The sequence below is a fragment of the Rattus norvegicus genome, chromosome 1, assembly GCF_021556685.1.
Source record: "Rattus norvegicus strain SHRSP/BbbUtx chromosome 1, alternate assembly SHRSP_T2T, whole genome shotgun sequence".
Lineage (NCBI taxonomy): Eukaryota > Metazoa > Chordata > Mammalia > Rodentia > Muridae > Rattus > Rattus norvegicus.
The window spans coordinates 100903908-100975996 of NC_141534.1; the positions used below are offsets into that span (position 1 = coordinate 100903908).

Below are 72089 nucleotides of genomic sequence, written 5' to 3' on the forward strand. Positions count from 1 at the left end.
CCAGTTATCTCCCCTCTGGGGAATCCGGGGCAAAGAGCATGGAAGTGAAGTTGGGGAGGGTTATTGGTCATGTTGGGGAGGAAAGGACAGAAGCAAAGGAGGATGACAAAGAGTGACAGAGGTGGATATAATCAGAGCACTCTACTCACACATAAGCTAATGTCACAATGAAACACTTCCTGTGTGCAAAGATAAATTTAAAGAAGAATGTATTAAGTTCAAGAGCAGATCTTGAAGTGTAAAATTTAGAGTCATCTCTTGATAAGCATGCACGCCAACCCAGGCAGATACATCTTGCTCCAGAGCAAACCCCAGGAAGGTGTGGAAAGTTAGTGGTCTTTAGCCCCAGAGTGCTCTTGACTGTGAACTAATTTACTCAGTTATTAGGGCAGTCACAGGGAGTAAATGTTAGTAAGAATGCAGTCTGTAAGGGTCGGGGATTTAGCTCAGTGGTAGAGCGCTTGCCTAGCAAGTGCAAGGCCTGGGTTCGGTCCCCAGTTCCGAGAAAAAAAAAAAAAAGAATGCCGTCTGTAGCCTGGGTCCTGAACTTGTGTTCACATCCCCAAGAGTCACGATATGAGCTGATGCTGCTGGGATAGCACCTTTGTAGATGTCTAAGTTTCCCTCTGGGATGCTGTAGGACCTGAGAATAGGAAGATGGGAGAGAGGGAGGGAGGGAGGGAAGGAGGAAGGGAGGGAGGGAGGGAGGAAGAAAAGGAGAACAGAAGGATAGAAGAAAGGGAGAAGAAAAGAGGAAAAGGAGGAGAAGAAGAGGGGGGAATGGAAGCAGGAAAGAGAAACTGTCCCAACAGCCTTGTCATTGAGCACCACAGTCCATCCACCCACCACTGGATCCTTTCCTGAGTTCTTACCTCTCCAACACTGAAATGGTACCATATAGTTAAAATCTGCAGCGTGAACAGGAACAGGGGAGGCAGGACACTGGAAACTTTCAAATGGTCCCTCACAGTGTATTGGGAGTGTCCTCTTTACTGTGGGCGTGTGGAGCAGAGAGAACCTTCAAGTAGGCCCAGCAGAAGACCTGAGGCCCATTGAGGGTATTGCTTTCCCATGTCCCCTGGAGGTAGTTCTTATTGGAGGAGTCTTTATAATGCTCTCCCACTGCCTTCCTGCTTCCTGAACCAGGCTGAGATGCTGCCCTTCAACAAGCATGGCTCTTGCTCTCTCTCTCTCACCCATGGGCAATGAAAGTACTCGCCAAACCCTGGATCTTGTTATCTTGATTTCTGCCGTCTAAAACATCAACAGTAGCCTGCTTCAGGCATTTCCTTACAGCAACACGAAACAGACTAATCCAGCCAGTGTCACAGTCTTCACTTTTGATGCTATTCTGCTACCCAAACTGAACCAGAACCTTGACCCCAGAACCACATACACAAATTATGCAAACACTTAAATGCAGATTTCAAAAAGTTCAGAATCCTTCTCATTGCCATATCTGAAGTTCATACAATCTTTCCTTTGAGTTTATATTTCAATAAAGAGGGGACAAGTGTTAAGAAGGGGGAGGGAACAGGGGGAGAGAGATAGACCATGGGGTAGAATCCCAAATCTGGGCTTACTTTTAGGTCATTAGGTTGTATAATTTAAGGCAGGCCCAAAAAGTCTGCTTGCTAGACGACATCTGTCTCATGGCTTCAGTTCAACAATTTTAACATAAACCACCATGTCCTTTAATCCATTTTTTTGTTTCTTATTGTTTTTATGCAGAACCCTACTCCCAGCCTACAATCTAAACTGCAGCTTTCATCAACTTGACTTCAGCCCAGATGAACACCTCTTCAGCTGTCAATCAATACTCTCAGAAGGTTCGGGCAAGGCAGTGAGGATTGGGATACAGGCATCCAGAGGGGCTGCAGCCTGGAGGGGCCTCAGCCCTTGAGTTCATATACACGGGGAGGAAGTCCTCTGTTTCTGTGCTTCCTTGATCATCTTGGAATGGCATTTCCGTCACAGACCACCTTTAAGGCCCCCTACAAGGAGGTGAGACAACATACGTGCAGCGACCAAGCCTCCTTTCTGTAGGTCACGGGAAGCACTTGCAACACAGGGCGAGGTCCAGTTAGAGCCACAGGTTCATCCTGACTCTGCGCTTGTGGCCTCCCAGTAGGCAGAAACAAAAGGATACTTGGAGGAGAAATGAGTCTTCTGTCAGAGCTGCATGGTGCGCACTGGATGGCTCCCAAACTTTCCAAACAGCCACAGCTGAGTTTATCCTGCTAAATGAAATGGAAATATACAAATAATTCTGTTAATTGGAACAGCAAATTTCCTTGTGCTTCTCTACGCCCCCCCCTTCTCCGCACCTTGAAATATGGTGGGTGGTGAACAAGTGCCTGTGACTTCTTCAGTCAGGCTCCATCTCTGCTCTCTATGGTGATTTTCACGTCACAGGCAGCGGGATGACCACGTGCATAAGGGAGTGGATAGAACATAGCGTCGATTTCGTTTTGTGTCAAAAGCCATCGCTTCTGTTATGGGCTGTGTTTTACAAGTGATCTGCCTGTTTTGGATTAATGCATTGTGCACCGTTTCTAAGGACACATGGATGTAGGTTTGGGCTCATGACTCTGCTTTCAACCTGAAGGGGTGTGTGTGTGTGTGTGTGTGTGTGTGTGTGTGTGTGTGTGTGTGTGTGTGTAGGTGTGTTTCCTCATGAGATTATTCACAGATGCAAGATGAATATATTCTTCTATTGCTTTCTACCTTATTTTTGAGACAGGTCTCTTATTGGACCTAGAGCTCACTGACTGGCTAGACTGGCTGGTCAGGGAACAACCAACCCTCTTATCTCCAATCCCTGGCCTCTAGCACTTAGGCTACAAATGTGTGTCTTTGTGCCTGACTCTTATATGGAGCTGAGGATCTAAAGACAGGTTCATGAGGTTGACCATTAAGCACTCCGAGCCATCTCCCAGCTCTTTACTGCTGTCTTGACTTTCTCCATGAGCACTGTAAAAACCCTCATTGCATGGGGCGGTTGTAAGGACAGTGTAAGGCTTCCATCTTTCTATATATTGGGCACCGTAAGTACTGAGAAGGCCTAATAGCAGCACCATCATAGTCAATTGTGCTTTCCAAGAGGCACAACTGGGCGGGGGATCTCACTTGCAGAAACATGGTAACAGGATTGAAGTGTCCCCTATAGGATGACCTTTATAGTTTGAATCTGTTGACAGTCTTGGGCTACCTGGTGGGTCCTTCTTTCTTCCACCCCTTTCCTCCACCCTATCAACCCTCTAACACTGAAAAAGAATGAAAAAAGGATAGAGAGGAAAAGAAAGAGACCCTGAATAAAGTCAGGGGTCAGAAAGTGGGTGACTTTATCATTAACCTACTTCCTGATAATTAGGGGAATCGAGTTCCTTAGAGCAAGTTTGATCTTTACTGGCAGGATAACAACAACTTCGTCTTCTTCTTCTTCTTCTTCTTCTTCTTCTTCTTCTTCTTCTTCTTCTTCTTCTTCTTCTTCTTCTTCTTCTTCTTCTTCTCCTTCTCCTTCTCCTTCTCCTTCTCCTTCTCCTTCTCCTTCTCCTTCTCCTTCTCCTTCTCCTTCTCCTTCTCCTTCTCCTCCTCCTCCTCCTCCTCCTTCTCCTCCTCCTCCTCCTCCTCCTCCTCCTCCTCCTTCTTCTTCTTCTTCTTCTTCTTCTTCTTCTTCTTCTTCTTCTTCTTCTTCTTCTTCTTCTTCTTCTTCTTCTTCTTCTCCTCCTCCTCCTCCTCCTCCTCTTCCTCCTCCTTTTCCTCTTCCTCCTCCTCCTCTTCCTCCTCCTTTTCCTCTTCCTTCTCCTCCTCCTCCTCTTCCTCCTCCTTCTCCTTCTCTTCTTCCTCCTCCTCCTTCCTTGTCTTCATGTTATCAATACCAACCAACAGCAACCAACCAAGAAATCACCAAAACAAAATGGAAACAAAAACCAACCAAGAAATCACCAAAACAAAAAACAACAAATCAGAGCCCTTAGCATTTATAGACCCTCTGAAAAGTCCTCAGAATTCCAAATGTCATACAATCACAGCAATTATCTGTAGCTGGAAAAAAAATCACACTTCTGATAGAGCACGAGACAAATCGCCATCAGCTGCTGTGGACAATCTAAAGTAGCCCCCCATCCCACACTTGGGATCAAAACAAAAACTTTAAAAAGAAACCCAAACCCTAAAAGTATCATCCAGCTTCATGGGGGATAGGGCTTCTAGGGAAAGCACTGGATTTCTCTTCTACTCATCAAGAACACAAAAGAAAATGGCATAACCAGTTCAACTGCTCCAAATTACACAGTATACGTTATGCACAATAATGTCTCCAGAATCTTCTACAGAGGCTAGTGTTCAATGATAGATCCAGGATCCCATTTATTTTCATTTATACATATATAGACATGTGTGTCACTGGGTTGGGGGTGGGTATGTATATATGAGTGCAATGACCATGGAGACCAGAAGAGGACATTAGATTTCTCAGAGCTTGAGTTACAGGTTGTTGTGAACCTTTAGATGTGGGTACTAAGAACTGAACTTACACGAGTGGAAGAGCAGTGTGTGCTCTTAACTTCGGATCTCCAGTCCCCAGAATTCCCATTGATAAGTGATTAATACATTCTAATGTATCTGGAATGCATGTGGTCAAGGAGAACTCCATGGATCGGTAGGTGAAATAATGCTGGACCTCACAGTTGCTCTATCTAGTCATACCCTAATCATATGCCTAATGATTGAGTCTCTAGGATGGCCATTGTAGGTGCTTGGTGACAGGGAAACATGGAGCTGAGCTCTGAAACAGTGTCCTTGGCTGCAGATTCCTAGTACTGTTCAAGTGTAGAGACAGTGGAAGGATATTTTGTGGAAGGTCACCTAGCTCTTTAATCTGTATGGTGACCTCTTCCTACTGCAGAGCAAAGTGCAAAACAAGACTCCCGATGAAGCCCATGTGCTCATGATCACCAGCTAAGCATGTCCAACATTAGACACTGGCATTCTACTTTAGTAAAATTGAAAATGATGTATTGTAGACTCTCCCCCACAGTGCTTCATAATCCACAACAAACTTAGAGGCATATGTGCCTTTCCTAATTGCCTTGCTTTTCTCATCTATAGAAATTGAATTATGGTTTTATCCTAAGTACTGAGGGTTGAGGGAGGGGTAATGGAATTTCCTTCTGTCACATGGAGAAATCGGGCCAACCTGAGACAGGAACCAGAAGACTCAGTTCAAGACCAGTACATTTTCTGTTGCCATGTTGGAGATGGAACCCAGGACTTGGGCCCTCTGGGCAAGTGCTCTACCACTGAGTCATGCTCCAAATCCCTCATTGGTGGATTCTAGGCAAGCACTTGACCAGCGATTAACATTCCTGAAACCCAGTTCATTTTTCCTATTCCTGTGCCCTTCAAGGTTAAGTGAGTACTTCCCCCCCCCCAAACATACTCTTTGTTCAATTCTTATCTTAGATGTCAGGAAAATTGTAAGGAAGGTGAGAGAGAAGTAAACTTGCCTTTGCTGTAACTGTGTTGTTCTGTGGGCCCAATACTTAAGGTCAGCCAGTCATTAGGCGTATTCCTCTTATCAGCACTCAGAAGGTCTCTAGGCGGCTGCACAGTTTATGAGAAGGTAAATTCTGCCCTGGAGTTGGGTGGTTCTTTTGCATTTGTTACAACCATTTTGACTGATATGCAGTGTTTCAGAGTGCAAGATTTCACAGTGCACTGCAGACTCTGCAAGGTGTGAATATTGGGGGTGAAGAAGCCTGGGTGGGATGGATTTGTCCCCACACAGCTGTGTTTGCAGAGTCCAGCTCTGCCTCTCACACGCCTCTGCGAAATACTCTTTGTTTCCTTTATCTCCGGGAAAGCAAAGCTAAATGTTAAGGCTAGGCTGGTCACAGGGTGGAGGGATCCATGTGCACACTTGATACAGGGCTTTCCCTGCTGTTTCCTGCTGAGTCAGCACTCCGAGGACGCCTCATGAAGCTGTGCCCTTTCCTGGAGGCACTGAGACACTAGGAGCCAGCATTCTTCTGAATACGTGAGTTGTGTCAATCTGATTTTCTGCCCCAGGAATAGGAAGTAAAAAAAAACACACACACACACAAAAATTGCTGAGTGTATAGAATGTTCTGAGGCAGAGTTGTGAGGTAGAATAGATTAGAAAGCAGTTTCGAGTGCTAATTATAATTGAAATCACCGACTTCAAGGGACTAGGGACAGGTCCCCAAAGATTACTGAGATGGATAAAGAGAGTATGTAAGAAAAGGGAAGATACACCATACATATTCCCCTGCAACAGGGAGAGTAAGTTAGGGTCAAGCTAAGGGCAGATAATGAATGAGCAGTTAGCACAGGGACCACCATAGTTTGACTTATATATGCTATACAGAATCAGCCATGATGATGACATAGTTTGAGTCATGTAGCAAGCCCCTGTATGAAGGAAAAGACACTCAAGCCTGCTGGTCTACCCAGTGAGAAGAATGCAGAGAACCTGGAAGGGGCTGAAAATATTTTCATTGGGAAGAATTAGAGAATCCTTGGAAATGTTAGATGGGATCTCTTTGCTTGCAACATGTAGTACATCTTTCAGACACATTACCACCCCTCCCCCACCAGGAGAGAGAGAGTGGCGTCTATGCTTGGGCTCTGGGTCAATGAATGTGGAAGACTGTTGTCTAGATCTCTTCCTATTATCTGAGAGGTGAACCATGCTAGGAGCTGCACTGCAAAGGAAAGAGGAATGCAATAAACTTTGGTCATGACCATACCATGCCAATGGCCAAAGCGACCCAGAGAGTTGGGACCATAACAAGCCACTGGGAAGGTGAGTTCAGAAAGAAGAACAATGTGAAGTCAGAGACCAGACCAAGTGATGTTAATAAGAAGGATATTAGTCACATTGAACAGAGAACACAATTCATTTTGTCCTTTGGCTGTATGACTTCAAATTGGTTCCCTTAAATCTACATTGTATTGCCTCTAGGTCTAAAGAAAGGTGGTCAGGGGACAGGAATAATGAGAATAAGAGCAAGCAAAATGGCTATGGCTAATGTTTTCTGAACATCAATTATACAATGGGAAGACTTGATAGGAGAATGTGCAGTCATCACAGCAACAGACCTACTGTGCTGCAGACTCTTAATGATAAAATTGAACAGCAGGCAAGGAAACTGAGGCAAGAATACGGCAAGGAAAGGAGGGAATGAAGGAGGAGAGGGGGAGTAGAGAAATGGGGTTGGGGAAAAGGCAGGAAGTAGAGAAAAGGGCAAATTAAGTATTTCTCTATGGTCATACAGCTAATAAGGAGTGAGAAAATTCAAAGCCAGGCAGTCTGAAACCCAGTTCACATCCATCTCAGAACGGGAACAGCCTAAGGCTGTCAGTAATGTTTGGCTTTAGTAGCCTAGAAGACCAGGATCGCTCCTAGACCAATCTCCTACTGCTCCTATAGGATGAATGGATCTGAGCTGTGCTCCCAGCTCCTCCTGTCCTGACTGAGAAGGGACACTACGGTGTCCCTTCTTTCTATGACATTGGGGAAGCCCTCATGAGGATATGAACTTGAAGCTCCAAGTTCAACAGCACTGGACCACTCAACGGGGTTTTTGTTATTCTGTCAAAGACCACAGAGACTTAACTGGCAATCACTTTGTCCAACATGAAGGTGCCATTGGAGCCTTAATAAGATCATTTCTTCTGCCAATGCAGAGGACAGCGTCCTAAGGTGGGGTCTCCCTTGTCCTTTGAGTAAAATGATCCTGGTTCAAATTTGCATACTCCTTGATGGCCCCTGCTTCTGTCCACTGGCCCATTGCCAAAGCTGAGGCCACAGCTGTTCTGTGTCAGCGTGAACTTGTACCAGGAAGCAATCCTTTAAGAGTCTTACCACTGCCTGGCATTGCCAATTCTCATTCAGGACCTCCCAACATCTCCATAACCCTTCAGGAAAATGCATCTGTCTGGCCTCTCAGAAGACAATGGAAGTGGGTCCCCAGATCCTCAGCTTCTGCTTTATGCTCTTCACATGCACCTCCCCCCAAAAGAAAGAAATCAGTCTGCCTCACTTCCTGAAGTTTGTCTCAGCAGCGAGGGAACAGGATAGCAGGAAAGGATGCCTACTTGGCAGGGTTCCTCCTAGCCACTGGAAGTGCAGATCTAGTTCACTGCTGTCTTATTCACAACAGCCAGATGAACGGATGGGGAGAATGTAGAACGCATGGGCAATACAAAGAAGAACAGAATTCTAACATTTGAGAAAAAGCAGATGAAACTGGAGATCAGTCATCATATTAGGTCATAGAAGCCAGACTCAGAGAAATGTTTTGTGTTTTTCTACGTGTGTGTATGTAGCATGAGTGTATGCGATATGAGTAAGTGCATGGGTATGATGTGTGGGTGTATGGCGTGTGTAAGTATATGGGGTATGTGTCTCATATGTGTAAGTGTGTGTGTGTGTGTGTGTGTGTGTGTGTGTGCGCATGTGCGTGTATGACATGAAAATAGAAAGTAGAAGGAAGATGCTTTAGGGAAAGGAAAGGAAATAGTAAGACACAGCAGAAGGGTCACGAGAATGAGGTCAACAAAGTCAATGTGCATGAAACAAGAGAAAAATTTCCAATAAGGCCCTTTACTTCATATGGCAGAATATGCTAACAAAACCTTAAGAAACATAACCAGTACCTTAGTGAATGGGGTTCTGTTTTTTTAATTCTTCCCTTTGGTATAGAAGCTTCCTCCCAGCCTTGGGCCTCTAAGATGCCCATGGCAGATGCTGTACCTACCAGTGAACTGGCAGATGACTGCAGCTGCGGCCATGACTGTGTGTAGTGAAAGACAGACAAATGGCAGAGTCTATAACAGAAACATCACAGTACATAACATGATACATTTATCACATATATTGCATGGTATATATCACAAAGAACCATGTGATGCCTGTCTTATTAAATCTTTAGGGATTTGGCACCACTTGTCCTAATCATACACACCCTTCCCCCAGTTCCTTCCAAACTTGTTCCCCTTTCCCTACTCACCCAATTTTGTGTGGCCCCCTCCCCCTTGAAGCCATCAAATCCAGTTTGTGTTACTCATGTACTCTTGGATGGGTAGAGATTCCCTGGAGAATGGTCTAACTACCTGAGGCCACACCCTTAAAGAAATTTCCTTTCTCAGAAGCTATCAGCAGCCAACAGCTCTCATTGCGGTGGTCTGTCTCGGTGTTATCTACCTGGAGAAGTTGGAGAGCTGCTTCTTGGATGCTTAAAATTCCTCTCTCCTCTTTTAAAGAAAGGAAAAGAAAAAAAAAGCCTACATAATTCTGTTGTCTTTGTCCCCAAGCAATGAAAAGGCAGATGACACCCTCTGGCTGAAGTGTGAGTTGGGGCCCACCTGGTGTCCCCTGTGGTATGGTGGCTTCATGACCTTGCTGGATTGGTAGTTCCTGGCACTCTCCCAGCCCTGAAACTGCTCTACAACCCTAAATAACCCCGCTCCTGTGCCACCTGACATGGAGAGCATTTCCCAGATGAATTAGCCATGCACAGATAATCAAATAAATCTTTGTCTTACTACCTGCAGTCAGGATGCCCTGCAAAGTTACACAGGTCACAGCACAGATCAAATTAAGGCCCAGAAGCATGGGCAACAGGGACAGCTCAGCCCGGGGTCTCCACCACCACAAGCACAAGCACAGCCTGCTCCCCCAGCCATACTGTGGCTTTGAGGGACATGTTATTGATTGGCAATTCTACTCCCCAGGTGAGTGCCAAAGCAAAGCATCCAGGTGGAGCGGGGGTGGAGAAACCAGGAGATGAGCCAGCTTCCCCTGTGACATGAAAAATTTTACTTACCCCAAACCTGTTCCCTAGCTGAGGGCAGAATTGAATCGAGTACTGCCCAGAGTCTACTCCACCCCCTTAGATAGCAGGGGCTGCCTCTCTCCTGACAGAGAGTCCGATCACAAATCCAGAGCCAGATGGCTGCTTTATGTTTCTTTTTTTTTCTTTCTTTCTTTCTTCTTCTTTTTTTTCCCCTGCAATACTAAAGCCACCATAAAAAAGCAAAGTTGAACAGACAAAGCTAATAATATAATCATTCAAAACACCTGCAAACAGCGCAGATGGGCAATTTCTGTCTGCGGAGCCACCAGCGAAAGACGCCTCCCCATATGGGCAGTTCCAGAAGTCGCTTTGCCCAGCTCTGTCCCTTACCTTAAGAAAACCTGCACACAACATATGCACACTTTTTATAGTCGAGCTAGAGACCGATGGCTGATTATTTATGTCCTTCTGTCAGTCTTAGAGCCCCATGCTCAGCAAGGGATCAGTCTACCTCAGCTCCCCAGGTGCAGAAAGACCCAGGGGGAAGCCCGGGGGACTAGGGTGGTATCTGGACTCAGAGTCTGGGTACAAACAATGGCTATTGTCTGAGAATGGCTCCACCTCCCCACCCCATCACCTCCCTACATCCTTGAAATAAACAACCTTCCAAAGCCAACAGCCCTGTCTATTGAAGGCACAAAAAAACTGAATTCATAGAGAAAGAGAGAAAAAGACAGAATCCTGTGGAAAGCTGGCTTCCTTGTGAGCCACGTGAGCCTCTTGTTCCACTCTTCCCAGCCACCTGCAATGCTACTCAATTCTGAAGAAGAAAGAAGGGCTGGGGGCCTTCTGCAGCGGCCAAGGCTTAGATAAGGCTCTTCAGGGTCAGCCGTGGGAATCCAGCCACTCCCTCACAGGTGGACCCTGTTACAAAAAGGGAGACACGGTCTGGGAGAGGAAATTTCCCAAGATGCCAGAGACCTGGCTGATCTCCCTCTGTGCATCTGTGCATTTTGGGCTTGGGACTTTCTCAGGGCCTTGCCCATCACAGGTTGTTTCTGAGCCTCGTGGTGCCTGGTTCCCTGTGTGTGAGCATAGATGTATGGGTGGGTGGGTGAGGTCTGAAGGGAAATCTTAGCTGCCCATCAGGGGACAGCAGTTAAGTCATGTCTTTTTCCAGACCACCAGGGCTATGTGGGCCCTCCATGTAATCACCATGGAGGTCAAGATGGTTCAGACTGAGAGTGTCCTGCCCCCTAGGAGAAACGTTGTATTTGAATGACACAAGACAGACTCCTTACCCAAGGAGAAGAGGGTAAGAGTTCACTTGAAAACAGAAGACTATCCAGAGAGGAGCTTTGCAGATTTGGATTGTATCTGCAGATTTGCACATGTATGTGGGCTCACTCCCTTGTCCTCATTGTCACCTCTGTCAAGAAGTACAATGACATCCCCTCCCTCAGATGCCATCCTCTCCCCTGAACCCATTCTTTATACTGCAAGTAGGCAGAACCAGAGCACCCCTTATGTAGTATTAACCAGTAACTTGCCATGGTCCTTGACAATACTGTCAAATCCTTTTTATGAAGGAGAGGTTAAGACATATGGGGGCAGCCAGTGCTCTAATCACTAAATAAGCACATGCTAGGAATGTGCACGAGAAGAGCATTCATGAGCTCACACAGGAGTCTGGAATAAGGAGATGCTTATGCTCGCCTAGATTGTTGATTAAATGGTACTGTCAAAAATAAAGCTTTCTCTTCCCAGAGCTGGCCACATCGAATTTGGCTTTTCCCTTTAGTCTGGGCCTCCTGGATGGAAGTTGTCTGTAGAAAAGCCAAGTATTGTCTTCGTATTCAGCCATGCTCAAAGCTCACTCCCCCCACCCCCACCGCCAAGGAAAGTCTCTTTCTTTGTTCCTTCTTTAAACCTAGAAACTGCTTCTGGATTTCTCTCTGCCCAGTCCTGCCCCTTACATATGTTTGGGCAGCAGGGTGTCACTTGACTCTTACCCAAAGGAACCCAACAAGAAGGATTAATTTCCTTTGTTCAGAGTAAAGGAAAAGGAATCTCCTGGGATTAGGCAGGATTCCAAGTATCCCACAGTCTTAAGACCATGTTTAGGGGAACAAAATCAAGGTTTTGAGGATCTGCTGGTTGGTGCCATTGTGTCTGCTCCATGGGCTCCAGCACCTCTCAGGTATCCACTGCCTACCTCTCTCACTGTGATCCACCCAACTGCCTGCCCTGCCACTGACCCACAGGCTATGGTGAATGTGGGCATCTATAGCCGTGACTTGTTTAGCTGTGACCAAAACCCTTAAGAAAGGTTAATGGAGGAGCAATTTATCTCTGCTCATGGTTTCAGAGGGTTCCTCCCTGGTAGCTTGACCCATGTTCTTGAGATGACATCAAAGTAATGGGAAGGGTATAAGGTGGTTCTTGTTGCACAAGACACAGTGTGAAAGGACACACAGGAAAAGACCAGGAATAATAACTTCCCAAAGACCCACTACCAATGAACTGTTTTCTCTAGATAAGCTATACCTTCCAAGTTCCCATAATCCTCATAGAGCACCAAAAGCTGAGGTTCAAGTACCTAGCCTGGGACCACCACAGCTCATAATCCAAGTATGAAGAAAAGTATCCCCACTATGCAGAGATGCAGAGTTATGAAGATAGGTTCTGTATCTCTAGAGTTATGGCTAGAATTCAAGAACCATTGAAGAATGACTGCTAATTTTCTAAATGTGTGCGTGCGTGCATGTGTGTGTGTGTGTGTGTGTGTGTGTGTGTGTGTGTGAACATAGCTACCAATTTGTTTTTCTGATTTTTTATAGGATCAGTTATAAAGATATTATTCCAGGGATAAAATGTGTGCATTTTGTAATGCACAGCAATTAAATGTCTGATGTGATGAGCTTTGACAAGTATAGCTAATGTTCACACCCAGGAAAACTCAGGATGCTCCCATTACTCTTGTCTAGAGAAATCCTTTCTGTACCCTTCCAGCCAGTGGCCACTCCTTGGGCAACCACTGCTGTGATTTCTGTCATCACAGATTAGCTTTGCTTTTTCTAGCATTGATTTAAATGGAATAACACAGTATTCATTAATTGTTAGCTTTTTCACTTAAAGTAATAATATTTGTTGAGACTTATCTACATAGCTTATCACTTGCTATCTTACTTTGAAATCAGTAGGTAAGATGACATTACATAAATGTAGAAAATTACTTTGTTTCCCTCTTGATGGATTCTTAGGTTGCCTCCTGTTTGGGGCAATCGTAAATATTTCTGCTAGAAACATTTGAGATCAGAATCCGTCGGTCTTTTGATTTATAAACAATTAGCTTTATGAGTTGAAGTGTTTTCTGAGTAGCTTACTATTGTGGATTCTGCCAGCAATATACAAGAGAGTTTCTTGGCTTCCTATCCTATACCTTGTATCCTTTGAATATTGATGTTATCCATCCCACAGACTATGGAATTAGATTTTGTTATGACATTTATCTGAATTTTATCAGTGATTGCTGACACTGTAATCTTTGTCATCTGTGTATTTCCATGTAACATGTATGTCCATGTCTTTTCCCTGGGTTGTCACCTTTCGATCAATATGATTAGTGATACTTGTCACTCATACTGCATGTACATATACTGTATAATACATATAATGCAGTTACTAAGCAGAATGGTATATATTCTTTATGTATTATATATGCAGTTCCATTGACATAAATATAGTCATATAGATATATGACTGTCTTCCCACACATAAGTCAGTTTTCAGAGGTCATTTTCTTCTAGAAAATACTCCTTTTGGTTACATTTTTTATTTAAAAGATGAATGTTTCCAAGTCTTCTCCATTGCCTACACAAGTATAACCATAGGTTTCATGTTAATATCTGAACAAAATCTGTAATGAAAGGTATGTAGTGCACACCTTTAATCCTAGCACACAGGAGGCAGAGGCAGGAGGATTGCTGAGAATTTGAGGCCAGCCAGCTTACATAGTGAGTTCCAGGACAGCCAGCATGACAGTAGTGAGAGCCTGTCTCAAAACAAACAAACAAACAAACAAACAAACAAATGTTGTTACATTTGTCTTTGTATTTCCAGTCCTAAAGCTGTGTGTGAGCTCTGCTTGTCTTGTTCATTCTTGTCAAGGTCTTCTCTGTTTTAGTCAGAGGAGATTGAGAAAAAGGAAGGAAGGAGGAGAGAAAGGGAGAGAAGGAGGAAGAGAAGGGAAAGAAAAATGGGAGGGAGAGAGAGAAGGGAAGGAAGAAAGGGAAGAAGAGGAGAGAGAGAAGGGAAGGAAAAGGGAGGGAGAGAAAGGAAGAGGGAGGGAGGGAAAGGAGGGAGGGAGGGAAGGAGGAAGGGACAAAAAAAGAGGGCTGTAGGAGGAAGGCATGATTTGGTTTCTTCAGTGTGTCTTTACTTTTCTCCCTTTCCCATTTTCTGTATTCATTTTCTTTTCTATAGTCTTTTATTTTTTCTGTCCATTTTATCTTTTTCCATGTGAGACTTAGCTCTTAAATTTTAGGCGTTTTCTCTGTCGCAATTTTGGAGGGGGGGAGTGGAGGCATACACACACACACACACACACACACACACACACATATAATTTAGAAACATAAATTTTATCTCAATTACAGGATAAAATTTTTAATTAAATCCTATTTTTATGACTGTTTTTAAACAGATTGCTTTATAGTTAAAAAAAATAAAGGAAAGAAAAGAAAGAAAAAAAACCAAGATCTTTATAGGAATGAAGACCAAAGCATGTTTTGAGGTAGCTTCTTAAACTGAAACAGGGTCATTTTGGTTCTTTTCTGCATATGTTCACAACCTCCTGCTTTCTGGAATGGTTGGCTCTGGGGTCCTCTATATTTGCCTAGTGAGGAAGCATCCCTTGTAATGAAAAAATTAAATCCTTCTTGTCTTCCATTTCTTTATCATCACTGATCATTGCTTTCAGTAATAACCTCCTGTGAAACTCTTTTTACATAGGTTTTCTTTTGAGAAGTTGTTAGTAAATTCCCGTTGCCTCACCCGAGAACCCCATGGGACCTCCAGCTCACTGGAAGTTACGTTTGAGCACTTGCGATGGTTTGAGTGAATAGATTCACATATCAGTGACACTGTTTAGTGAGGTCATTTTACCTTTAAGAGATGGAGCCTCGATGAGGGAAAGATATCCCTGGGATAGACTCTGGAGTTTATAGCCTGACCCCAGTTCCAGTTCATTCTCTCTTTCTCTCTGCCTCTCATTTATGATTGAAGTGGTTCTCTCAGCTTCCTGCTCCAGTCACTTACTGTCATGTCTCCCATTGTGGTGGTTTTAATGAGAATGCCCCACACAAGTCTCTTAATCCCCCAGCTGGAAGCTATTTGGGGAGGATTAGGGGTATGGCTTTGCTAGGGGAGGTGTATCTCTACGAGGTAGGTTTTGAGATTTCAAAAGACTACCCCTGTCTTGAGTGCCAATTAAATGTTTTTAACTAAACTTGTAATTTTGACTGTCAATGTGGATAAAAGATTGATAAATGTATAGGTAATTGCTAGATTGATACATGATAAACTAGACAGACAGACACATAGATAGATACATAGATAAACAGACAGATGCATAGATAGATAGATAGATAGATAGATAGATAGATAGATAGATAGATAGATAGACAGACAGACAGACAGACAGACAAACAGATAAGGTCTCTGCTTTCTGTTTTATGATTTGCTATGTGACCTCTCAGCTATTGCTTCAAGCTCCTACTACCTCCACTCTGCCATAATGGACTCAACTCCCAGAACTCTAAGATCCAAATAAACTCTTCTATAAGTTGCCTAGCTCATGATTTTTTTCATAGTTACAGAAAGGTGACTAAGACATCCACCATATGGATTCTCCCTTTGGACCCATCAGCCAAAATAAACACATTCTTCCATAAGTGGCTTTTGGTCAGTGTTTTATCCCAGCAACAGAAAGTGACCAATACAATCACTTTCCAGGAAGTCAGGGCGTAGGGTGGCAGGATCAGCTGGTTCATTAGAAAGCAACTAGATGAGAACTTGTATGATCCACCCTGGGCCAGCTTTCTTGTCTCTACACATGGTTTGAATTTAAATATCCAGGCAGTCATGTGATTGACTGACAGCTTTCTGGCTAGTTCAGCAAGCACGCTGTACATAGCAGGGGTGTGTGTGTGTGTGTGTGTGTGTGTGTGTGTGTGTGTGTGTGTGTGTGTGTGTGTTGGGGGCAGTGAGTAAGAAAGACATGGGTTAGTAAATTTAAGACAGAGAAGAGTATCCACAGGTAGAAGACTCCCGAGTTTGACAAGATCTGTGATTTTTGTTTCTTTTCTGTTGTGTTTTGTAGTTGTTGTGGTGGCATTTGTTTTTCTGTTTATTTCTTTGAGACAACCTCACCACATAACTCAGGCTGGCCTATAATTCACAATATTCCTACCTCATTATCCCAAGCTCTGAGATCAAAGGTATGTAACACCGCATCTGGGGTGGCCTCTGTCATTACTATCACCCTTGCATGTGACAATAACATTTCAATTTTCCTTTAGACTGGCCTCTTCTCTTACGTGTGGTCCCTGTGACTGAGGTAGGCTCATGTTACTTCCTCACTGTGGAAATAGGCACATGACCTTACCCTGCAACATCAGACCACTGCCCTTCTGTAATGATTGGGGCAGGAAGAGTACAGGATTTGAGCCATACCTAGGAGATTCAACACTGGACTGTTAGAACCCTTGGGAAAGATATTCTTTCTCTTGGGTTTGTAGATTTGCAACATATTATTCGAGGTCTGAAAGAGACACCACATGAGGCAATTCTATCTGAGAAGAATTGAGCCACGTCAAAGGAAGTGGGACTGAGAATTAAGGGCTGGACCTTGGTGGCACTGGGACTATGCCTTGGTGACACTGGGACATTGAAGTCTCCCTTTAGATCAGTGGTTCTCAACCTTCTTAATACTGTGACCCTTTAATAATACAATTCCTTGTGTTGTGGTGACCCCAATCATAGAATTATTTCACTGTCATTTCATAACTGTAATATTGGTACTGTTATGAAATGCAATGTAAATATCTGATATGTAGGATATTTGATATGGGAACCCTGGGAACTATGACCCACAGGTTGAGAACTGCTGCCTTAAACATTCTAACAAAATAAACCAACAGATTGGGTTTTGTCTGTCTGTCTGTCTGTCTGTCTGTCTGTCTTTGATTTGAGTGTAAGTTTGTATTAACAAAGAGCTCTGATGGGTCTTAAGGCCTGGCCCCAGAACATGCCATGGGACAGTCTGTTTGCTTGCTGACTACAAAGTATAATTCTATCCCTCTCCTCCTACACAGATGCTTTGGACAGGATGCTTGCTCCCGTTGAACCTGTCCTGCTATTACTGAATATGGCCCCCCACTAAGGCTTGTCAACTGAAGAGCTGGGCAGACTTGGCCACATGCTCTGCTAGGAGACCGGTCAATTTTTTTTATTGTTTTTTCTTCTCCTCACTTATTAAAAACAGCAATTTAGGAAGCACAATCCATGCTCTTTCTCCCTTCTGCATTGGCCAAAGCTCTAAGTCCATCAAAGAAGCTTCTTTTTGCAATTTACAGAGAAAACAATCACAAAAACCACGATTGGTCAAAATGCAGAGAACAACTGAGTCTGGGGTGCTGAGTTCCAGTGTGGGGTACCCAGCCTCAGTATAGGGTACCTACGGCCAGTGTGGGGTACCTATCCTCAGTGTGGGTTGCCCAGCCCCAGTGTAGGATGCCTATGTCAAATGTGGGGTACCCGATCCCAATGTGGGATACCCAGCCCCAGTAGGGGTACCACACCTCAGTGTGGGGTGCCCAGCCCCAGTGTGGGGTTCCCAGCTCCAGTGTGGGGTGCCCAATCCCACTGAACACATCTACAATGCAGTTCCTACACCCAAAGCTCAGGAAATATTGAGGAAGTGGAGGAGTGAAAATAATAAATCCTAGAGGGTCGAGACATTTTATGTGAGATTGTTTCCTTCAAATGACAGGGAAGCTATCACACCTTAACACCTCAACAGCATGGCTACCTAAACAAGACTTGAGCAAGAACATGGCAGTAGACATGCTAATGAGAAAGGGAGCGATTTCAGAGTCCTACACCTGGACAAAGAACTAAAGGCAGCTAAGGAATGCTGAGAACAGAATTAGTCTTCTTGGGGATGAGACCGGAGTGGCTATTTAATACCAAGTAGTCAGCCTTGATATCACATACGTACAAGCAACACTAAATGGAATCATCTTGTGTGTGTGATATACATACATGCATACATACACACATCATACACCAGACACACACACACACACACACACACACACACACACACATATATATATATATGTGTGTATATATATATATATATATATATATATATATCAATTTAACAAAGGAAAAGGGTCTATGAATTTGAGAGGAAGCTGAGAAGGGATCCTAAGAGTGATCAGAAGAGAGGAAAAGGAAGTAGGGGAAATTAAATAATTATATTTAAATTAAAAAAGATTTTGTGTTCAGCTAATCATTTACTTACTCCATTTTGTGGAAATGGGTGTTGCTTTGTTCCATAATTACAAATAAAATCAATTACTTTTTTTAAACTAAATCTATAATTTTGTTTCTTGCAATGATAGATAGATAGATAGACAAGCAAGTAGATAGTAGATTTATAGGCAGAGATGTATAGACAAATAGCGTCTTGTGGTTTTTATTTCACCATTATATATCTTTTAAAATAGGGTTTTACTTTGAGAACAAATGTTTAAGTCTCAGGAAAGTGGAGACGGCTAGACCGGTCACGCGTAGTGATTATGAACTTCTTGGCAGACTGAGGCAGGAAAATCACATGAACAAGACTAGGCTGGACTATAGAGTGAGTTCAAGGCCAGTCTGCATCATTCGGTGAGAGTTGACTCAAAATTATGTGCAGTAAAATGAGTACCAATGCAGCTTAGGGTAGAGCGCCTATTTCGCTTGCATGCCTTCCTCCAAGAACAAGTGCATAAAATGCAGAATACAATATATGTTCGTGCTACTGCTATAAACCATCACAGTAAGAATGTTGGCCCGGAAAAATCAGGTTGGGAAAAATGGGAATGAAAATTAACTGTCTGGGGATGGATAAGTACAAACACCACTATTTGCAGATGATGCTATCAATCTACGTAAGCTCTTAAAGATCACACTCACATGCACACATGCATTCCCACAGAAACTCAAACAAACACGCATGGACAGATAAATAAGTGAATGGAAGAAAAGAATGTGAAAGGAGAAAAAAATATTTGAAAAACATATCTCATTTGGGACTTCCACACAGCATCTGTTTAAAAAAAAATCACAGCGTAAAAACAGGAACCAATTAAAAATTGAACAAAGGAATTCAGCAGTTGTGACAGAATGCAGAAGATCTGAGCAAGCTCAAGCCAGACAAAATTTCACCATGGGGAGGGGAGGGCAGGAAGTCCCACCCACAGCTGGGGAGCTATTGGTGATTGACAGCTGCAAGGAAAGACCCAGTTTTCTTCAAGAACATGACCTCTGTGTAAAAAATGCTAACTTTGCAGTTATTCTGCTCAGTAATTTCTCTGTTATTAGTAAATTACGTAAAAATCTTGCAATTCTACTCCCAGGTCAGTTCCCTAAATTTACAAATTTGTGTCAACTCAAACACTCCTACACAAAAGTTCTAGTGGCATTATTCATGACAGCCACAGAGGGGAAATGACAACCCCCTTTGGATGGTGAGTAGCCACATAAAATACAGCGTGTCCAAAGGTCAAACACTACAATTCAGTCATGAAAAGGAAGGAAGTGTTGACTGACGCATGGTACAGCATGGATAGAACTTGAGAAGAAGAGGTGTTTTATGGGAAAGGAACATCCATTTGAAAGACATCAGCTACTGTGTCACACCCTATATATGAGATGACTCCCGGGAAGATGCTTTATATAGATGTAAGCAAACTACTTGTTTATTTACTATTTAATTTTTTGAGACAGAGTTTTACTGTAGGTGGTAGGTGGGGTTGACCCAGAGCTCACTATGTAACAAAGTACATCTATACCTTCTATTCTCCAATGTATATCTGTACCTGTATCTGTATCCTCTATATCACAGCGATCCACCTAACTCTGCTTCCCCAGTACTGGGGTTAAAGACATATGCCACCACATTCAGCAAGAAAAAACCTAAGTAGGTGGACTGGCTGGTTTTGCATGTCAACTTGACACAAGCTGGAGTTAGCCTCACTTGTGGAAATGCCTTCATGGGACCAAGCTGTAAGGCATTTTCTCAATTTATGATCAAGGAGGGAGGACCCAGCTCACTGTGGGTGGTGCCGTCCTTGGGCTGGTGGTCTTGGGTTCTATAAGAAAGCAAGCTGAGCAAGCCAGGGGAAGCAAGCCAGTAAGTAACATTCCTCTATGACCTCTGCATCAGCTCCTGCTTCCTGTCCTGCTGGAGTTCCAGGCCTGACTTCCTTTGGTGATGAACAGCAATGTGGAAGTGTAAGCTGAATAAACCCTTTCCTCCCCAACTTGCTTCTTGATCATGATGTTTGTGCAGGAATAGGAACCCTGACTAAAACAAGTAGGCAAACTATATGGTACCTAAATTGTCTCAGTATCTAGGTAGAAATGGACTTAGGAAAAACAACTTTCAAGACACAATTACGCACACACACACACACACACACACACATTTATGTGCACAACTGAATTGTTTTCATTTCTGTGTAGCAATAGCATGTCACTATGTGTGTTTATAGCATTACAACATTTATCTTTCTATACATCCCTTAATCTGTCTAAGTAATGCCGGTCACACATCATGTTGGTTCTGATTTGCTGCTGTCAACAACACTGTGCCGAACATCTTCGCTAACTGGACTATCAGCATACATGCTTTGATGGCTAGAACTACAAACCCCAAACCCCTTCATCAGTTCATTTCCCAGAGCCTTGCTACAGCCTATAGGAATTGTTTGAACAAAGCTGTGATTTTATTTGGATTGTTCTTTCTGATTATGGATAGTATGCATGCATAATCTGCATTCCTCAAAACTTATTCTACACAATAACAAAAAAGAATTAAAATCGGGTCTGCAATGAAAAAATAATTCCAACTCCCCTCGTCAGTCAACTGCTTGCTTGGCCAGATTTTGACCAAAATATCCCAGAAGATTCTTGTCAGCACACGAGATATAGCTAAGCTGGAATCTAACTACTGTTACCCATATGTTTAATCATGAATCAAGATTTTAAAGTCTTTCCCATCAACTACGCATCTTCACTCTTGCGCGAGCCCGTGCACATGCGTGCGTGCGTGTGTGCGTGCATGTGCACGCATGTGCCTGCATGCATCTGTCTATCTATCTGTTCAGACAGGATCTCATTGCATAATTCTGACTGGCCTACAACTCAAAATGTAGACCAGGCTAGCCTCAAATTCAAAGAAATCGAGCTGCTTCGGCCTTCCAAGCGCTGGGATTAAAGCGCATGTCACCATAACAGGCTATATTTTAAAGATCTCAGGATAGGATTGCAGAAAGGAGGCATGTATAAAGGGTTCTCACAGACCCTTGGACTTCTGAATCCTGGAGGACTGTGACTCAATCTTCGGCTACCCAGTCAACAAGTAATGTGGACATTCACACAAGCGTGTCTGAAATACAGCTTAAAGCTCTGTTTTGTACGATTAGACAGAAACGGGGCTTAGTGTGAGCATGCGAATTCCGTGTAAAAGTTGGGAGATGTTGGACATAGATGACAGCGGCATCAGATATGAACCTTAAGAGGGACTGTAGGAAAAGTGGATGAGAGAGCTTCTGTTGACATTTCTGTACATCTCGAACTAGCCCAAATTCTTAAAAGCTTAAAGTTAACACAAAGAAAATGATATGTTGACTCCTTACTTATGAACATCACTGCTCTCTTCGTTCACTGGTTAGGAACTGATTCATTGGTTACGAGTTGATGAATCAATGAAACGCCTCATCCCACGGCTTGTCAGCCTTTCTCTGCCTCACCTTACCAGAGACATTCCCATCAGTTACAGGAGTTCCGTAGCCTAACACCATAACACCCCATAACTCTGCTATGCACCTTGGGAATCTGGGAAGAGGTAGCCTTGAAGCCTTTATCTAGATCCCTAAGCCTAGAACAGGAAAGATGACTCACAGATAAATGTACTTGCTACCAAGCCTGATGACTTAATTGTGATCCCCAGAACCCCACATGAAGGAAAGAGAAAACCAACTGCACGGAAACACACACACACACACACACACACACACACACACACACACACACATACCCAGAAATGATTTACAGATCCCTGAATTAACTCCACACATCCACATAGATGTGAAAACTGAGTTTCTACTTTCCTAACGTTGCCTGCATTTTTCATCTTTGTTCTTCAGTGACCTGAGAGTTACATTGGTTATCTTGTTGAGACTAAAACGTCTGGCAGACACACTGTGAGCTGGAAAAGGCTCGTCTTGCTCCATGACGTAGACAAGGTGGCACTCCACGGCAGGCGGAGGCATGACACTGTGCTTGGTGGCTGGCAGGTAGCAGAGGAAGAAGAAAGAACTAGAGGAGGGCAGCTCCCACCGAATGAAATCGCTTTGACCCACTAGCAGGCCCCACTAACTCCAAAATAGTGTCCCAAGCGGGCAGTTAAGTGCTCAAAACTATGAGCCAGCAGTGCCATTTCAGGTTCAAGCAAGGAGAGTATTGTCTATTACTCGTGTGCATTATCTTCTAGTCTGGGGGTTTGCATGGTACAGAGGACACAGGGGAAAGAGGGCAGTGTCCCCCTTTGCTTTTTGTCCCTTTCTCCCTAGGCAGACCCATCGCTGCCACCTCTTGGTTATCTAATGAGGCCACTGAGCACATCTTGGAGAGTCTGTTTGCTAATTGAGATTACAGCTTCTAACAGTGTTTACTAAAAGGGAGAAAAGAGGGTCTTAGTGGCTCTTCAGAGACATCCCGCCATGCCGTTCTGTTAGCCTCAAGTACCCTGCCCTCTCAAGATCCTTCATTTCTACAAAAAGCAACAATCATCAGCATAATTATGAAATGGAAACTACTTTCCTTTCTGACTGTGCACCCTGTTTTCCTCCAAGCAAGGGCTCCGCTTTCATCTGGTACATAAAAGAGCAATGGCGCTCTGTTGAAGGAAGACACGTGGACTATCTAATTAGCATTAAAATGCTGTCTCTCATCATTAGCTTCATTCACACAGAAGGTGCCAGCTCTCCAGAAAGAAGCATGGAAGCAATGACCCTAAGTTCACATTTTTCTTAAAAAAAAAATAAATAAATAAAAATAAAATAAAATAAAAATGGAAAATTAAAGAAGTCCAAAGATCATGTTGTGGTCCCTACTTGCAGAGTCCCATGATTCTGAGCCCAGTGTCCCGGGGTGACCTCCCCACACGAACTTCAACTATTGCTTTTAAAGATTTATCTATTTTATTCTATGTATGTGAGTGTTTTACCTGCATGTACTGTTGTGCACCACATGCTTGGTGCACCCATGTAGGCCAGAAGAGGGCATCAGATGCCCCTGAACTGGAATTTCAGATGGTTGTGAGCCATCATGTGGGTGTTGGGAACTGAATACAGGTCCTCTGTAAGAGCAGCAAATGCTCTGACCACTGATGCTTCTCTCCGGACCTGGCCCCTGAGTGCTTTCTGACGCCATAAGCCCCAACACAAATACACCTGCCACCATTCCTGGGTGTTTTTCTACCCTTGAATATTAACTACCAAACGATCGTGCAAACACCGTCGTGTATCCAGAGCTATTCCATGGCAGTTTCAAACTGAGCCCAGTAGGACAGAAGTTGAGGTACTCTGAGACGCAGTCTCTGCAGTTCTCATATTCAACTTCAGAGTAGACTCGAGGTGGTTCCAGGTGAGTGGGATCTAACCACCACTGGGGTCTAATAGGCTGTCTCAGAGACATAGAGTGGTCTAAACTGGTCTGGAGTGGTCTCAGAATGAGTAAGACAACATATGATATTTAAGGACTTGCCATGGCCAGACAACACCTCCACATCCATAATTGTATGGTTTCTATGGATATAGTCCTAGTCCCCTGGCATGTCCTCTTTGGAAGGGGCTCTCTCATTGCTGCCAAAAGCTCTCTCTCTCTCTCTCTCTCTCTCTCTCTCTCTCTCTCTCTCTCTGTGTCTGTGTCTGTGTCTGTGTCTGTGTCTGTGTCTGTGTCTGTGTCTGTGTCTGTGTCTGTGTCTGTGTGTTTTGCTGAAACATCCTGTCAGGTAGCCTGGGCTCACCTGTAGCTTCCTGTACAATGGAGACTGGTCTCCTCCAATTCTGGAACCCTCCTGCTTATTCCTTCCAAGTGCCAGGGCTACAGGCACACCCCACACCTGGCCATAATGGCATCCCACTTACATCTCCTCCGGATGTCTATCATAATAAGAAACCTGTTGGGATCATTGATTGCTTCGATGTCTCCTGAGAGAGATCCCCGAAGCCAGCAGGAGACAGTACAATATATCTTCAAAACACATTGCAGGAACACTCCAGACACATCCCTATCCTTCATGCTCCTGAAAAACCAAATTCCCAATGAAGCCATGGTGGCTACCTATTTCATCAAGATACTGCAGGATTGTGGTTCGACTACCACGCCCACAGCCATAGCTTTCCTTTCCTCCCGTCCCACTTTCTTGTTGCATTCCTTTTATTCTGACTCCCTAGTTAGGATATCCCTTCCCAACATGCTCTCTGAGCATCTGGGAGAGAGCCAGCTGAACTATCAATACAAGCAACACTCTGAGCTTTAAAGCTGGGATTTAAGAAACTAGTGGAAATCCTAAATCAGAAGCCTCTGCGGACACTCAAGTGTGCAGCCTTCTTCTTGCACTCTTCAAAGGGATGTCTCCAATGCCCAAGCCATCTTTAGAGTCCATAGATTTTTTTTTCTAGATTCTGATCTCAATATTGAGCTTCTGGGTCCTTCTAGGATCCAGCTACACCGGAAAACCTCCGGACATCCTTTATCTCTTTTATGGTTTTTCCCTCCCGTCTTGTTGACCTCCTTTCTTCCTTTATTTATTGTGCAAATCTGTTATTGTAGTGCGAGCCAGTTACCAAAGCGACCCCAATTCTTTCTTCCTTGTGTCTGTACTCCTGGAATTCAGTTCTGCTTCCCTTCCAGTCAGAGACTGTTTTCCTTCCCCTTGAGTATGAATACGCTGTGTGTCATGACCCAAATAACATAATAAATGAGAGGGCACCCGAGTTCCAGGGCTAAGCTTCAAGAGAACTCACTCACATGCTTTCAAAAATTTTAAATTTCTTCCTCTTCTGCATCCTCTTCTTCTTCCTTCTAGTATTCTTATTCTTTCTCTTCCTCCTCTTCTTCTTTTCCTTCTTGTCATTTTACATAGATGATTGTTTTGCCTGCATGCATGTCTAAATACCACATGAATGCCTGGTGTCTGCAGAGGCGAAAGAGGATGTCAGATCTCTTAGAACTTGAGTTATACTAGATTGCCAGCCATCATGTGGGTGCTGGGGATTGAGCCTTGTTTCTGAAGAAGAGAAGCCAATGCTCTTACTAGTAACTGAGATCTCTTGAGGAAGAGCCAGGTTTTTGTTTTTGTTTTTGTTTTATTTTTTGTTTTGTTTTGTTTTGGGTAGAAGATAACAGAATTATAGAACAGGGCCACATTGGTGAAGTCCTTTCTGCAGCAGCTACACTATACTGGCCAGCCCCATGCTTGGTCTTACCTCATCTGAGCGAAACTACCCACCTGAGCCCTAGATGCCTGAGAAACTATGTGGTTCTGGGTACCAAGTTTTCCATTAGGAATGGCTGTGCAGAAACTGGCATCTGAAATTGGGCAGCACTGTATTCGGGGCAACGGGAACTGTAGGGGTTGGACAAACAACCAGGAAAGTTGACAAAAGGAGAAAAAAATGTTTAGGAAATGATTCAAGGAGAAAGAAAACTAGCTACTTTTGTTAAGAAATGGCCACGTGAAAAAAAAATACACATCTATTGTAACGAGCAGAGTCAAGTGTACACCGATCTGCTTGAGGCTTTGGAAAGATGATTCTGAGGAGGTTTTGAAGGTGGTATCTGATTCTGCCTAGGTGAGATGATAAGAATTGGAAAGAAAAAAACACTAATAAATGTTAAAGAAAACAGTGACCGGTTCACAGAGAAAGAATTTTGTAGACTTTTGAGGGCAGTAAGCTTGATGGATTAGAAGACAATTCTTTTATCTCTAGTCTCCCTGGTAGAGGAGATAGTCACCGAATCTGAGGTGTTTCTGCTCCTGGTTCTGTGTGAGATAAGGACACACGTTTTACCCATTTCTTCCACTTTTTGTACGCATTAAGTCTAAGCAATAACACATGGGAAAAACCAGGTAATAAATCAGAAAACAAATGCTGAAAGGCAGGAAAGACCAGAGTTCAAGGCACCATCCAGTTGGTGGCCTGTAGGACCATCACAAAGGTTACATCTTTGTAATCAGACTCAGAAAGAGAGGAGGAAGAGGCAGTACTATTGAGGAATGAGAAGAAATTATGGCTGAAAACCTTCCAAATCGACAAGTATAAACTTCAAAGCTAAACAAACCCAAAACAAGAGAGGGGGAAAAAAAGAAAAAGAAACATACACATGCAAATCTATGCCAAGTTGCATTATAATTAAGCATCTGAAAATTTAACAGACTTAAAACTTGAAACAAGCCAGAGAAATAAATATATCGCTCATGGTAATAAAATGAGCTTAAATACTCAAATGACAACAGATTTCTCTTCAGAAAGCAAAAGGGTCAGAAGGAAGAGATGATTTTTTTTTCCCAAGGCTAAAATCATTGTCAAACCCTTAAAATACACATTGAACAAAGAAATTGTTTAGGAACAAGGAGTGAATAAAAATGTGAGATTAGGGAAACTATGAGACTTTGTCACTGTGAGATTCTCCCTACTAGGAAATTCACTAAACAGAGAGAAAATGGTGGGAGAAGTGTTAAAACAGAGGGGAAACATGAAAAATATGGATAAGGCAAAGGTGCCAGCCAATAAAGTACACTTACTTCTCTAAATGATGACTCAGGGGCCACCAAATTTTATCCCACAGTGTAACATGATTGCCAACGCATGCAAGCAACATTTATGACCATTATAAATTTATGACCATTACCATTATGAGTAAGAGAAATAAATTGTAAGATTGCTACGTTTTGTGTTAGTGGCAAAAATGCAGATATTAGAAGTCCTAGTTAGTTTTCATTGTTAATTTGACACAACATAGAGTTCCCTGGGAAGAAGAAAACTCCGTTGAGGAATTGCCCAGATCGCACTGGCCTGTGATAATGTTTGTGAGAGATTGTCTTGACAGATAATTGATGATGTGAGAGGGCCGGCCCACTGTGGGTGGCACTGTCCCTAGGCAGATGGGTGTGGCTATGTAAGAAAGCTAGCTGAGTCAGAAACCAGTGAGGGAGCCAGTCGGTAGGCACTGTTCTCTATGTTTTCTGTTTCTTTTCTGGCCTGATTTCCCTCAGTGGACTACAACCTAGAAGACCAGGATGAAATACACCCTTTCTTCCCTAAGCTGCTTTGGGCATGGTGATTACAAAAACATAAAGCAAGGTAGAACACAAGTAGCCTTAATGATGGTTGCTACACACTAAGCACAACCATGGGAAAAAAAAAACTACTTGTCAAGTACACTGAAGATCAGTGCTTATCAACCTTACTAAGGCAGCGACTCTTTAACACAGTTCCTCGTGATGTGCTGACCCACAACCATAAATTATTTTTGTTGTGCTTCATAACTGTAATTTTGCTACAGTTGTGAGTCATAATGTAAATATTCGTGTTTCCAATGGTCTTAGGCAACTCCTGTAAAAGGGTCATTCACCCCCAAAGTGGTCACAACCCACCATTGCTGTAGATCAAATGAAGTCCAAAAAAAGCTAAAAAGCTCAAATAATCTACAGAGAGGTCATAAAAATAAAACATAGTTACAGAAAGCCAAATCAAACAAACTAGAAAGAATGAATAAAAGAAGGAATAGACATTGCTTCAAATTAATATTATATTAATTATAATTATACTACATTAGTAATTATATTACATATACATGGTCTAAAATTAACATTCAAAAGACAAAGATTGGCAGAGTGAATTTTAAAAATAGACCAACTGTGTGTTGTATCCAAGAAACTTGTCATATTTTTATTTGAATCTATTTTTAAGGTTTGATTTTGGAGGATCATGGTTTCTTTATGTAGCTCAGACTAGCCTCAAATTCACTGCTATTCTGTTTCATCCTCTAGAGAACTACAATTATAAGCATGTGCTTGGTTGAAAATTGCATTAGCTATACTATAATAGATACAGATTTAAAATAAGAAAGTATCCAGGAAATAGATATTAGATGAGATGGATTGAAAATGAAACATTCCCTACAAGCTCCTATACTGGACCCCTTGATCTCCAGCAGGGCCGTGTTTTGGGAAGTTGTGGAACCATTTGGACATGGTCCTGGCTGTCAGGTAAAAGCCACTGTGTGTGTGCCTCTGAAGTTTAGCCTCAAGCGGAGCCCCATTCTCCTCATCTTTGCCAGCCACAGTTACTGTTGCTTCATGCTGCTGCTACTAGAGATGAAGCCATGACTTTGTTACTAGGATGGACTAATTGTCCCTTGAAACCATGAGGCAAAATAGATCCTCTCTCTCATAAACCAGTGCTAGCTGGTGTTTTATCCTAGTCACGTGGTAAGTAACTAACACAGCATGAAACAAATTAATTTTCCGTTTTTTGAGATTATAAGATAATAACATTATTTTCTCCTTCCCTTTCCCCCTCCAAAACCTCTCATAGGCATACTCCTACTTTCTTTCAAATTCTAAAGCTTCTTTTGCTTTAGTTATTACAAACATACACATACATATACATATGTATATTTACATATATATACATATATGTAATAATTATACAAATTTAATATAAATATTATATAAATAATATAAATATGTTTATATTACATACAGTAATATATATATTCCTAAACATATAAATGCAATATGCACCTATATTCAGTCCTTATAACGTTACTTACATGTACATTTACACGGCTGGCCATTTGATATTGGATAACTAATTGGCATGCTCTTCCCAGAGGAAGACTCCTTCCCACACTTTTGGTTGTCTGTGGTTCTCTGCATAGGGTTCAGGCCTCATGCGCTTTTTAGCTCATGTTTAGACAATCATGTTGGTGAGACTTATGGGCTGTAGCTCCTGACATTTATAGGGGGATTGTATTTCTCACTGTAAACTCCCTGTTCTTTTGGCTCTTAAAATTTTTACCCCTCTTCCAAATGACCCCTGAGGCTTAGGTGTAAAAGTTGTATTACAGGTGAATCCATTGGGGCTCAGATTCCTGACCCATCCTTAGCATCACCACCATCACCACCACCACCACCATCACCACCACAACCACTGCCCCCGCCCCCCGCTACCACCACCACCATCACCACCACCACCACTTCCATCACCACCATCATTATCACATCATAATCATCACCACCACCTCTGCCACCACAGCCACTGCTGCTGCCACCACCACCATTATCATCAGCGTCATCATCATCACCATCATCACCACCACCACTACTACCACCATCATCATCATTTTAAGGAAGTTGGTTAGTTTATATTGGACAAAGCAATTTCAGTGTGAGTAAAAATTTTTCTATCCAAAATCCACAGCAATTCTAAATATGCAAGAAATAACTGAGGCAAAAACCTATGGGAAGCAGAAACAGACACAAATGGGTGTGGCCAGAAGCTCTGTGTGGATTCTTCAGCAACTGCATTAACCATCAGTCAAGATCAACTCTCTCAGGACTTTGGAAATTAATCAAGGGCTTTCAACAACCCAGTGTTTATACAAGAAAAGGGGCCAAGTGCCATTGAGACCAGCAAGTTTTGAGGTTCTGTAACTTACTTCAGCTCTAGTTTAGACGTGTTGAGAAACACCAACCCATACTCTGACACCAAGGGGAACCAGCGATCAAATAATCATCATTTTTCGACTTACCTGATATTACCCTCTAACACCCCACTTCAGAGCTGTCTATCCATTTTCCCTTTGGTAGCACGTTCAAGGTGAGCCTAGGGCCTTGCACGGGCTAGACAAGTACTGTACCACTGAGCTACATCATTGTATTTCCTTCCCCTGAATTTTGGCAGATTAGGTCTTGCTATGTAGCTTAGAATGGCCATGGCTTGTCCATCTTCCTCATTTGACCTCCTGACTCCCAGTTTTAAAATTATTCACCACCATGCCTGAAGAAAAATCTTGTTTTTATTTGACTAGTTTAAAACTCATGAATGCTAAGTCTCTTTTGAGGGGAAATTTGTCAGACACATTTATAGGCGAGTATTTTAAAATTGTGAGTATCAGAGGCAGCGGATGAAATAAACAGTGAACAATACAAAAGAAAAAGGCTAACTGTAAGAATTTTGGAAATTTGTAACATGTTCTTGTAGACCTCAACATCCAGACACACACATGGCACCATGTATACTCAAGAAGGACCCTAAGAGATCCTATGATTTGAAATCCAGGCACACATGGCACTGTGTTTACTCAAGAAAAACCCTGCACTCTCAGCTGCAGGACCCTGTGACTCTGCATAGGTAGGAAATGAGGCCAGGGTGTCATTTTGCTGGGCTGTGTTGAAGTCATATTTCAACATCCATCCAGAGCCCATAAACAAAGATTATTGATTCTAAATGTTTAAGGAAAGCGCTATCCAATTATATAGCTGACCACTGAGCTAACTGAACCGAGACCTAAGTGGACACACAATAAATAATGCAGACTTTACAAAGTTACTTTGTAAAATAGGGAGAAAATCACTAAACAACTATGATCAGCAGTGAACCCACCGGTCTAGGGAATAAAAAGGAGTTTGATTTCAGGAGGTGTCAAGTCATATTTAATATATGTCACATTTATTTTTACTTTGTGTATGCACATGTGCCTGCTTGACTGGATGTGTTCTACATGTGTGTAGTGTTCAGAAAGGCCAGAAGTTGGTGTTAAATCCCCTGGGGCTGGAGTTACAGATGGTTATGAGCTCTCATGTGGGTACTGAGAACCAACTACAGGTCTTCTGGAAGAGCAGTCAGTGCTCTTAATAGCTGAGCCGTCTCTCTAGTCAGTCGTGGATGATTTCCTATTGTGAGCCATATGTCTAAAAAAGCATTAAGATAACAAAGAAAGAACATTCTATTTATGACAGAAAGTTTAACAGAGAGAGACAGAGATAGTAAGGGGGAGACAGAGACTCCATAAGTGCAGAAATTAAGATAATTCAAATCAATGAAGAAATTCAAATAATTAAAAACAAATAATTAACATCGGCCTATTATGGGATGACACTATAAAAATATTATTGGGAAGCTGTCAGACTGAATTGGATGGTAAGTTAAATATACTAAAGGATTTTAAAAAATACTGGTCAAGATAACTTCATGGGTAAGTATAAAATGTTATGTAAATATTTTATTACAATTTTTCCTCATCTGATTGAAAAGATAGATATGGAGAATAATGATTAATATTTTATGTTGATGCTTTTGTCATGCACAATGACTTAACCTTTGGTAATAGCAGTATAAAGGAGCTGGGAGGAGACTCATAGGAAAAGAGTTTTTGTCTACTAGTTGAATTAAATTAGCATACACTAAATAAAATGGTGTGGCTGAACATGGCAATTCTTATAAAAGCCACTAAGAAAATAAGTAGAATATATGGTAAGAGAAAAGGCAAAAGCATTAAACTGGTGTGTAGCAATATTGATGTGTTTAAGACATACAATGGAGGAATTATGGAACAAAAATAAGATATATATATATATATATATATATATATATATATATATATATATATATATATATATATATAGAAAACAAGGAATCAAATGACAGGCATACATCCTATTTACCAGTAGTTGCATTCAATGCAAATGGATTACACCCTCAATTAAAAGACAAAGATTGAAAGGATGAATTTGGGAGGAAAATGAGTCATACTATCTGCTGTCTGCAAATAATTCGAAAGAAATTAGAAAAAAAGAGACTAATACGACAATAACCAAAGAGAACTGGAGCTCTCACATTGGTCCGAGGAAACAATGGACTAGATGGGGCAGATTTACCTCAGATACCACTTTGATCTAGAAAATAGAGAATCTACAAAAATATCTTAGAAATGTGAGCTCAGCAAAGTTTTGTAACATACAGAAACGATATTCAAAACTCAATTGTGTCTTTGGAAATGTAGAGATAAGTAAATTATAGACCAGATTATTCTAAAATTTATCTGAGAAGGAAGAAAAAAAATAAGAGTAGCTAAAATAACTCGGAAAGAGAAAAATCAAGTTGGAGAAACCACTGTCCCTGACTTTGGGAGTTACTATGTAGCTATAATAATCAGAGTTGCAGGTTATTGGTGTAGAGATACAGGGATGGAACTGTATGGCAGGGGAGGGTCCAGAAATAGTCTCTCACAAGTTCAGTCACTGGGTCTCTCCTGTCTCTGTCTCTGTCTCTGTCTCTGCTTCTGCCTCTATCTCTGTCTGTCTCTCTGTCTCTGTCTCTCTCTCTCTTTGTGTGTGTGTGTGTGTGTGTGTGTGTGTGTGTGTGTGTGTAGGACTGTGCATGTAAGTTTAGGTGTCTCTGAGAAGGCCAGAAGAGGATATCAGGTCGTCTAAAGCTGAAGTTCCAATTTAGTATTTGAGTCACCTGACATAGGCAGTAGGACCTGAACTCCAGTCCTCAGTGACTTCTCTTAGCAAACGAGCCATCTCTCCAGCCACAGGCAGCTGATTTTTGAAGAAGGTACAAAAACAACTAGGTAAATAAATGATCCTATAAATCAGATATTCATATTCAGATCAATTTATCCATCATCCATAGATTATCCATCCACCAATCTGCCCATCCATGCATTCATCATACCATCCGTCCATCATACACTCATCCATCATCTATTCATCTACCTATCTTGTCATCCTTCTGTCCATCATCATGTATCCATTACCCATCCATCCATTCATCTATCCATCCACTCACCCATCCATCCATCATCTATCAAAGCATTACGTCTTGCAAAATATTAATTCAAATTTAATCATGTATTTAAACAAAATTATTATATGTTCAAAAATACATAAGTCTCCAAAACTATGAGATCAAGAAAAAATTAATAATTTAGGTTTCACAAAAATGTAAGTTTGCCCCATGCAAGGTCTTGTTATGAAAATGAAAGGGGAGCTACAGAGCGGGAAAATTATTTCATAACCACATCCGAAGCTGAAGATCGCTAGTCACATGTATACAGAACTCAAGTCTCTGAAGAGAGGCAAGAAATCCATAAGAAAATAGAAAAGACACAGACACTACACTGATGATGACAAACAAATGGTAAACAGAGAAAACACGGTCCTCACTGGCTACTGGGGGACACAAGTCCAAGCTAGGATGAATATTTCTTCTTACCTAGTACGCTGGACATTCCTGAAGATGAAGGGGGTCTGGAATTTTCACAAATCCTGATGGAAATGTAAACTGATATATCATTATGGAAAAGTGTTTCTGACTGACAAATACTTTCCCGATAACCCAGTAGACTCACCAACAGATATTTACCCTGGAAGATTTATTTTACTTTCAGTGTGTTTATGTGTACATGTGTACATGTGTGTGTGCGTGCATGCGTGCATGTGCCTGCAGATGTCTATGGAGATGAAATGAGGTCACTGGATCTCCTGGAATTGGAGATAGAGTTCGTTGTGATCTACCTGATGAGGACGCTGGAAATTAGAATTTTTAAGACTTGCTTATGTCTACACTAAAAGCTGTGCACAAATGACGGAGAAGTTCTAGGTCTGACTGACTTCTACTGGAGGCGTAAGCTTCCTTCAGTGAGTGACTGCTGCCACGCAATGTGGTATGTCCATTCAGTAGAGTCCTGCTCACCAATGAAAACAAGAGAAGTATGTCTTTAAAGGGATACCGTAAGGAATACTCTTGAGGGTAACAGAATGACCTCCATATTGCTATCATTTGACTTTGTTCTCAAAATCCATTTTCTGGAAACTTAAAAGTAACAGTGTGTGGATATTAGCCTAGAAGGAGGTGATTGAATCGTGGAGGCAGCCCCTTGTGAGCTGATAGATTGCATCACGGGTGTTCCTGCTCAGTGGCAGTCATAAATCGAGTCCCTTGCACTTGCGTTATCTTCCTTGATTATGTTCAAATGCCCCCTTGTTTTACTACCTTGCAGCACAAAAGCTCTCACAGGACCCAATACCACGCACCTGTCCCCTGACCCTGGACTTCCCTGTCTCCAGTCATAAGCCATTCAATGCCCTTTCTTTATACTTCACTCTGTGTCCCTCAGCTCTCAACGGAGAAGTTTCTTTTTGCAGTGAATGGTAATCAACACAGACACCTACATGTGCAGAGAACGGCAGGCCTTGGAACACTTAGCTCTGACTGGGGTGTCTTTATCAGGCCCCTCCCCTCAAGGCTCAGGGATAGATGCAGAAAAGAAAGAAAAATAATAGAAGCCAGAAGTGGCAGCACACTTCATTGAATATTGTCTTCCAGACACAACAGGGCAGGGGCATGTATCAACTCACAGGGACGGTGACAGACCGCACAAGACTTGTACAGGTTCAAACCTAGGCAAAATCCCAGCATAGAATAAGGGTGTGTGTGTGTGTGTGTGTGTGTGTGTGTGTGTGTGTGTGTGTGTGTGTGTGTGTTTATGAGGGTGGATGATATTTTAGCCAAGGAAGGACTGTCAATAGAACCCTGACATTCAGAATCCGCTCCCATTCTCCTACTCAAAACCACAAGCCCTGAAATGTGACTGGGAAGCCCCTTTTCTGGCTGACTTGCTTTGACCAAGAGATGGCTGTGGAAGTGGTGTTGTGACAGTTCCAGGTCGAGTCTCTTTGGAATCCTGATCCCATGTGGCCAGACTGGGAGTCACCTGACAGAAACTGAGAGACTATAAGGCACTAAAGAAGCAGAGGCCACCACAGACCAGGGAGGCGAATGTGACAGCTGTTGAGCTTAATCCGTCTTTCCCTCAGATCTCTAGAACCATCCAACACAAGAACAGAAAACGTAAAACTCGGTTATCCTTTCCATCCTGGCATATCTCCGTGTGTACTAACTGTTCCACTGTGGCAGTCCATATGTGCATGTGATACCGGAATCGCATCCACCATCTTTTTGCTCCACCCTTCTCTCTCATCCCCTTACAGAAGTTTGTAGTCATCTTTAATTTTCATGTCTTCTTTTCTCTCTAGCTTACATACGTTGTTACAGAAAACATCCAATACCTGCTTCCCTTGGGACTGACATATTTAACTTAATGTCCTATTTTCCTAAAAGCAACATGCTTTACTTTCCTAAAAACAACATGATGATGATGATGTCATTTTTCTTAATGTTTGAGTAAAACCCCATTGTGAGTGAAAAAAATGAATGAATTAGTGAAACAGTGAATGACTGAAATGCCATTGAACATATATTCTACATATTCTGTTGATAAGGCTTCAGAAAGATTATATATCTTGGTTCTTATGAATGAGCAGAGCCATGATAGATAGGGTTTTGCATGTGTCTCTACAGAGAGCTGACTGTTTCTTCTGGGTGTGTACCCAGAAGTGGTAAGGCTGGATCACATGGAAGGCCTGTTTTTAATTGGCAGAACAACATCCCTACTGATTTCCTTAATGGCTGGTCTAGTTTAGTCACCAAGCAGTGAATAAAGAATTATCCAAAGAATTGTCTTCTCTGTGCCTTCCCAGCATGTGATGTTGCTGCGATCGTTCTCACTGGGTGACACTGACTTTCCATTGTCTCTGAAGTCTCATTTGCATCCTTGATGGCTGAGGGGGTTGAACATATAATTTTCGTGCATTTACTGGTAATTTGTACATCTTCATGTGCAATCTGTCTGTTGACATCCACAGCCCATGCTTTAACTGAATGGCCACCATCTTGTTTAACTCTCTTGAGTTCTTTATGCACCCGATGTATCAGTCCTCCGTTGAATGGACATTTGGCAGATTATCCTATTTCTGTAGACTCTCTGTTTTGTTGATTATTTCTTTTGTTGTGGAGCATCTTTAAGAAAGAGGTCTTTTTGAAACAGGGTCTCCTGTAGTCCGGGCTAGTCTCAAACTCGCTATGTTGCCTCAATCCTCTGGATCCATCCACCCTGGCTCACCAAATGCTGCCGTCACAAGCATAAGCCAACTCCCCAACCCAGAAATATTTTAATTGATGCAATCCTCTTAGAGACCTGAGCAACCTTTGCTCTGATTTCCTGGCCTCTCAGAGTCCTGTTCAGAAAGCCCTTACCTATGAGTACATTCTAAAATGTTTCTCTTACATTCTCCTTTGGTACTTTGAAATTGTAATGTCTTACATTCAGCTTTCTGATGGATTTTCAACTGTACATGGTGGGTTAATGAACTTCAAGGGGCTAGTGCATTGGGAACAGAAGTTGGCACAGAAAACCTTTACCCAGCATATGATTCAATGCATCCTGAAGACACATCGATATGGGTGCTGGGGACTCCGGCCACGGTTTTCTCTATGCATTGCTGCAAATCTGTTCTTGAACCTGAATGAAGATCAAAGGGCTCCTTTTCCCTTCTCTTGAATTCCTTGAGGCTTTTTGCATTGTGTAGGGAGGTCTCTGACTTTTGCTTAGCTCCATGTGAGGAGAATAGTAATCCCTGAAGGAACCCATGTCCTGGCCTCATAAGTTTGTAACGAATAATGTTGGTGATGTATTCTTGTGAGCATTACTGCCCAGAGCCAACAAATTGACCTGCCATCCAGCCACCAAGGCAAAGCCAGAGTGTCTCCAGTTCTTTAAGGAGAAACAGGAATCTAAAGAGCTTGGGGCAGACAATGAGCGGCAGGCATGTGCTTGACAGGGTATGATGTCCAAACCTCAGACTCTCCACCTGCCACTTCACCTGGATGGGACAGGTAGAGAAAGCTCGAATCTCTGCGCAGACACTTACACCACTGCCTTTCTCTCTTTCCCTATCCTTTCCTTACCTTTCCACCAACAAAGTCAGCCAGCATTAACCAGTTGGCCAGGCAGCCTCTGTGTGTCCTTGTGTTGTCTTCGATTGATTCGCATACTCTTTGGTTTTGCTTTTGGAGGTAGGTCCTCAAATTCAAGGTCCTTCTCTCTCTGCCTTTCTGAGATCAGGAGTCAGGTGTGCCCTGTCTGTGCCCCAAAGCCTGGAAGGCATCATGGACCATGAGAATAGGGCAAGCACATGGAGTATGTAGTGCTGAGAAGAGAATCCGGTGCTAAACACACCTACTTAACCACACATATGTAATATGGGGTCTAAAGGACAGAGACAATCTTTCAAAGTCAAATAGCCACTAAAGCCAGGACGATTTAGCATCCAGGCCTTGCAGTCTCACATCAAGATCCACACACCAGGATGACAACAATGACAATGGGGATAATGATGATGGTGGTGATGGTGGTGATGGTGGTGGTGGTGGTGGTGGTGGTGGTGGTGGTGATGGTGGTGGTGATGAAGGCAAGGACAGCTATGGACTTGGACTATGGTACCCTCAGTATCTATCAAGTAGACATCCAAATGTCAGATTCGAACACAGGAGTCACATGTTTACTAATCATTGCTTGGGTGCTCTTTTGTTAGATTTATTTATTTTATTTTATGTGTTGGGTTTGTTTTTTTGCATGTATGTATGTGTACATGCCTGGTGCTCTCAGAGGTCAGAAGGTCTGCATCTCCCTAATGAAAAAGTTCCTTATTCATTTGCAAGAGAGGAGGAAGTCCTAAGTCTGAGGTACCTCCTTTGTGCTCACACATCCCATGCACCAGACTGAGTTCTTTATGTAGCAGCATGGGCTCCTCCAAGACTGGGTTTCGATAACCCTTGCTTCCTTTTATTCTCATGAAGCAGAAGCAGGGCAGATGACCCTGCAGACCTGACCCTACCTACGGACAATTTAAGTAATATCTGTATGTTCTATTTCGGAGTCGATTTCTCAGTCTGAAAAATTGATTTGTGCAATTAGGCAAGTGATTTTTTTTTAAGGGAAGATTTTTGCATGAATTTGCAATATAATTTTCTTTTTCTGTAACTGTTAATTGAAAACATTTATCAGGTTTTTAAGCTGAAACAAAGTTAACTTTGAAAAAAAGGTGTGAACTGCTCATTTTTTATGCAGTCTCAGTGTTGTCTTTGATACTTTCATTAATGTCTTATTTACAATCAGAACTGAAGGCTTCTCAGTTGGCGGAAGAAATGGCCCGCTTGAACCCAGAGAGGGATACAAGTTTCAGACCCAATTAATCCAATTACTGTCTCTGCCCTCTGTCTTCTCACATCACTACTCCAGGGGCATCTAGGGCAAAACTATCCTGAAACCATTCTGGGGAAAATCGTAATCAACAAATGTAAGTGTTTCGTTGTTGATGATGGTGATGATGGTGATGGTGATGGTGATGGTGATGGTGATGATGATGATGATAAATAAGCCTTGTTCTTTCATTGTTTTGAGGTAGAGTTTCACAATGTAGCCCAGGCTAGCCTTAAACTCTTTGTTTCCTGCCTCAGCTCCATAAGTCCCATGCCACTGTACCTGAGTGCTATTCTGTACTTGTGTCTCTAAGCCTTTGAGTTAATACAAACTTTCTAAAGTCCTCTTACACCATAAAACACATAATACTGTAAACTTCTCAGTGAGAGAAACTGTTCCTGAGATTTAATAGCTTTACATGATATTTTTATATAACTATACAATTAAAATTTGAATTTCCACTTGACAGATACCGAGTGTCGCTTAGCTTACTAATAGTTATTGCTTTTAAAAAAAACTATTTGTCATTATTCCTTTATATTTTGGTTAGGTATGAAAGATACATTTCTGGGTATTTTATGAGTTTTGTTGGTATTTTTTGCGGACTCACATAAATCAACCTATAATATATTTTACATGGATGTTATGGAACTGTTTTTTTTGTGTGTGTGTGTGTGTGTGAGAGAGATAAAATACTATTTCACATTATATCATTTTTTTCCTTCTATTGATCTGTCAAAGACAAAAGTCAGGCAATATTATTATTGCTGTTTTTCTTGTTTCTCTTCATACCTCTAAACAGACTGCTATTGGGGGTAAATTCCTTCCAGCTAATCACATTAATGTCTGCTGGCCTTATTTCCTTTCTTCTACATTTGTGTTTTTCCTTCCTTGAGAGAGTGTGTAGGCATATGCATATTCATGGAGGTTTTCGTGCCTGTGTGTGTCTGTGGTGCAAGTGTCTGTATATGTGCCTGTGTCTGTGTGTGCATATGTATATGTGAATGTGTATGTATGTGCACAAGTGTGTGTATGTGTGTGTGAGTATATGTGTGCAAGTGTGTATTTGTGTGTGTGCATATATGAGTATATGAGTGTATGTGTTAGTATGTGTGTATGTCCAAGTGTGTATGTTGTCTGTGTGTGCAAATATGTATATGTGAGTGTGCATGAGTATGTATGTGGGAGAGAGAGAGAGAGAGTGTGTGTGTGTGTGTGTGTATGTGTGTGTGTAGGTAGAGGAGTCTGCAAATTACCCTAAGTAGGTGTTTATTAGCTCCAGAGTGGTCGCTCTGTCTCCTCTCCATTTACACATGCCCTGCTATCTCAGCATGGCCTTCTCTGTGTTTCCCCAAGTCCACCAGAGAGCACATGGGAGGCTCCCTTCCTTTTTTCTAGTACAGCTTCCTCCACTGAAGCTGGACCTTCTCAACAACCAGCCATTCCCCAGCATCTACGTTAAAGCCATATGCATCTCAGTTTTCAAAGCCCCCAAGATCCCTGGCCTTACCCTCTGCTAGGATTTTCCCACATGGAGAATCCACCTCTTTGATCCCGCCTGCCACAAGTTGCTAACTCAAGCCTTAGAACACTTGCTTCTCTCCTTTCACCCCGCCCCTTGTCCATCCCACCAACCTCTAACCTTTTCCAAAAGAACTGGCATGGCTTTGGTTTGGTTTTTTTTTAAAGATAATCCCAATTTGTCCCACTGGAAGAAGGTTCCTCTGATCATAGTTTCTGGTTTGTCTCTATCCTCCTCTGCCCCTTAAAGACTCCTTTCTCCCTGCAGTGAGGTGTTTATTTATACTTTTTTGGCGCAAGTGCCACATTCTGAGACTGGCATCTGCTTCCAGGCACACACCCAGGCTGTGTGAGGTGATGTCTCCCTTCTCAGCTAGGGCTGCTCTGCTTCCACATCCAGACTCCATCTATTTTAATGTACAGTAACTACATCGCATCAGTTGCTGCCTGCAGCAAAACACATCTCACTGTCTGGCGCCCTCCATCATACGCAGAGGGGGCAATGACTGACAGAGCAAACTCACAAAGCCCCCAGTGTCCCCACCATTGCCCGTTCCAGAACCTTCCAACTCGGAGAAGCCAGAAAAGCAACTGGAGCACCACAACTTCACAATCCAGTCCCGTGTCTTTCCTCTGGAGGCTTAGTCTGCCCTCAGCTTGGAAGATACTTTAGCCAGAATCTAGTTCTGACAAGTCGAATTAAACTGAGCCAACCTTGGGCCACACTGCGGTTGCAGTCGGCAAGGGAAGCAGCTAAGGGTGGAAGTTCTTCAGGTTCTGAGAAATGTGATGTCTTTTTTTTTTTTATCTGAATTTTTAAAATGTGTTTTATAAATAGTAGACTATGGGGTGCTGGCTGACATAAACAGTCTTTTTTCCCTTAAAGTTTATTATAACTTCGTGTGTGTGTGTGTATGTGTGTGTGTGTGTGTGTGTGTGTGTGATGGTGCTTGAGAAGACCAAAAAGAGATGTCAGATCCTCTGGAGCTGGAGTTAGAGACGTTCGTAAGCTGCACAGCATGGGCACTTGGCACTGAACTCTGGTCCCCGTCCAGAGCAACAAGTGCTCTCAACCCCTGAGCCATCTCTACAACATCCAAAGACTTTCTAGAAAGCAAGGAGTGGGGCAGCCCTTAGGAAGGCCTGGAAAGCAGTGAATGGCCTCTGAGCTCTTTGAGAGTAGACGTTAATTCACTGCCACCTTCAAGCACTCAGAGAGCTACGGGACAGTCCAGTGCCACCAATCTGAGCTTGAAGCACTATTAGGGTTTCATTTTGCCAGGTCCCCACAGACTCATGTGTTGGATTGTTGGTCCTGAGATGGTGATATTCTTTCAGAAAATTGTGGAAAAATCTCCAGGTAAGCCCAAGGTCAAAGAAATAGGTCACTGGAGGAGGTGAAGTCATCTTTGAAGATGTATCTTTGGCCCCTTTCTTTCAGCCCCACCTGCCCCAACTCTCTTACAAACTCTCTCTCTCTCTCTCTCTCTCTCTCTCTCTCTCTGTGTGTGTGTGTGTGTGTGTGTGTGTACGTGCGTGCGTGCACTATTGTTGTGAAAAACATCATAGGCACAGGAACTCAAGGAAATAAGACTTTATTTCTAGCTTTTGGTTCAAGAGAATTAAGAGTCCGTTGTGACAAGGAAACATGGCAGCAAGTGTCAACGAGGGCAGGAAGCTGAGGACTCACACCCTTAGCCACACACATGAGACAGAAACAGAAAAGGGGAAGTGGAGCAAGCCTAGCTCCAGTTACTTTTTTTTTTTTAGCAAGGTCTCACCTCCTCAACTTCCCCTAACACCAACCGGGAACCAAGTGTTCAAATATCTGAGCCTAGGAGGAACATTCTCATTCAGAAACGCTACTCTCTCCCCTGCTTTCACCTTTCCCTCTTCCTCCCTCTCTGCTTTCCATCTAACTTGAGGCGATTCATTTGTTCTCCCCTCTACAATTGCCACCATGATGATATTCTACAGCCTCTGGTACTGTAGGTTAAGACAAATATTTCCTCCTGGAAGTTATTTGCATCAGGTATTTGGCTCATAGCAACACAACCAACCCCAAAGCAGTTCCTCTGAGTTGGAAGTTTCTTGTCTGTGAGTCAGACTGCTTAGGGTCATCCTGGACCCATTAAACATCGTAGAATATAGAGTTGCCTTTGGCATAAGGACAGCATCCAGAGCCCCACCCTCAAGTTCCAGGAACATCTGCTTCCCCTGGGCCCAATGCCTCACATCTTCATTGTTCTCCTTTCTCCTGTCTCTTATGGCTTGGGCACCAGTAGCTGAGGAGACCCCCACTGATGCACTTGGACTTTTTATTTGAAGAAAACTAAGCAGCTTTCAAAGCCTCTGCAGCTTGGACTCCTGGGTACCAGAATTGGATGCATTTCTTGATGTCAATGTCGGACAGACCCAGGTTTCTCAATGGGAAGCAAAGACCTGCTAGCAAATTGCCAGACAGAAGAAGCTACCAAGAAGCTTATAGAACTATGGATCAGGGTATCTGGAGAACAAGGCTAAGTAGTCCAGTCTCGCTAGCATGAGCTTCACTTCCAACAGTTCCAGCCCGCATGCCTCCATCTGCTCTGAAGTTTAAGAAGAAAGAGTACAATTGCTTGTCTTCAGGCCACACGACCCGACTGTTGACTTAGAAAGAAAAGAATACGCTTGCAGATGTGAGCTCAAGGGTCCTCATTGCTCCTATGGGAGGATGACGGCGGATTCCCTGTCCCACCAACTGCACATTGTAAGGGAGAGGATGTTGTTTCAGGGTTACTGCTGCAGCCCCAGCCTATAGACCCAGGCATTTCTAATATAACAGTCAAGCTAGAAGCCACTACATAAAATAAGCAATGTCCGCTTGTATAGACAACAGATTCAGGACAAGCTGTAAAGTCAGACTTGAGTTTAGAATTCCCCAAAGACTTCGATGCTTTGGCCACACATGGAGAATGTGCCAGACCAGTCCCTCACAGCGCCCTGCTCAATCTCTTTCCCCCTATGCTAATCATTGTAAGGACCCTCCCTTTTCCTCACACATATGGACACCAGGCTGCATGTCCAAACTCTGTCCACTCCAGTTGCAAACTGTAGACCCTTGGCCCTGACTCCAAGCCAGAGTGTGTGGTCTGCATTTGGGAGGTTGGATCCAAGGAGGAGGTCAGCGGAGATCTGGAAGAGTGGGCTTGAGGCCATTTGGCAGGGAGCCTACGGGGCTGCTGTGGTCTGGAGAAGAAGACCTCTTCTAGCCATAAATTACTGTCCTATGGGGAGCTCCGTGGCTGCCCTGGGAAGACAAGACTTAGGTATTTCTTGCTATGGTTAGGAACAAAATTGCTCTAATAGAGGGAGTAGGTGTTGGGAAAATCAAAAGAACAAAACTTTATTCACCATCTAAATATGAATGGTTTGAGGTCAGAGTTGCTCTTTTCTGCAAACTTGGGGACCCCTCCAGGCTGTCCTTGGCTGCCTGTGCTCCTCCAGCCCTGTCCTATGCCCTGGCACCTCAGCTTGCTCTAGGGGATTTCCTCACACAGGGTTGCCAGCCAGGGGACAAGGTCCTCTGTGGATGAGGAAGGGGGGTTAGCTGAAAGCAGAATTGCCCCTTTCCCGTCAACCAATCCTGCTCATCCATGGCTGATCTTTTGAAGAGCACCTAAACCCCTTCCTTCTACCAACCTCAGACACCCTCATGCTCCTTATTCATGAAATCCCAGAGGGAGCAGTTTAAACTTGATTTCAGTTGTTGCTCACAGGATAAGAGACTGCCCCACAAACCTTCCCCAGCTTTACTTGACCATTCTCCTCAAATACTTTATTTCTGTGCTTCGAATAAATGTGTATAGACACATTTGACCTTGGGGTCCTTTCTAGCTCAGTGCTCAACACCCAGCTATACACCTTCTCTACTGAGAGTGACGTCTCCTACCACATTTACAGTTTTCCCGACCTTAGAGCTGACAGGCATTTTCTCAGTCCCAGGGCCAGCAAAGGAAGCTGGTTGCTGTAGCAGGTTCTGCTTTTTATATCCATGCACCCAAGTCTCTTTCCTTCCACACCCATGCACTGCAGGCTCTGACCTTCGACACCATATACCCCAGGGCCCCATGGCCCCATCTGAGCACTCAGCAGTTTTTAAATATGTTTCCTTTCCATCTGAGACATTTTTAAAATAACTCTGTGGCTGGAGTCCTCAGCGCCATCACTGACTCAAGCTACTTAGCTTGAGTTACCTAATTCCCAACTCAAGGCTACGGTGAGAGCTTTTTCAGTTGCCTGTCCTAGTGACCAGGAAAACAAATTCTGGTTATGCATTTCCCTTCCACACAGTGGAGGATTAATTTCAGGCAGAGGACGTCCCTTATTTCTGAAGCAAAGGAGGTTTCCTCCCTTAAACTGCATGTGACCATAGAGGTACCGGGATTGCAGATGCTCTCTACTTTTTATGGGTAGTGTCAGAATTAGAACTCAGATCCTATCTTTGGCATGGCAATCCCTTTTCCCACAGAGCCATTCCAAGCAGCAGAGAGAGAAAGAGAGCTGTATGTAGTTGGTTGTGACTGCAGAGTTGGAGTAGAAGCATCTTGGTGTTCTTTCTGACTGTTTATTGACGTCTACCCGCCCATCCATCTCCTCTCTACCCACCTTCTCTCAATTCTCCACTTCCTTTTCTCTTGTTTTCTTCTTCCTATTGTCTCTCTTTCCCTTCCCCTTCCTCCTTGCTTAGAAGAACTTACTATAAGCCAACTCTGCCCAGCAACTTTTGTAAACGGAACCCAACATTTATCACATTTGTGTTCAATATTTTTCTTACATATAAAGACCTGACAACCTGCTCCTCTATGATAGATGTACTTATTTTTTCTAAACTATCACTAACCAAGCATATCATTTTCATACAGTAAGTGTATATTCAATTTTCTACAGTTTTGACTACTAAACAGGCTTACTAGTGAGACAAATGACAGATATATTGCAATATTAGCAAAGGGTCCCTTAAACCCGTGTAAAGCTGCAAAGTTAATGTTTATTCCTATTGTACAGAGCTGAGGAGATGAAGCGGTCCTGGCTGGCGGAGTGTGTAGCCTTGTGTGTCTTTTCTCTTCTACTACATGTGGCTCCCAGCTTGCAGATCCTGGCACCAAATCTACAGCGGAGAGCTTGCCCATAGTCGCTCTTCATTCTGCAAAGTGTTCTAACATCTTTGTATTGCTTTCCTCCTGACCCCAATCCCAGTGGTACTAGCTACTGTCACATCAACTTTCCCCTGTCAAGGAAGCCTCTGAGCTGTGGCTGATAGACTGGTGTCAATGCTTCGAGACATAGCTCCCTCACACCGATCAGGAACATTTGCCATGCGCTGCAGCTGAGCCAAGTGCCCCATTCTAGCCTTTCCTCTTCCAAACTTTCCCACACGTTTATGACCTGAGTTTTTACTATAGAGCATACTCAGCTCCATGTTCACAGACTTGTCTTAACCTTCAAGAACTGTCAACCCCGTGTTGACTCCATGGACTTGGTGATTTAAAAGCCCAGAGTAAAGCCTGAGCACCCCCATGGTCAGAGAGAAGAGAGTTATGAAAATGGAAGGCCAGGAAGGAGACAGACTTTGAAATGGACTTAGCATTGGTTCTGGAGCCTTGCTGGGGTGAGAGAGTCGCTAATGGATCTGCTGCAATTCAGCCACAGAGATGATGTACGAGACTCGTCTCCTGACATTGAATCAGGTCACTGGGCCCATTGGATGTGATACAATGTCAATGGAACTGTTATGTGTTATTGATGTCAGCCACAGAATAGATAAAAACATTATAAAAATAGCTTTTGTCGCCATTTACATTTTTTTCATAAATGGTGAGAAGGCTTCAGTTCTCCACTGCTCGGAATGAGGCAACAAAAGATCCAGTTTCACCCCCTCAGGAGACTGGAGGGTCTGAGGAGGTCAGAGAGGGGCTGCCCACCCCAAAGAAAAGCAACTGAAGACAATGGATGAGGGGCTGCCAGCTCTTTAAAGAGGGAAGGAAGGAAGGAAGGAAGGAAGGAAGGAAGGAAGGAAGGAAGGAAGGAAGGAAGGAAAGAAGGAGAAAGTGTTTGAAAGTCTTGGTAATGTACAGGCAGAGTGAGGTCGGTGCCATAAATTTCACTTGGCAAACATACTTAGTTTGTCCATGTGCTAACAATCTGACCTGTCCTGATAGCAGCTGTGAATCAGATCTGGGAGGCCTCTTACAGGCTCAATTGAAATGTTTTGTCTCTATTGGGGTAGTGATGTTGTGAAAGGCTTTGGGCTTTTGAGAAATGGACACTGGCTGGTGGAAGTAGGTCCCTGGAAGCAGGTGCTGTAAGTCTATGATCTGCTTCCTAATTAGCTGCCATGATGTGACCAGATGTTTCACACTTGTGTCAGTACGATGTAGGCAGCTGCCCTTCCAGAATCACATCTTCATCACAATGAAGGACTGAGATCTCAGAAAACTGTGAGCCAAGATGAAAACAAAACAAAGCAAAACAAAAAGAACAACTCCTTTAAGCCTCTCTTGGCCATTTTGCCACATGGCCAAGTATGAGATAAATAACTATTACAGAGTTTATAGTCTGCCATACTCTCAGGGTTCTCTTCTGGACAAAGGGAGTCCATGTGGACATAAATAAGATGCCCAGGTGCCACTCAACACTCATCCTTGTTTCTGGATATGCTTTTGTTCTTTGGGTCAGCTCAGGGGTCTAGGCCCTTTAACATCCTTCCTGGATTGACTTTAATTACAGGGACACGGCAACATCAAAAGATGCCTTCAAGGAAGTTTTGGGGATTTCAGTGTCGACTAGACTGAAGAGCAAGCAGCCGATGTCTGGTAATTCCCAGACACTTTGGTACTAGATTGGGACTGATGAGACATCCAGGCTCATGGACTAAACAACTACTAGATTCTTGACCTTTTCTGTCAGGAGACAGACAATGTTGGACTACCCAGATCAGTCTATATACCAACCCTAATAAATTAATTATATATTATGTGTGTGTGTGCGTGTTGTGGGGGGGAAGGGGTGTGATCATTCTATCAGTTATGTTCCTTTCAAGAATTCTAGCCACTATAGACGATCACGTGACAACTGCATACAAATGTCCATATCTGTTTCAACATCTTTTTTGAGGTTCAAGTAAGTGCTTAGGGTCCCCAGAAGGGGATTTCAGGAGCAGCCACAATCACCTCTATTTCAGTAGAGGCAGGCTGATGAGGGCCAAGGTGATCCATGATCCCTCTGACAGCACTTCTGAAGGTGCTTCCTGGCTTCAAGGACTCAGTATTGCAGACTCCATTCATGGCCTGCCACTTCCTTGGACCTCCTCATCTATAACCACTACTTCCTCTCCTAGCCACTCCTACTTCCTCCATTCCTTCCTTTCTATTTACTGTCCACAGCAGGGTGTTTCTGCCACAGTGGAGCTCACTCATTTCCTTGGTCAATTTATCTAATGCTAGATGCTGGGAGCAACCAACCAGCACCATTATTCACCTTATTTTTCCACAAAGTGTCAAAAGTTTTATGTATAGAGTCATAAATTCCTTGCCTCTCATAAGAGGTGGATAATTTTAGGTGAAACTCGGGATAATCAAATGCATTTGTCTAGATAAGTTTGTTAAATTCTTCACAGTGTAGGTTTCTAGTGATCTCCATGCTTCTAGGAAAGGCTTCAGTAACTGTAGATGTCACCAAATTATATAGTCTGTACTTAAAAAATTCATCCTCACACTTCTGTTGCTCTAGAACTACTTTTGGTAGCATAGTCTGTATCAGGATTGTCTAAAGGAGCAGAATTGATAGAATCATCATCTCATGTATAATATAGATTTATTAGATTTACTAGAGTGGCTTAAAGGCTGTGGTCCAGCTAGTCCAAGAGTAGCTGTCTCCCGATGGAAAGTCCAATAATCTGTTGTTTGGCTGGTTGGGTTGGGTTGGTTTTTCAAGACAGAGTTTCTCTCTGTAACCCTGGATGTCCTGGAACATGCTCTGTAGACTGACTGGCCTCAAACTCAGAGATCCATCAGGCTCTGCCTTCTGAGTGCTGGGATTAAAGGTATGTGCCACCACTACTGGCTGGAATGGCCAGTAATCTGGTAATCATGGTAGACATGTCAGTCAATCTTTAGTATATATTAGAAACCTGTCAAATGTATATGAAAATAAAATGATATATAAAATGGCTCATCGATTAAGAGCACTTACTGTTGCTCTTCCAGAGGCTCTGAGTTTGGCAACCTGTACTCAAAGCATATCACAAACTTCTATAATTCCAGATCCAGGGTATCCAATATCCTCTTCTGACTTCCATGAACTCTACACACACACACACACACACACACACACACACACACACACACACAAATACACACACACACACACACAAATACACACACACACACCATACTCATGCAAACTCAGGCACATATGAATAAAAAGAAAATAAATTACTTTTATAAATGTGGAAATATGTACATAGAAGCATGTTAATTAAACTAACTGCACTTTGCATTTCTACTGTTACTACTGGGAAAAGAAACACTGAGAACAGAACTCAAGTTCAAACAAAAACTTGAACAATAGCCCTGACTTTCATTTTAGAAGGTTTGTTCACAGTGATGATGTGAGTAGATCTGAAAATATTCTGTTTGCTACAGAAGAAGGAACATGTGTAAAAATGTCACCGCCATCTTGTACCTTCTTCATTATAGGATGGGAAAGTGAATTCGAGACTATTGAATTGGAAGCTATCATTATCATCACAAGATTGTAAAGGAAATGTATTCCCTAATTTCTTTCACTGAAAGTGTGGTGATTTGAATATTCTTGGCCCATGGGAAGTAGCACTATTAGGAGGTGTGGCCTTGTTGGAATAGGTGTGGCCTTGTTGGAATAGGTGTGGCCTTGTTGGAATAGGTGTGGCCTTGTTGGAATAGGTGTGGCCTTGTTGGAGAAAGTGAGTCACTGTTGGGGTAGGCTTTGAGGTACTTTATGTAAGCTCTACCCAGGGCCCAAAAGACCCTCCTCCTTGCTGCCCATAATAGACTGTCTTCATTACTGAAGTTAAATCCTCTGGATAGTGTTTTCTGAAAACACAAAGAAGTTATGCTGTAGAGAGAGCCAAGGACCTCATGCTGCAGCTGTACTTGGTAATGTGTAAGAGTCACCCAGGTAGTACTGGTTTTGAAGGCATGAAGGGGTCATGGAGAGCAGCTGAGGCTCAGCACTGTGAAAGGTCAGGAATGGCCATGGTGAAGGTGCAGCCTCAGTTGCAGTCTATGGTCCAGGACTGAAGGAGTCATGCAAAGAAGTTGAAACTTGGCACCATGAAGAGGGCCTATGAGAGGCTATTGGTGAAGCCTAGTTGTAGCAAAAGAACCCAACATATTGGAGATGCCTATACCATGGGATGACCACCAAGAATAGCAGCAGCAGTAGAATGGAGTCAACTGGAGCCTAGAGTTCTACAGAAGGCAAAGCTGGAGATGTGATCTAAACCCTTTAGAGGAGCCCAAAAGATCACATGTGGATCCCAGACATTGGAACAAGATCTGTGAAGCTGAAGTTGCCTTGAAGACCTCACGATGTTCAGGATGCCAGAACTGTGGAATACCTACTGAGGAAAGCTGCTAATAGAGTAGAACCAGCCTAAGAGACAAAACTATGTTACAGTCAACAAAGCTAAAAGGAGCTGGACATCAGACATAGAGATGCAGAGTTTGCCCAGCTATATTTTGGTCTCGCTTTGGTCCAGTATTTCCTATGACATTTGGGAATAGTAATATATATCCTGTGATGTTGCAATTATGTGATCTATTTTTTAATTTTGATTTTGTAGGGGATTATAGTTAGAAGATTGCATGAATCTCAGAAGAGAGTTTGAACTTTGGACATTGTTGAGGCTGTTATAGACTATGGGGGCTTTTGAAGTTGAACTAAATGTATTTTTCACTATGCTATCACCATGTATGGGCAACATAAATTCACATGTTTGAAAAAAAACCTGTGGGGGCTAGGGAGTGGAACATGATGGTTTGAACATGTTTGGCACATAGGAAGTGGCACTATTAGGAGTATGGCCTTGTTGGAGTTGGTGTGGAGGAAATACATCACTGTGGTGATGGGCTTTGGACTTTTCCTAGGGCCAAAGAGACCCTCCTACTGGTTGCCTGTAGAACACTGTCTCTCCTGGTTACCTTTGGAGTAAGATGTAGAATGCTCACCTTCTTTTCCAGCACTGTGTCTGCCTGCATGCTGCCATGCTTCTCACCATGACGATAATGGACTGAACCTCTGGAACTGTAAGCCATCCCCAATTCAATGTTTTCCTTTATAAGAGTTGCATTGGTCATGGTGTCTCTTCACAGCAAGTAATTAGAAACAATAGCAATCATTTAGTGGGGATCACACATATAGTCCACATCTTTATTTTTAAATTGGAAGTCAGGGATCCTTTCAAAAAAACTAATGGATCAGAGACAGGATAAAACATTATTTATGCTGGAGATATTTCAGCTTTTAACTCATCAAAATAGCACTAAGATTTTGTTGTTGTTGTTGTTGTCATTGTTGTTGTTTTGTTGTCTTGTTTTTTTCTCAGTAAATAGCCAACCACTGATTAGTATGGACAAGAATTACACAAATTGAAAATACCCGTGTCCTAGTCCACAGAAGCAGCAGTGGATATGAAAAAGCACCGAAGTGGAAGAATCCTGGAATAATACTCTGATAGAGTCCTGGTCATGCTGAAGAGGACAGGTAGTCACTCCTGAGCCAAGAGACCATGTTAGATTCTGTGCTTTGTATGTGTGGCAATGAGCACAGCAGTAACATTCCTGATCAAAGTGTTTTACTTTACGATGATATAATCTGGAAAAAAATATATGAGATTTTCCTCTGGGTAAATAGTGCTGTTCTTAAAACACAAGAACAATATTGTTCACCCCTTCCTGCTACTCTCCCCAGCCTCAGGTGACCATCGTCAACATCTTCAACGGGATCTGACTGTGAGGTTTCTTCTATCAGTGGGGTTGCTAGTGGGATCATCATTTGATAACAATGCATCAGGGGTGACAGGGAGTGGATCGCCTCTAGGAGCCTGTCTTTAAAAGGTGTTTGCTGTGTTCTGCTTCTGTTTTCTGCTTGCTGGCTACCATAAGGGGAGGAGCTCTTCTCTGCCCACCATGCCCTTCCTCCATGATGCTCAGCCTCAACACAGAGAGAAGCAATGGAGTTACCAAACTCAGGTAGAAGCCACGAAGCAGAATAAGCTGTTCTCCTCCCTTATGCTGTTTTCTGGGGTGTGCGTGACAAGTTACTCACTGTGTAACAAGTGTGTAACACAGGATGGCTCTAATGTATGAGTGAGGATCGTCTCCATAGATTCATATGCATCAACATTGGTCCGTGGTTGGCAGAATTGTTTAGGGAGGATTAGAGAAGGTGGCCTTGTTGAAAGAGGTAGGCCACCAGGAGTGGGCTTTAAGGTGTCAAAAGCTCTTATGTCCCTGTCCCTCATGCTTATCGGGTGTAAGTTCTCAGCTTTACTGCTCCAATGCCAGGGCTGCCTGTTTCCTGCTGTGATGGTGACAGGCTCTAACCCTCTGAAACCCTGAGACCCAAATTAAATACTTTTCATTGATAAGTTGCTTTGGTCTTACCAAATCAATAGAGTAGCAACTCAGACACTGACTATAGACAACAATCATTTACTGGGGAGCTTCAAAAGGTAGAAAGATGCCTAATGCTTCTTTAGACATCAAGAAATGTTAGACAATTGAGGGTATAAATGCATTTAATGGGATTTAAACGATGTACCAAAATTGTGATCTGGATCTGGATGATGATACACGAATATTAGACAACACATGGAGCTTCATTATATTTTACTATAAGGCAAATTTCATATTTTGCCGGGCAGTTACAATAAAAACTTGAGTTGACTGCTGGAGAGAAGGCTCAGAAGTTCAAAGCCCTTGCTGCTCTAACACGAGGTCCTCTGTTCTGTTTCTAGCACCCTTGTGGTAACTCCAGCCCCTGAGTAATCTGATGTCCTCTTGTGGCCTCCATGGACATTGCATTCATTCACATGAACATACCCATCATAGGCACAAACATAGACATAGAATAAATAATAAAAAAGTGTATAGACAGAGGCAGTCCATATTAAGTATTATTGAACATCCATTTTTCTTCTACACTGTGGCTGTGTAGAGGGACGCTCTCGGGGTGAAGGGACAAGCATTTTTCTACATGGAAGCATCAGAAACACACCAGATGTCAGGAGGACATAAATGAAGTTCAGTAGAGACATTTTTGGACAAACAAAACCGCAGAGAACATCTCATAAACAAATCTTTCCTACAGGAAATGATAAAGGGGCCTGTTCAGGCAGAAAGGAAAGGATTCCAGATGGAGGGTCAGAGATGCAGGAAGGAATACAGAACTCTGGGAAAAATCTAAATGAGGAGCGGACTGTATCAAAAATAACAGCAATGTCTTGCAGGGTTTTTTAATGTATAAAGAGTCTTGAACGTTGATAGCGTGTGAGTTGAAATTGTGCAGAGGAACTTGAGGATTTGAAGGATTTGTTGAATTTAAATAAAAACTTGTAAAGTTACCAAATTGGCATTAGATTTTGATCAATTAAGGATGAAAATTATTGCCTCCATGGGGAGGTTTCTCAGCTCCTATGCTTGCCCTACTTTAAGTGTCCCCAAGTTCATGTGTGTACGCTCGGTTTGAATGCATTCCCTTCCCTGCCACCCCTGCACCAGAGTAGCAGTGTGAAGAGGTGGGACAGTTGAGAGGTGGTTATAACACAAGAACTGCCGTGACAGGACTAAGGTCAAGGCTAAGGGACATGGGAATGGGTTCCTTCTACCAGAAGCTCTCACGTCCTTTCTCTGCCACATGCACTGTGTCACCCCCTACCTTCTCCCATGGGATGACATAGCAAGATGGCCAAGGCCAGCTGGAGATCTCTCCCTCTCAGATTTCATAACTTCACAACTGTAAGAAATCAATGTCTGCTCTTTTTAAATTATCCTGCCTTGGGGATAATAACATATCCCCAAACATAACATAACAGCAATGTAACATGGACCAAGACAACACCACAGAGTTCTGAGCAGGGTGCTTTTTTATAATGGACTACATTGGAGAATGTCACACAGTGTTCAACAGCCTTTCTGAATAATTTTCTGTACACTGTGAGCAGCTCCACCCTATCACCCCCTCAGAGTAATGCCAAAAACGGTGTCCAGAGATTGGAGAGATGGGTGTTCAAAAGTCCTTCTGCTTCTCTGGAAGACCTGAGTGCAGATTTCAGGACCTGGGTCAAGAGGTTTATAATTGGCTGCAACTCCAGCAGCAGGACATCTAATGGCTTCTTGCCTCTAAAGGCACCTATGCACAATGTAGCATAAATACATACATACATACATACATACATACATACATACATACATACATACACACATAAAAATTAATATTTATATAAAATATCTCCACACATGGCTAAGCATTCCTTAGAACTTCCTGAGTTCCCAAGTTAGGGGAGGCATCTTGAATAACTAAGGAGGAATATTAAGGTCACATCTCTCTTCCAAACTACAGAGAAGACTGTGAAAAATTAGAAAGTAAACGTTCATAGACTGCATGGGAGCAGACAGAAGCACACAGTGAAACAGCCAGCTTAAACCAGAATGCAATCTTAATAAGTTAAAATGTAAAGGCTAGGGCTGGAGAATCAGCTCTCTGGTTAAGAGCACTTTTACTTTTTCAGAGGATCTAGGTTTCACTCCCAGAACCTACCTGTAAACTCACAACTGTCTGTACCTCTGCACACATACATGCAGGCAAAACAACCATACACATAAAATAAGAAAATAAATGTCTAAAATGCAAGCCTACCCGAAAGTATGTCTTGAATTCATAAGGTCACTGGGGTCAATTTAAAAGCTAGGCTGGAGTAAGGACTTCCCTATCACTGCCTGAGTGAGTCACTGTAGATGAGAGATTGACATTTTCTTGTCCCTATCACTTTCTCAGGAAATGTCTCTTTAGATTTTGGTACATGCATACCACAATCCTTCAGTGTACATAACTGTATACACACAAACACACACACATACACACAAGCACACACACATGTACACACAATACGTACACATACACACATACATACACACATAAATGCACACACATACATACACATACACATATACACACACATACACACACATACACATACACATGCACACACATACACACATACACACACACCATGCAATGAGTGTATCGCTACCCACACACAAGCACACAAACTAAATGAATAAGTAAATGTGTTTGAATAGATAGATAGATAGATAGATAGATAGATAGATAGATAGATAGACAGACAGACAGACAGACAGACAGACAGACAGACAGATATGTGTGTGTCCCTCTTTAGGAAAGTGAAGATTGAGATTTGGACATGGTGAATGTTTGGACCATCTAAGCATTTGTGCTTTGAAAATTAAAATTAAATTTAAAAAAGAAGAAGAGCTGAGTGAAAGGTGAGGAGAGAAGGAAGAGAGAGAGAGAAGAAGGAAACTTTTCCAAGCCAATCACCACTACGTCGGCGAATGTTATGGGAGTTAGGTGGAACCATAGGTAGTGGAAGGTGGTGTCCATCAGCTCCTCTGTTTTGATGATCCTCCTCTGGATTCTGGGGTCTGTGACCTCACCTGGATTCTGGGGTCTCCTGGGGTCCGTTTGGGGGGAGACTTAGGTTTGAAGTGTCTTTTCTCCAATGACACTGATTTTGGAAGGCTGTAGGCCTTTTAGGAGCTGACCCCTACCTGGCAGAAAGTAGCCCAGGGGCATTGAAGATTATGGTTCAGTCCCTTGTTCCAGACTCCTCTGCTTCCTGGTTTGCAGCCACGTGAAAAGCCATCACCTCATACACTCATGGCCACATTAAGTGAACTACTGGGCTATGCCTTTCATGCCTCTGAATCTGTGAGAGAAAATAAACATGGCTTGGTCACAGTGACCCATTCAGCTAATGCAGGCCTACAGGAACAGCATGCCTTTTGGTTCTCTTATGTTTAAAAAGAGGAGCTCAGCCTCAGCTCAACCAAGTTTGGAGACACAGCCTGTCTTAGTCATTGTTTTGTTGCTGCGAAGAGACACATAAACACGCAACTCTTACAAAGGAAAACACGTATTAGGGCTGGTGTACATTTCAGACATTTGGTCCATTATCATCATGGGGGAAAGCATGGCAGACGTGGTGCTGGAGAACTAGCTGAGAGTTCTACATCCGGACAGGCAGACAGCAGGAAGTGACCACACTGGGCATGGCTTGAGAATCTGAGACCTAAAAGCCCACCCCGTTGTGATCACTTACTCCGACAAGCCACACCCCCTAACAGTACCACTCTCTGTGGGTCTATGGAGGCGTTTTTTTCAAACCGCTGCATAGTCTCAAAAGAAAGAGTTCGCACTCTGCTGCTGTGATGAATTACCATAGAGCAAACAACTTACCACTCCAAGTTCTCTATTGCCTAGTTATGTAGATTCCACGTGTGACATAAGTTTCACCAGGCTAAAAGCCAGGGCATCTGTAGGTCTGCATTTAGTCTGAAGGCTCAGGTGGGTGTTGTTGCCTTGCCTGTTTTGGCCTGTACTGACCTCTTGCATTCCTCAGCTCAGGGTCCCTTCCTCTCTTTCACCACCTTTGAGACTTGGCAGTGGTGGTGGTTGAGTCTGTCTTGTACCCCACCCTGACTCCTCTGCTGTCCTATTTCTTTGATCCATCTGAGAAAGATTGTGGAAACCCCACTGCCCATCACTACGCTTGGGTGAAGCAATTTCTTTGGTTTGTCCTGCTGCCTCTTCTGGGCTGAACAGTCATTTGTTTACATCTCTCCAGGAAATGACACACAATTCAATGGCTCTTAAGGGGATGTCTTTCTCTCCTTACATTACTGTGCTTGAGTCTGAGTCTTGGGACAATGAGTTTGATTGCCCCAAATTCTGATTGTATGCCCACCCCCTATACCTCGATTGACAGTCCTGTCATGCAATCCTCAGTGGGAAAGGTCATTTCCTAAAATTATATTAGGATTTATTGCTTTATTAAAAAGAAAAAAATTCAATGGGTGGTGTGGGCTGCTAAAAAATAAAGCCAAATGTGTTTGAGATAGAATTGCTTGCTTCTTATGGGAAACCAGCAGGTGAGGAGGCTTCATTAATTAACCCTTATTCAGTGGGCAAGAATAGATCGTGTAAGCCTCTGTGTGGGATTGGGTGAACGTGAGCCTTTAGCTTTTTTTTTTTTTTTTTTTTTTTCTGGAAATAGAAGAAAAGCTGTGTTCATGCATTACCTGTTAAGATAAACCGAATTTTTAATTCTCAATGTATATAATTACGGCAAAGTATAACAAATTACCTATGGTACACAAAAGCTTATAGGATACTATTATCCTTAATTAACGGGCAAATGCATGTCGTTTTTTCGATGGAGCTGATTTATTGTCTTAATTTTCAGATATTCTGCTTCACATTTCCCTGAACCCATCGTGTGCCCATAGTAACCAGCTGACACCAGGCATGTACGATCTCCTTTATGACCTAAAGCCTAATTAGGTTTTTATTGTCATCTTCCAACTAGCACTTAAACTGTACAAACAGGGGCGGCATGACTCCCTGTTCCGATGGATGACACACCAACCCTGGCCTTGCAAAGAAGCAGGGAGTATTTACAGCAAGAGAGTGACATCTGTTGCCTCTTTCTTCTCCATGCTTCTCCTGCAAGGGGGCGGAGTGCCGGGCTCAGAGGGGGCATTAGATGAGGCCCCAGCCAGCTCCACCTTCCTTGTCATGACTGCACCTCACCTCCTGTCCTTCAGCACCCCTATTAGGCTCGGCTAGTTAAGTGAAAGAGAGAGAGAGACGAGCTGAAAGCTGGTGGGTGTTGGAGCTTCGAAGTCCAGAGATCTCCGGCTAATTGCTGGTCCTAACAGGCACAATTAGCTGCTACAAGCCCTTTGAGACGGCCCAGGGCCTTTCTCAGGTAGCAGCCATCACCAGATAAAGGCTGAAATGCACTCCACTTAGAGAGACACTTGCAGACAGGAGTGTCACAGCCTGCCAATTACACTCTCCCTGTACACAGCCATTTCCCAGGGAAACACAGAACCCAGAGGAGTACCTGCATTAAAGGGGCACAGCACAGGTTGCTCTCAGCCCCCAGGAAGCTGAACTGTGGGGATGATATCGGGTGGCGGCGAGGCGGAGCTGGGGGGAGCCTTGCAAATTAAAACCTCATTGTTGAGCACTTCGAGGGTTCTGTTTTAGGGATATGTGCCACTTTCCACCTTCCCTTCCTTTCTGCAAACTTACTGGCATAAACCACTACCCCGTGCCTTTTCCTTTTTGTGCTGGAGGGAAATTCAGACAAAATTGTCCGTTTTAATAAAAGTGAGTTATCACTGGAGAAATGCATGTGCGCTTTATACCCCACACACATCTTATACCCCACTCGCCTCTAATTAAAGAGCTAGACATTGGCCTCGCATCTTTCACCCAGGCTTAGGTTTCAAGGCATGGGTATGACACAGATCGCATCTTGAATGCCATAGTGGCATGTGTATACTGTAATTCGCCCAGGAAGCACAGCATACCCGGATTTCTGTCGACAATAGCATCCGGTAATTTCTGTGTTTAAATGCCAACACAATTATGAAGTCTAAACTAGAGCCTACAAATACATAATATCATTTCTATGTTTTATCTCATCAAAATAGAGGAAAGGTTGGGCCATGGGTTTGAGAGTCTGTCATGTTCAAGTTCATGTGGTTGGGCTAGATGATGGCAGGTAGCCGGCGCGTTCCTGCCGGGACTCAGTTCTCTCATGTGCACAGTGGGTTAGCTGGACACAAGACGAACAATGTCACCGCCACAACGGATGCTCCAAATTCCATGCCATGCTTCCCTCGTGCATGGGCCGCCTTGCTGACGGAGCCTCTATCTCAACCTTGGTTTTGGTACTCAGACCCTACAGACCTGCAAATGGGACCATGTCCAGCCCACTGCTACCGGGAAGCTCACCGGCCCGCCACACACCGTCCCTGGCTGTATGAACAGCAGTACAGCTGTAGATGAGGCAGGAGTTCTGCATTCCTGGACATCTGAATGGAGAGGTCCCTGGGCCTGAAGGATTCTGCAGTTTGGGAGCAATTAGAAAGCAGCTAATTGGGCTCAGAAGGCAATAGGGTGCCCTTGGTGCCATTAACAAAGATGTCCTCCCTCCCAGCCCTCCACAGCCTGGTTTATGGCAGCGCTCACTTGGGCCCACTCTTCTTCAGAGAGCTTTGTAAAATTCCAGCACATGGTGCACACTAGCCATCGAGGGAGTCCTTGGGAGGGATGTTGAAGTATGAAAGGTAAGCTTCAGAAAGTCACAGGCTCTTTGGAGACCTGGGATCTATTCCCATTCATGCTCTTGATTCCCTGTGTGACACTGGATAAGTCACTTAGCCTCTCTGCGCTTCTCGTCCTTGGTTTTCCAATTGCTCCACTATGTTACTGTGTTTAACTTTCTTTATTTGAAGACCCTACATTAACCAGCTTGTTTTCTCAAAAAATGCTTTCAAATTCTGACCGTGGCACATCTCTCATGCTGAGGAAGGGAAAAGAGAGAGGAAGGAGGGAGGGAGGGAGGGAGGGAGGCAAGGGTTTGAACTCTTTGAAAGATGACATCACACTTTGCATTCTTAACAAGGGTGCAATCCTGGTCCTCTTGTCATTTGAGGCCCAAAGCTTGGACACTCACCTCTGTTTCAGAAGGCAAGTCCCATTTCTCTCTCAGGGGTTGCCAACCTCAGGGCAAGATGGTCTTCTGTGATTGCTGTAACCCATTGTGAGCCATAGCTTAGGTACCAGGGGAAAGGTGTCAGGGGAATTTAGTGTGGTGGTGGTGAGGTCATAAACAGCCTTTTTTACCCAGTCCAGGCTAATTATGACAGGACTTTGACCTTATTATAGCATGTACAAATGCAAAATGTAGCCTATAAATACATGTATGAACTAAAACCATGTGGGTTTGTGAACTATCTCAGTGGGTAAAAGTTTGTTGCCAAGGCTTATGACTTAGGGACAATCCCTAGACTTCACACATGGTGAAAAGAGAAAACTGACTCCTACCAGTTGTCCTCTGACATCAACACACAGTCCTTGGTACACACCACTTAACCTTATACACATCTGTCTTACACACACACACACACACACACACACACACACACTAAATAAGTAAACAAAATAGAGGTGAAACCATGAAACTTCTAAAGGAAAATTGCAAGTTGTGTACCTTAGGAAAAATTACTTACAAGGAATTTCACAAAGGGTAATTATAAAAAGTTCCGGGCTGAAGAGATGAGTCGGCAGTTAAGAGCACTGTCTGCTCTTCCAGAGGACTCTGTTTCAGTTCTCAGCACCCTCGTGGCAGCTTGGAGTGACTCAGCTTTCCCACACAGACATACATGCAGGCAAAGCACCAAACTAAAAATAAAAATAAATAGAAGAGTAAATGTTATAATTAACTGAACTTTATAGAAACTAAAATCCCCTTCTCATTTAAATACTGCTTAAAAAAAAAAAACAAGAGAAGAATTTGTAATACCCATCCACGGAACTCACTAACACGGAGACAACCAACCTTTCTACAGGATGGGCAAAAGACTACTTAAAATCTACTTGAGTCAAGGTAATTTAAGAAACACCTTGATCAGGAGCCATTTCAAGAAGTGTGAACACAAGACAGAATTAGACATTATAGTCCAGCCAGCAGGAGAGCTGACACTGAGGAGTGTTGAGAGTTCAACGTCAGCCTGGGTGACATGGAAAGACTCTGTTTCACAAAAGTAATTAAAGGAGTAAGTGAATGGATGGGTGGATGGGTAGATGGGTGGATGGGTGGATGGATGGATGGATGGATGGATGGATGGATGGATGGGCACTATAACTCTCTCATATTGTTTATACAGCTACACCATCACTCTCTACCCAGTGACTTGGCATGGCATGTTTTGCTTTATGTTGTCGTAAGACATAACCAAACTTAGTTCTCAGAAGCATTTTTATGACACCCATGTGTAATCTCTGCTACTATAGAGGGTGAGGAATAAAAATAGAAAGTTTGAGTCCTTAGACAACTAGAGGCCAGCTTGGGCAACTTAGAAAGACAGTATCTCAAAATAGAAGGTAAAATGGGGGCAGAGGACTGGGCCTAGTGATGGTGGGTTATCTAGCATGTACAGGGCCCTGGGTTCAATTCCCAGCATTGATAAATAGACAAGCAAGAGCTTTTCTGGAATCTGTATACAGAACATCATAAGTTCATAAGTGAACTAGAGTCCTTTCTTGTGAAAACTAGTGACGGGATGTTGATTGGCATTTAGGAGCTCTACATAAGGCTCTCCAAGTGCAAGGGAAGCAACTCACTATGGTTCACCATTTCTCCTCTTCCAAGGTTGGGCAATGCCCATGGCAGCATGGAGGAGGATGAGCGACTGAGATCACACCATTGGGTGAGAGCCTTAGGGAAAAGGAGATCATAGAGACCACCATGCTCTCTGCTCTCTCTCTCTCTCTCTCTCTCTCTCTCTCTCTCTCTCTCTCTCTCTGATGCTCATGAGTTCATTATGGATAGGTATGAAATGTGCTCCCGCAGGCTTGGATCCCAGTGGGTGGCATTATTGGGTTCTTCTAGAAATGTTATTGGTTGGCATCCAGTTGAAGGATGTGAGTCATTGGAGGTATATCCTTGGGGGCATATTATTCCTGGTCCCTTCCTGTCACAGTCTCTATTTACTGTTGACCATGAGATGAAGGAACCATTTTGATTCACAATTTCAGCATTGAGATGTTCTCTCCAAACATGAGGAACCAAATCACTATGGACTCAACCCTCTGAGTCTATGAATACCATGAATAATTTATCCATTATGAGGTTTATGCGAGATGTTTTGGGGTCACAGCGTTGCAAAGCTAACTAATCTAGGGATCTTCTCTTTTCATCCTCTGCTCATTCCCTCTGAGAATGGATTTTGTCTCCTTTAATAGCCTCAGGATATAAAAGAGTTTGGCCATGTCTTACATTCTCTCAGAGAACTAGAGCCAGCTGCAACCAACCGATCTGGTATTTAGATCTGAAATTCCCAGAAGAAAGACTGGAAGGTAGATCGGGGTCTGACATGAGCCCCCTTTCCATCTGCAATGTACTGGGCTGGATAACAAGTCTCGATCCCAACGCCGAATCTTAAGTTTGGCATGGAGGGTTTCTTGGGGAGCCCATGTATATGACAGGCCCAGCTTTCTGCTTTCCAGACTACAGTCTGTTCACCTACACAAGAGGCTGAGGTTGACTCTATTCCCAGAGTGACCTTTAAGGTAAACAATGGAATTCTGCAGGCTTAATTATCTCCTAATCCTGGTGTCTGGGTTTCTCTATTGAAATTTCAAGAACTGCAGAGAGCTTCAGAAAGCAGCCACCACTTGAGGGAAGGACTGGGAAACCCAGGCATTCAGACCTAAGGGTTTTTCAAGAATTAGCCTATCCTTTCAGAAACCTGGGAACCATACTTTGGAAGAGGCTCCTGGCAGAAAGCTGAATGGTCCTTTGGGTCTTTCCCAGCACCCCAGCCCTTCCTGCCCTCATAATGGTTACACAAACTTCTTAATGTTGGGGGGGGGTGATTTCCTCCCAATGAGGGTGTGCCAGCACAGCGGTCTGCCTGAGGAAGATGTTAAGCTGATAGACTCATTGAGGTTCTCCAGTCCTTCAGTTGAGCTCTCTCCCTGTGCAACTTTGGGGTAAGACTAGACAGAGTCCTTAGTGGGTTAACAAAGGAAGAACTTTGCTTGTGTTTCATTTAAAGAATGGCCTTCCACAATGATCCAAGGGGTCCTGCTCTACGTGCCTCTACTGTGAAGGACATGAGAGCCTGAAGGTTCAAGGGCCAAAACTCAGGAAACAAGAGCAAAGCCGCCAAAGCCAGAGACAGGGGATGAAACACTTTCCAGAAAAGGTGGGGGTCATATTGGCAGGTAGCCATAGGAGGATGATGACAGTCTCAAGACTGGCTGGGAAAACAGCTGAGTTGAATCAGTGGCTTGACAATGTTTCCTTTCCTCTTCACCTTGACCTCCATCGTGGCTGACACGTATGGCTGGATTTTGATCTAAAAACACTACCAGAGGATCCCATGTCTACTTACAAGATATACAGTAATCCCCACCCCCCATATGAGGCTTCACACTCGATAGTTTCATTCGGGTTTTATTATAGTAGCATATTTTTACAATTGTTTTATTTCACTGTGAATTGTCATTAGCTTTTTTATAAAGTTGTTATTATTATCATCGTCATTAGCTTTTTTATAAAGTTGTTATTATTATCATCGTCATTAGCTTTTTTATAAAGTTGTTATTATTATCATCATTATTATTACTATGGTTATTTGGTTTTGCATACATGTCTGTGCACCATATATGTGTAGTACCTGCAGAAAGCAGCAGAGGGAGTCAGAGTCCCTGATACTGGAGTCAGCAGATAGTTGGAAGCTGCTGTTTGATTGCTGGGAATCAAATCCAGATCCTATGTGAGAGCAGCCAGGACTTTTAAACCATAGTCTATCCGGAGCCTACCATCCCCAGTTTTTAATTTCTCACTTTGCTTATATTTATGAATTAAAGTTTAGCTTGAGTATGTATATATGAATGGATGCATGCGTGTGTAGTTTTATATTCTTAGTGATTTCTGGTATCCATTGGAGGCCTCGGGAGTTGTTTGTCATGGATAAAAGGAAACACTGAATATCATTTTTTTTCCTTTTGTATCCATGTGTGACTTCCAGTGGAGGGAGGGAGGGGGACAACAACCCACCCACAAAACCCCCGACCCTGCCTACAAGATGTGCTGGGATAAAGATGGACTAGAGGTTGAGGGAACAGCCAGCCAATGAGTGGCTCAACTTGAGACCCATCCCACAGGAGAGAGCCAATCCATAACACTATTAATGATAGATATTCTGCTATGCTTGTTGACAGACTCTAGCATAACTGTCTCCTGAGAGGCTTCACCCAGAGCTGATGGAAACGCATGCAGAGACCCACAGCCAGACATCAGGCAGAGCTTGGGAGTCTTGTGGAAGAGTCGGGGAAAGGACTGAGGGAGTCAGAGGGGTCAAGGACACCACACGAAGACCTACAGAGTCAACTAACTTGGGCCCACAGAGGCTTATAGAGACTGAACCACCAACCGAAGATCAGAGGCTGGACGTAAGCCTCCTACACATATGTAGCAGATGTGCATCTTGGTCTTCATATGGGTCCTCTAACAAGTGGAGGAGGGACTGTCTCTGACTCTGTTGCCTTCCTTTGGATTCCTTTTCCCTAGCTGGGATGTCTTGTCTGGCCTCAGTGGGAGAGGATGCACCGAGTCCTGTTGTGGTTTGATTTGCCAGGGCAGGTTGGTATCCATGGGGGTTCTCCCTTCTCTAAGGAGGAGAGGAAGAGAGAATAGAGGGAGGGGTGTGAGGGTGGGACTGGGAGGAGAGGAAAGAGGAGTGGCTGCTATCAGGATGTAAAGTGAATAGATGAATAATTAATGTAAGGAAGACGTATACATCTGAGCAACATTTAAAAAACAAAAGATGGACTAAGACGTGGACAGGAGAAAATGGCAGCCTCACATAGTAACAGGACACCATGGGAAAACGCTGGAAAAAACAAAAATTCAAACGATGAAAGCCGATCATTTGCTAAACATCACCAAGTAGAAACTACAAAAAGAAAAACAAAACTTCACCTCAGACGATTGGTAACAGTTGTATGCGTGTCCACATTCCTCTAATTCCAGGATAACAAAGAGAATGGAGGCATGCTAAAATCACTAAAACGAAAGAAAGAAATGATTGAATAAATAAACAAGTTGTTTCCTAAAAAAAAAAAAATCAACATATACTGCGGGGTTGGGCAATGCCATCATGGAGTCAAGCTGTAGAACACAACCTCTATGACAATGTAATGTTTAGGTTTTGACCAACTTCTCAGGCACTACACTCGTCTAGGAAAAGGCAACCTGGACTGAGGGTTTGTCTCCATCAGGTTAGCTTGAGGGCCTGCCTAGGCTTTTACCTGATTGCAAATTGCTGTGGATGGCCAGCCCCATGTGGGACATACATCCCCAGGCCAGTGAATCTGGGTTGTAGAAGGAAGAAGGCTGAGCCTGAGCCAGAGACAAGGGCAAGCCAGTAAGGAACACGCCTTCACGGTCTCAGCCTCAGTTCCTGTTCGGGTTATTAACTTGACTTACCTCAATTAATAACTGTGACCTGGAAGTTAACACTGAAATAATTTTTATTGCCAAACGAAAGGAAGGAAGAATGAAAGAATGAAAGGAAGGAAGGGGGAAGGAAGGAAAAAAGGAAGGAAGAAGAAAAGGAAATGGTAATTAGGCCTAGATTTAAGCCCCACATTGGCACACTAAGCCTGCTTTATACCTCCCAGCCACTGCTAATCCAGACCTGACGCTTCCCCCCCAAATATACACTGTCAGTAGGCTTGACAAGACATTCTGATAAAATTGGTTCAACAATCATGTGTACACAACATTGCTTCCCCAGGAGATGCTGACCCCTGGTGGGATGGTCCACACCGAGAACTATGGGTTTAGGGGCTTTGTGGTCCTTCTCAGACCCACCATTCACCTGTATTCTGACTTTATCTTTTCTGTGAAAGATGCTCTTTGCCTGTGCTCTGAAGAGCAGCTCAAACTCCACTCGTCTCCCCGAGTCTCTGGACGAGATCTAATCATCGGACCATTTGCCTGTCCTCCGTGACTTACAAAGAATAAAATTAGCCAAATGGATAAAAGCTTGTTGTAGAAATATGTAGAGCACTTCAAAGTCTATTTATCAAAAGACCAGCCATTGAATTATATGACAGCATCTCCAGGAGCACAATGACTATGTCATTTAATTTTGAAAAGAAAAAAAAAATCCAACTGATCTATGAAGTTATGACCAGCAGCTGGAGAGATGTTGTGCTGGGCCTGGCTGTGTTTGTAGAGGGAGCCGAGTTGAATGTCATCTACCCTGGAGTACTCTCCTCCTAATACCAAGCGTTTGTTCATGAAAGGGTGTGTAGACTATCACCTAACTCCCAACACCACAGATCTTCAGAGGCTCACAGATTGAGACAAAGGAATCTAAACCCAGCAAAGGAACACCCCACCAGACGCCAGGGTTCAACACTCACTGTTCAACATTACAGCCAGGATGCTACCAAGATGCAGAATTAGCCCAGCAGCAACAGGGATGACCGTGCTGGGAGGTAGCATTCTGAAGCTCTCCACTAAAGATCTTTATCACTCACAGGGGTTTTGTACAGGCCTACCATCCCAACTCGGATAGCTGCAGCAGAACCACCAAGTCAGCCTGGGTTACTTAGCAAGTTCCTGTCTCAACACCTCTCTCCCAGTGAATTTCCTGTAGTCAAACATTTCCGGAGCATCTGCTTTTCCAAAAATGCTCTTGCTGTTTGCGGGTCCCACGATGGAACTCTCAATGGAACAGCTGCATGTGGGGCTCTACAATTGTAGCAGGAAGTTTCCACTTCTGCCCACGTTAGAGCCACTCTGGCAGGATTCTTTCTTCTGTCTCATTTCTCATCACCCAGATCTGCTGGGCAGATCCCACCTCAGTCTGAGCACCCTCATCTGGTGAGTCTTGCTCATTTGGAAGCCATCCGAGCTCAGCTGTATCTGGTAAGAGATGCTTCGGACCTGGAAATCTGTAAGGGGCTGTTCATCTCCTGGTTGCGTCTCCCTCAGTGATTCCCATCCATGAAGACTTACCCTCTCCCCAAAGCAGCTATTCATTGAGGCATACATATTTGATAATAGATTCCTTTGCTGATAGCCTTGAAAGAGGCAAGGACCATACACAATAGTTCACGCTTCTTTCTTATAACAATCATTCACTTTTCAGATACAAGGATTTAAGAGTATACGAATATATGCATACATGCACATCTGCACACATGTGTGTAAGCACACATGTGTGAACACACAGACACCCACACACATACACTAAATACGTATCTGTGCAGTCACCTTTCCATCCTCAAAGTCAAATCAACAAGTTGTCATGTTAGGGCTGGAAGTAGGACTAAACGCTGGCTGCACGCCAAGATGTGGCACACACACAAGGAACGTGTGAGACGTGATTTCTGCCTCCTGGCAGCCCTTGAACTGAGTGCTCAGACTTGAGAGACTGCTGGGCCATGGCAGCCAGTCCTACCTCCATCCCAACAGAACCCAGTCCTGGGAAATGACCAGCCATGGGAAACCCTGCACTCAGCAATCCTTTGCCAGGAATTTCCTACAACCGCCACTGATCAAGGATTGCCAACGTACCTGAAGACCGGTTAGGAAGTCTACACAGATTTGAAAATGTCACCGTACTAGAAACCTGCCAGTCATTGACTCTGTTGTTATTCTCATTTTAGTCTTAGCAAATGCTCAAATCTGTCAACCTCGCTGGATCAAAATAGCATAAGGGATTAGTGAAGCAGCCCCCTGGTGTTGATGAAGTCTTTCAGAAACAACTAGATTACCAGGACTTTGACTTAATGAACAAACTCATCCCTTTATGAATTCATTATATGAGGATATTAGTCGGAGATAGTGAGAGGTATAAATAAGATAGGGCCTAAGTTGGAAGAAGTCAGTCACTGGGGTTGTCTCCTTGAGGCTGTATATTGACTTGACCTCTTCCTATATAATTTTTTCTCTGCTTCTGCCTGTCACGAAGGAAATACTTAGCCATACATTCCTGCCACCATGATCTTCTGCCCAAGTGCATGGATCCAATGACTATGAGCAAAGCACTTTGAAACCATAAGCCAAAATGAAGAGTTCTGCCCTGTAAACTGATCATGTTGGGCATTTTTTCACAGTGGTGGGGAAAACATAATATACCCTCCAAAATATATTCATCTATTCTCTGAACCTTGGTCAAACAAAAACGGCATGTGGGTTATCTTGTTTAATATTTAAGAACACATAGAGGATTAAACTTTTATTGGTCTTAGACTGAACCCACATATGACGTGAAGTGGTGTCCATCGACACAGAACCATTAGAATTAGATTTTGCAAGGACATGGAAGTAAGCGGGAGAAGATGTGTTGTGGTGATGTAGAGAGATTTCGTGAAGAGTGTCAAACCTGAGGGGGGTCTTGGATTTCACAGATGAGAAGAGTTTCAGAGAAGACCATGGGAAGTGAGAGAACAGGAAGTGATAATAGAGAGGGCTTAAGGATAAGGGACCATGGACAGTAGAGGGAAAAGGACAAGATTGCATCCTCAATCTGTAGGATGTGACACCAAAAATATACATCGAAAGAATTTCAGAGCAACAAATTAATGTACCCTGGTGCAAAAGGAGCTAGGGCTGTTTAAGGAATACAACAACCTCAAACCATTGGTCTAGTTTGCTTTTCTGTTCCTACGTTAAAACCTTGGCTGTCTTAGTTGCTTTTCTATTGCGGTGATAAAATGCCATGACCAAGGCAATTTATAAAAGAAGACATTTAATTGGGCTTATGGTTTCAGAGGCTTAGAGTTCGTGATGGCAGAACCAAGGCATGGTAGTAGGAACAGCTGAGAGCCTACAGCTTAAAATTAGACAGAAGAAACAGAGAGAACACTGGGAGAGTGTTTTGAAATCTCTAAGCTTGCCCTCATCCAAGAAAGCCACACCCACTGATCCTTCCCATACAGCCACTGACTAGGTACCAACTATTCAAAAGCTGCAGATTTATGAGTGACGTCTCACTTAAACCTTCACACTGGCCAAGGCAACTTGGGAAAGACAAGGGCTTGCTTATACGTTACTGTCCATCCTCAACGGATGTCAAAGCAGAAACCTGGAGGAGGTAACTAAAGAAGAGACCATGCAGGAGTGTTGCTTGCTCCACTGGACTTGCTTAGCTGGCTTTCTTATGTGGCCCAGGACCACCTGCGTAAGGATAGCATCACCCACAGAAGGGAGTCCTCCTACTTCAACTATCAGTCAAGAAGGTGTCCCACAGACATGGCCACGGGACAGACTGACCTGGGCAGTTCTTCAGTTGGCGTTCCCTCTTCCCCAGAAAACTCAAGGTTTATGTCATACTGACAGCTGAAATCATGACAATTATACACTATCCATTTTCAGCCAGTAGCGTCTTGATGTGTTCCTATTTTATTTTTTATATAAATTTTCTTCTTGACTTTATATCATATCCCTGAAGTACAAAGATGTTGGCTTATTCATTTCATGTTGCTTTTTTTTTAAAAAAATGTAATATACAAGTAAGTAATGGGCAATCAATTGGTCAATCAATCAATCAGTATATATTGAACCAGTATGTCCAAGGCAAGGATTGGCCTAGGCCTAGAGATTTGAGAAGATAGAGGACCCAGTTTTGCTTAAAACTGACATTCGGCTGGGACAGACTGACACCTTCACATCCTTTCTAGCTTTCTCCCCACACGGTGTTTTTCTTCCAGTGCCTCTGGCAGGATGCTCATTGCTAGCTGAATCTCAGTCAACTGCCTCTGTGACACCTTTCCGGAACATTCCACAAAATGGCATATCACAGATCTGCTCCTTCCAGGACAGAATCCAAGTTTGGGGGTGGCTGTTGCTATGAGAGCAGGTTGAGATGGACTCTGACACGACCTGGGTGGGCAACTCAGACGAGGGATTTTACAATCCCCCCCCCCTCAACATACACACCAAGACTTCTTAGTTAAAGGAGAATCTGGAAAGTACTTCATGAGCAGGAATGAAAAATAATTTCCTAAATAAATAAATGGGTGGGGTTTTCTCTTTAAGCTGATAGTCACAGGTATTTGTCAGTGATGAAAACTAACACATCCAACATCCAGCAAGCAAACACAATTAAGACTGGTCAGTGCTATGGTAAAGAAATGAGCGAAGACCTTCCCCGGGGTCTTTAGATGTAAATGAGAAAGACGGAGAAAGGATGTAGTCAGAGAAGGACTGACTATATCTGGGTGTAAAGAAATAAAACAGATTATACCACCGGAGTATGCACACAGAGGCTTGTGCACACGTTGCCTATTGCATAGGCCATTAAGATAGCCCATGTAAATGCCAGAGTCTTTCACTATCACATTTGATGGACTGTAGTTAACTTCAGTGGAATGCTTGTCAGGAGGAACTAGGATGGCCAAGGAGATAGTGGAAGTCAGGGCCCAGTAGAAACAAATCATGCCCTATGCAAGGATTATAAGGACCGGGGTTGGGGAGGGTGTGGATCATGCCTTCAGTAGACACCTACCAGGCTAAATCAGAGTTCCATCATCTGGTGTTAGGTCCCAGTGGATATGGAGTGATCATAGCTATGTTTCTTTAGGTATGGTCACAAGCTTTCCCAAAGTCCACATAAATGTTTCAAGTTGGAAAGACAGAAGACAACAGAAGTCCACTGAGCCTTCAGCCGCTGTGCCATGAAGGACAAAAGAGATGGAGAACACCCACGGGTGATTTTATAAGGCAAGGTCATTAGTGATTAAAGATTGGGTTTGGACACTATCCTCAGGGTACAGGAAAGGAGTTATGGGTTTTCAGTGGAGTAGGAAGACTCCCGAAAGAAGATAGGTAATTGTAGTGAACCAGATGAAGTAGTAAAGTAGTTAGGGCCAGAGTGGTAGAAGTAAAGCTAGGGAGATGTTGAGAGCATTTTTAATAGCAACAGAATTCACATGACAGGCAGGAAAGAGTTAAGAATGACCACAGGACATTGTTCTCACTGCAGGGATATAGGGACTCCTGGGTGGGGCTAACAGCTTGAAAGATGTCAGGGTGATACTTAATTGGCAGCCCGAGAGACATGGATTTGAAGAGCTGGTCTGGAGATGGTGAGCCTAAGTCAGCAGCCAGGCAGTGGGTCAGGTCAAAGTCCTATAGAGTATCCACATTTGCATAAATTCTATCTTCAGAGGAAGAGGACTCAGGAGGGGCTCCCCAGAGTGGGGTGGTACTGAAAGAGGGAAAGAATGCAACCTAAATTAATTAAAAGCACCCCAAAAATGTGGTTGTATGAGTAAAACTTATGCTTGGGTCTCATGTATGGAAGGGTGCATTGCAAGAAGCTTTGATGAAGGGAATGGACAGAGCTGAAAGAGCATACGGTTAAGAGAGAGAGTTTAGGCAGGAGAAAGACCTATCCACAGTTTTCCTCTCTGAAACAACCTGAAAGCAGGAGTACCTGTGAAAGAAGGCAGTTATTCGAAGGTGGATTGGGTGTAATGGTCTCATGGGTGTTTCCTCCCAAATGCACCCAGGTTGCCATTTTGGAAGTTCTGGAAGTTTGCACCCAGTGGAGGAGTGAGTCTGAAGTGTAGGTAGAACTCTCAAGAACAGTCTAGTGCCTCCTTGCAGGGGAGATGGAGCTGTCCTGAGAGCTCTTTGTGGGATGGAGCTGTCCTGAGAACAAACAACATGGCTACCACGTGACCTCGTCTGCCACCAGCTGAAGAGGAGGAGGCTCTTGACACATGAGCTGGAACCCCAAAAATGATATCCCTGCTCTCTGTTAATTACACACCACACACACACACACACACACACACACACACACACACACACACACACATACACACACACACAGAGAGAGAGAGAGAGAGAGAGAGAGAGAGAGAGAGAGAGAGAGAGAGAGAGAGAGAGTTATTTTGTAGTAACTGTTAGTGGACTGGAGCAGAGAGGTTGATAAGAAATTCCTTCATCAAGAGGAGAGACTTGGGCATATCTGAACACTGCCAGGAAGGAAGTGGAAGCAATAAGATAACCTACTTTTATTTCACGCTTAGGATGTGCTAGCAGCCCAGTGACATGTTTTCTGTGTATTAACTTTTTTTTTTATCTTTAAAACAAGTCCGTTGGTTGGAAACCGTTATCACCTCATTTCCCAGACACCAGGCATCGGGAGGGGGAGGGACGCATCAAGGTGACAAGGCTGACTGGAAACTGGTGCCTTTAAGCACCATGCCAGAGCCCACAAATACAGCCCCCATACCTGTGTGGCACTGAGGAGCCTAAGTCAGAGCATCGAGCTGTGGTGCACACCTGAAATCTCCCAACACCGGAGGCTGAGGCAGGAGGAGCCCAAGCTCACAGCTGGCCTACTATTTGAACCCAGCTGCTTCTCCAGTCACAGTATTTGCAGAAGCCTCTCCCTCTCACAGGTAAGGATAGGCACCCTCCTGTGACACTAACCCTGAGTTCTCTAGGTGCCAGAGATTCTTGCCAAAAGAAGTGCGTTTACATCAAAGCCGGTATAGGTCACATATCCTGACCCTTACTACTTCCCTTTCTCCTGAGGAGGAAGCATAGATCCTGGCTAGAGGCTTATGCTGTGAACCTCCCCCCCCATCCTCAGAAAGGTACAGGAAGCCTCTACTTCCGCCATTTGGGCCCTGATTTCCTTTCTTCAGAGGTCACAGTGTTGACTGTCTCTGGTGCTAACATCCCTAGAGACATGTCATTGCCTGTCTGTCTGTCTATCCGCGACAGTAATAACTCTTTTAATAAACTTATAACCACCAAAGCTTGCCTCAGTGTCTCTCCAGAGCCCTCATGATAGATCGGCTTACATTATCTAGCAAGATTCTGTCCTAAGGCAAGAAAGAAAAGAAAAAACAATGAACAAAGAAAGGTTGTCGATGTCCCAAAGACGCCAAAAGAGAGATCTGGTAAAGAACACTAGCAATGGCTATAGTTGATGATTTCTTCTTTTTTGGTTTGTCCTTTAAGAAACAAGGCCATCTTCTGAGGAGAGTGAGGTACAGAGGGGTTCAGGGGCTGGCCGGAGACACAGTCCAGGAATGGTCATTCACCAGAAAATCCTAGGGAGACTCAGAGCAATTTAGAGGCTCCAGACTGGCTGGCTGAAGACCACTGAGGTGGCCGCAGCCTTCCCTTCCCATTGTCCTTACTCCTGTCAACAGACGGCTTCACCCCTGATCCTTAAGCGGGGCCTGCTGGGGTGCCAGGCAATGGCTTTGGTTCAGTGGAGCCGTCTCAGCAGGCAGCTCAGAGTAACTGGCGTTGCAGAGGTCCAGAGGACT

At 43.4% G+C, this 72089-nt stretch overlaps 1 long non-coding RNA gene across 1 annotated transcript; it reads right to left on the reverse strand.

Annotated features, from left to right (window-relative positions):
• Positions 1-1670: 1670 nt before the first annotated feature.
• LOC134484891 (uncharacterized) lies at positions 1671-58803 on the reverse strand. The gene is made up of 3 exons (XR_015654842.1): positions 58720-58803; positions 54740-54897; positions 1671-2240 (listed from the first exon to the last, which is right to left on the reverse strand). It is a non-coding gene; the product is annotated as an uncharacterized LOC134484891 (long non-coding RNA).
• Between the last annotated feature and the right edge of the window lie 13286 nt (positions 58804-72089).